The sequence below is a fragment of the Rhinoderma darwinii genome (genome assembly GCF_050947455.1).
Source record: "Rhinoderma darwinii isolate aRhiDar2 chromosome 3 unlocalized genomic scaffold, aRhiDar2.hap1 SUPER_3_unloc_8, whole genome shotgun sequence".
Lineage (NCBI taxonomy): Eukaryota > Metazoa > Chordata > Amphibia > Anura > Rhinodermatidae > Rhinoderma > Rhinoderma darwinii.
In genome coordinates, this window is record NW_027461751.1 from 550814 (window position 1) to 622902 (window position 72089).

At 42.5% G+C, this 72089-nt stretch overlaps 1 protein-coding gene across 1 annotated transcript; it reads right to left on the reverse strand.

The window, feature by feature from the left end:
* Nucleotides 1–9440: 9440 nt before the first annotated feature.
* LOC142683573 (beta-1,3-galactosyltransferase 5-like) lies at nucleotides 9441–47487 on the reverse strand. The gene is made up of 3 exons (XM_075847417.1): nucleotides 47413–47487; nucleotides 42759–43353; nucleotides 9441–10002 (listed from the first exon to the last, which is right to left on the reverse strand). Exons 1-3 carry the CDS (start codon nucleotides 47485–47487, stop codon nucleotides 9533–9535), a joined length of 1140 nt encoding a protein of 379 aa, XP_075703532.1. The 3' UTR covers nucleotides 9441–9532.
* Nucleotides 47488–72089: the final 24602 nt, after the last annotated feature.

Sequence of the window (72089 nt, forward strand, 5' to 3'; positions counted from 1 at the left end):
TCTGGTGGCCCACGCTGCCCAAAGACACTATGGACTTTGTCTCCTTCTGCACTGTGTGCGCTTCCAACAAAGTTGCTCGCTCCAAGCCTGCCGGCCTGCTCCAACCTCTGCCTGCGCCCAACGCTCCCTGGCAGAATATAGCAATGGAATTTATCACAGATCTTCCTCCCTCAGCAGGATTCAATACGGTCTGGGTGGTGGTAGACCGGTTCTCGAAGATGTCACATTTTATTCCGCTGACCAGCCTACCTTCTGCTACTCAAATGCCTAATCTCTTCATCCAGCACATCTTCCTCTTTAATGGCTTGCCCCTTCATATTGTGTCTCATCGGGGGGTTTAGTTCACCTCGAAATTCTGGAGAGCCCTCTGTAAACTCCTGGACGTGAAGTTGGACTTTTCTTCAGCCTATCATTCCCAGTCCAATGGCCAAATCGAGAGGATTAACCAAATCATGGAGAATTATCTTTGCCACTTCATCTCCATGCAGCACGATGACTGGGTACAGCTTCTTCCATGGGTCGAGTTCTCTAACAACAACCACACAATTGAGTCCACTGCTTCCACACTGTTCTTCATTGTCTACGGCCAACATTCACGAATCCCTCTTCCTGTTTTTCGGCTACGTCCATGGTACCCGCAGCTGAATCTGCACTTGTTGACTTTCTACAGCTCTGGCAGCAAACCCGGTCCTCTATTCTGCTGGCAGTCGATCGCATGAAGCGGATATTAAGAGAAGAGGTACCAAAGTCTGGCTGTCCTCAAGGAATATCCGTCTGAAGGTGCCTTCGTACAAATTTGCTCCCAGGTTCCTTGGACCTTTTGAGATCCTACAACAAATTAACCCTGTCTCTTACAAGCTGCGGCTGCCTCCTACCCTCTGGATCCCCAACTCCTTTCATGTGTCACTCCTGAAGCCTGTGGTCCTGAACCGCTGCACGAAAACTCCTAGCCCTGCCGTTGCTCCCAGCGGTTCTTCCAATGTGTTCGAGGTTAAGGAGATCCTAGACTTCAAGAAAGTAGGAGGAAGGACTTTTTATTTTGTGGATTGGAAGGGGTTTGGTCCAGAGGAGAGGTCCTGTGAGCCAGAAAAGAACCTCAATGCCCCTACCCTCATAATGAAATTCCTCCCTCGCTCTGGTACCAAGAAGAGGGGGCGTAAGAGATGGAATACAGTAACGGCCGCGGACCGTCGTTCCGACCTACCCCTCGACGGCCGTGGCCATGGACTTGCGAGTTCTGGCCGACATCTTTCCTAGGAGACGCCAGCACTCACTTCTGCTCCACTGTGTCCCTTAGGGTGCACATGTAAAATATCCCCAATTAGCCCATGATCACCCTGGACTATAAAAAGGGCCCTGCCCTTTCACTCCTTACCTGAGCGTTGTTTGTATTCCTATGTTAGTCTTGCAAATGGTCCCTTAGTGGTATCCTGTTCCCAGTTTTGCCGTGCCCTGCTACCTGTATCCCGTGCTGTATTTGTTCCTGTGCCCTCTCTAGTGTTGGAGTCGTGTTATTCCATCTGCTACGCCTGCTGTCTTACACCTCATCTGGTGTGATCTACCACGCCTGGTACCTCCTGCCTTGTTTTGCATCACCTCCAATTTAATACCATCTGTGCCTAAACCGCTGCTACTGTCTGGACCAGGGGTGGGCAAACTTTTTGACTCGCGGGCCACAATGGGTTCTAAAATTTGACAGAGGGGCCGGGCCAGGAGCATTTGGAGGGAGTGTTTGGGCCGGATATACTAAAGCATTAAATGTAGTGTGTGCAAACCTCATAGCACAGTAAGAACACTACAACCCAATTTATTAACTGTCTTTCAAATGTGAAAAATAGCCCTTATCAGTTAATAAATTTGTCTCAAGGAATATGCAAGATATGGCATTTACATACTATTTCGCAGATACTGGGAGAAGGAAATGTAAATAGATTAAAATAACATACGCACTGTGATTTATCAAGAAAAAAGTTCTGTTGACTCTGTAAATTAGCTGCCAACCTCTGAGCAGTAGCCGCCCGTTCTTGTGTTGACTGCTTGCTAGCATAGTTTGCATGCTTCGTGGCAAAGTGACGGCTGATATTGTACTCTTTGAAAACCGAAGGGCTTAATGGTGACGTGAAACGAAGTGAAAATTAAAGTGAAATAAAGAGAAATACGCGCCACATTAACCCCTTAATGACCGGTCCATTTTGCACGTTAATGACCAAGGATTATTTTTTGTTTTTCCACGGTCGCATTCCAAGAGTCGTAACTCTTTTTTTATTCCGTCGACATAGCCGTATAAGGGCTTGTTTTTTCCGGGACGAGTTGTATTTTGTAATTGTACCATTTTTAGATGCTTATAACATATTGATTAACTTTTATTAACTTTATTTTAGGAGAGAATTGAAAATAAGCAGCTATTCCAGCATTAATTTTCACGTTATAAATTTACGCCGTTTACTATGCAGCATAAATAACATGTTAACTTTATTCTATGGGTCGGCACGATTACAGGGATACCAAATGTGTAAAGGTTTTATATGTTTTTTCTACGTTTGCACAATAAAAACCCTTTTAGAAAAAAATTACTTGTTTTTGCATCGCCGCGTTCCAAGAGGCGTAATTTTTTTATTTTTCCGTCGATGTGGCCGTACGTGGGATTGATTTTTGCGGGACAATGTGTAGTTTTCATTAGTACTATTTTGGGGTACATAGGACTTATAGATGAACTTTTATTTTATTTTTTATGGGGGGAATGGGAGAAAAGAGAGAATTTTGCCGTTGTTTTTTGCGTTTTCTTTGGACGCCGTTCATCCGGCGGTTTAATTAATGTGTTCATTTTATTGGTCAAGTTGTTACGATCGCGGGGATACCATATATGTGTATGTGTGATTTGTTTTGACCGTTTTATTAAATAAAACCACTTTTTGGGGCAAAAAAGTAGTTTTATTTGACTTTGACTGTAATTTTTTTTATTTTTTTTTTCACAAACTTTATTTAACGGTTTTACTTTTTTTTTTTTAGTCCCACCAGGGGACTTCACTATGCGATATGCCAATCGCATATATAATGCTTTGGTATACTTCGTATACCAAAGCATTATTGCCTGTCAGTGTAAAACTGACAGGCAACCTGTTAGGTCATGCCTCTGGCATGGCCTAACAGGCAGATGCTGAAGACAGACCTGGGGGTCTTTGTTAGACCCCCGGCTGTCATGGAAACCCGACGGCGACCCGCGATTTGTTTGCGGGGGCGCCGATCGGGAGACAGAGGGAGTTCCCCCCTCTGTCAAACACATTAAATGCCGCTGTCACTGTTGACAGCGGCATTTAATGGGTTAAACTGCCGGAATCGGCGCGTGCTTCGATTCCGGCAGTTGCAGCAGGAGCCAGGCTGTGTATAACAGCCGTGCTCCTGCCGCTGATCGCGTGGGTAAACTGTCAGTACCCGCGCGATCACAGGACGGATATATCCGTCCTCCTGCGCGAACTAGCAGCTGCTGAGGACGGATATATCCGTCCTTCGGCGTTAAGGGGTTAACAACGGTCAATGTGTTTTGAGTGCGCCATCTATTGGGAAAACGTGGGCATTGCAGGGAAAGGGGAAAAAAAAGGAGGTTTTTACTATTATTTGGACAAGTTCGGCGGGCCGGATTAAAAAGCCTAACGGGCCGTATGTGGCCCGCGGGCCGTAGTTTGCCCATGTCTGGTCTGGACTATTACAGGTACCCATGTGCTTAGACTTTGTATAGACTTGGTATACTGTTGTTTGACCAGCTGATACCCCGCTACGCCGGTGCGGCCTAGTAGGTCCACATACCCACAGATCGTGACACATCCTTCTTCCTTGGTATTAGTAGATCCCTCCTTCTTTGGATCTTGCTGCCTCATAGGCCTTGCTCAGGATCCTCTCTGGATAATCTCTCCCTCTGTTTGAGGTCATTAGTCTCTTTCTGAACTGAGCAGTCCCTTCTCTCTCTTATGGACTGACCCTTGGGGGGTGCTATGTTTTGGTGGCAACTATTGGTGTCTGTTTCCTTTCCAATTGAGTTTGGTTTTCAATTCACCATTATCAAGATTGTGAATTGAATTAATGTCCGGAAAGATAATAGTTGTATCATGATTTTCCAATGTGAACCTCAACCCTACACTGTTATCAGCCAGATGGTTCACCAAGGAGCAGAGATCCTCTCTGGTGCCATCCCTCAGCACTGAAATGTCATCAATAAAACGTGACCAGAATATATATATATTATTTTTGTTCCGTATACATTGAATATGACTGTATCTTCTCACCTCCCCCATAGATTTGCATAACTGGGGTTACAGGGGCCCCCATAGCAGTCCCCTGAGCTGGTGGAAAAATTTGCTGCTGAGTTGTGGGTCAGGACTAGGTTTGCATGATGCTTCGATACTGTGAATCCATCTTGTATTTAGGGCCCCCACAGCTTAGTATTGTAAATCATGAAATTAGTCACTGCCAAAATGTGATGGAGCCGGTGCCATGCTAATGAGCAGTGGCGCTGGCCCTGAAGACAGAGAACATGGCGCGCGCACTTCACAGCACTCCCATGTCCTGTGTCTACAGTGCTGGCACCGCTGCTTCAGTGCTGGCCGCATCACTTTATTCTGATTGGTGCGGGCACAACAAGTGTGCGCACGTGGACACACCTCTTGAATGCCACGACCAAAGCCGTCCCTTTGTCGGCAGCTTGGTGGCCATCCCTGGGGGGTTTTGCACACTAACACATCAGTAGTCACTGCTGATACTTAGAACATTTTGCTCTGTTTTCATTCTCTGATTGTCTCGTCAGGGCCCAGAGTTCTGCAAATATTTTTCTTGTGCTGGTTTTTGGCTGTCTGTGGACTGAGCACCCTGGGGCCCGGCCCTGCTTGACCGGTGGGTGTTTGTTCAGGGCTGTGGAGCCGGGGAGTCTTGTTTGCTCTGGAGTCAGAGGTTGCAGCAGTCACAGGTCTAAGTACTTTGAGCTTGTCAGGGTTCCCAGAGACGTGCAGAGTGTGAGAGGTGTGCGCCAAGCCTGACCTCTCACCCCGCCAAGACCTGACCTCTCACCCCGCCAAGGCCTGACCTCTCACCTCACCAAGGTCTGACCTGCTGTCCCTATGAAATGCCAGGGCACCGGCCAAAGCAAACAGATCAGTATTAATATTACTGGCCATATTATATGGGAGAGGGACATAAAAAGCACAGGGTCCTAAACCCAGTAACGTGCGTGTGAAGATCTGGAGTAACGACTGACCCTGCAGCGTTCCAGCTCCCCCACCACACACACACATATATATATATATATATATATATATATATATATATATATATATATACTACGTCTTTATTTATATATGGCTTACATATTCCTCAGTGCTGCTCCCAGATTGTAATCACTCACTGCAGTCCCTATCCCAAATATGTCTCAGTCCCTATACCCAATATCTCTCAGTCCCTATCCCCAGTATCTCACACTTAGAAGTCCTTCACTCACACAGTCAACCTATCTGTGTGTATTACAGTAAAAGAAAGTGATAAAACCATATATGGACACTGCACAGTACCACTTCTCCTGTCCTGTATACTGGGTGTGATTCACAGTATCTGTATTATTCTGTATATATGGACACTGCACAGTACCTCTTCTCCTGTCCTGTATACTGGGTGTAATTCTCAGTATCTGTATTATTCTGTAAATATATACACTGCACAGTACCACTTCTCCTGTCCTGTATACTGGGTGTAATTCTCAGCATCTGTATTATTCTGTATATATATAGACACTGCACAGTACCACTTCTTCTGTCCTGTATACTGGGTGTAATTCTCAGTATCTGTATTATTCTGTATATATGGACACTGCACAGTACCACTTCTTCTGTCCTGTATACTGGGTGTGATTCACAGTATCTGTATTATTCTGTATATATGGACACTGCACAGTACCACTTCTTCTGTCCTGTATACTGGGTGTGATTCACAGTATCTGTATTATTCTGTATATATGGACACTGCACAGTACCTCTTCTCCTGTCCTGTATACTGGGTGTAATTCTCAGTATCTGTATTATTCTGTATATATATATATACACTGCACAGTACTACTTCTCCTGTCCTGTATACTGGGTGTAATTCTCAGTATCTGTATTATTCTGTATATATATACACTGCACAGTACCACTTCTCCTGTCCTGTATACTGGGTGTAATTCTCAGTATCTGTATTATTCTGTATATATGGACACTGCACAGTACCTCTTCTCCTGTCCTGTATACTGGGTGTAATTCTCAGTATCTGTATTATTCTGTATATATAGACACTGCACATTACCACTTCTCCTGTCCTGTATACTGGGTGTAATTCTCAGTATCTGTATTATTCTGTAAATATATACACTACACAGTACCACTTCTCCTGTCCTGTATTCTGGGTGTAATTCTCAGTATCTGTATTATTCTGTATATATGGACACTGCACAGTACCACATCTCCTGTCCTGTATACTGGGTGTAATTCTCAGTATCTGTATTATTCTGTATATACACTACACAGTACTACTTCTCCTGTCCTGTATATCCGTGTATGTATATATATATATATATATATATATATACTTCACAGTACCACTTCTCCTGTCCTGTATACTGGGTGTAATTCTCAGTATCTGTATTAGGCCTCATGCACACGACCGTATTTTTTCACACCCGTAAATACTGGCGTAAATACGGGTCCGGTGTCACACGTATTCCACCCGTTTTGCACCAGTATTTACGAACCCGTGCTCGTAAATATGGGTCCGGTGTCACACGTATTCCACCCGTATTTACGAGCACGTTTTTGGCAGCAAAATAGCACTGCACTAATCGGCAGCCCCTTCTCTCTATCAGTGCAGGATAGAGAGAAGGGACAGCCTTTTCTGTAATAAAAGTTAAAGAAATTCATACTTACCGGCCGTTGTCTTGGTGACGCGTCCCTCTCTTCACATCCAGCCCGACATCCCTGGATGACGCGGCAGTCCATGTGACCGCTGCAGCCTGTGATTGACCTGTGATTGGCTGCAGCGGTCACATGGCCTGAAACGTCATCCAGGACGTCGGCCCGGATGTCGAGAGGGACGCGTCACCAAGGCAACGGGCGGGAGACCGGACTGGAGAGTTGTCGGTAAGTATGAACGTCTTTTATTTTTATTTTTTACAGGATAGGGGATACATGTCTTGTTTATGGCAGAGCGGGGAGATACCTCCCCGCTCTGCCATAGTTTTCATTGTAGTCCCGGCGGTAGTTACGCCACTGGGCTGTGGCCTGCAGACCGGGTAGTCCCCTGACCTCGCCTCACCTCGCAACGCTCCCGTAATCACGGGTGAACACACGCAGCCACCCATGATTACGGGAGCCCCATAGACTTCTATGGGATGCCCGTGCCGTTATTACGGCATGAAATAGGGCATGTTCTATCTTTTTTAACGGCACGGGTACCTTCCCGTGAGCAAACGGGAAGGTACCCGTGGCTAACAGAAGCCTATGAGCCCGTTATTGCGGGTCGTAATAACGACCCGCAATAACGGGTGTTTTTACGGTCGTGTGCATGAGGCCTTATTCTGTATATATAGACACTGCACAGTACTACTTCTCCTGTCCTGTATACTGGGTGTAATTCTCAGTATCTGTATTATTCTGTATATTTATATACACTGCACAGTACCACTTCTCTTCTTTTGTGTAGCATCATATTGATGACCTGCTACTATTTGTGATTGCATGGAATCCGGTCTGGTCAGACAGCTTTTCTAGGTTATGAGCGCCCCCTGATGGCGGTTACTTCTTAGTGCGGCTCTTTTCAAATTAGGGTGCCGCATCCTCATAAGTAATGCTAGAACTGGCAGCCTCAAAAGAAGCCACTATCGCCCCCTACTGGATAAAAGAACTCAAAACGTGAGTAGTGCAAGTACAGTCCATATTATGTCCTCTATAGACGGCGCAGTCTACTCACGTGATTTCAGGGTCCACTTCTAGGAACTTATACGTATTTTTTAAATAAAGTTTCATTAATCAAAGTTTTATGTAAGGCTTCTCCGTCTCATGAGATCAGCACACTCCTCTCCTGACATACTCTGTGCTGCTGGGGATCCTACTCTTTCCACTATTTAACTCTCAGTCTGTGACCTCCCACAAGATCAGCACACCCTGTCCTGAAATACTCTGTGCTGCTGGGGACCGTGCTGCTTTTACTATGGAACTCTCAGTCTGTGACCTCCCACAAGATCAGCACACACCTGTCCTGAAATACTCTGTGCTTCTACGGACTGTTCTTTTTCCACTATGTAACGCTCAGTCTGTCATCTCCTACAAGATCAGCACACTCCTGTCCTGAAATACTCTGTAACGCTGGGGAATCTAATTGGTTAATTTGCCACATCTCCACCAATAAAAGTCCTGGCTCCACCTAAAATCAGTATAATTGACAGATATGTAATAGAGCATTTAATGGCCGCAGAGATGGAGATGTTTGCAGATTCTGTGGTATTTCACGTCTTATTACATGTGTGCTGTTCCGTCCTGCGTCACGTGATGTAATATCATACACAAGATACAATGTGACAGACACTTTTTACAATATCAATAAATAGAAACACTGTGTTCATCAGTAATAATGAGTCCCACGCAGGAAAATAATCATCTTGACATAAATATATATATATACACACGTGAAAATGCATTGTACAAATAAATTACAAATACATATGTAATCAAAGTGCACAGTCCTCATGTTTGAGAAGTCTGACCCTCCCCTTGTAGGGTGATATTGAAGGGAGCTAAATGTCTGCTCCTCCCCTCGTAGGGTGATATTGAAGGGAGCTATATGTCTGCCCCTCCCCTTGTAGGGTGATATTGAAGGGAGCTATATGTCTGCCCCTCCCCTTGTAGGGTGATATTGAAAGAAGCTATATGTCTGCCCCTCCCCTTGTAGGGTGATATTGAAGGGAGCTAAATGTCTGCCCCTCCCCTTGTAGGGTGATATTGAAGGGAGCTATATGTCTGCCCCTCCCCTTGTAGGGTGATATTGAAGGGAGCTAAATGTCTGCCCCTCCCCTTGTAGGGTGATATTAAAGGGAACTATATGTCTGCCCCTCCCCCTTGTAGGGTGATGTCTGCCCCTCCCCTTGTAGGGTGATATTGAAGGGAGCTATTTGTCTGCCCCTCCCCTTGTAGGGTGATGTCTGCCTCTCCCCTTGTAGGGTGACACAGAAGGCAGATATAAGTCTGTTCCTCTCCCTGTAGGGGGACACATGGTGGATATGAGTCTGTTCCTCCCCCTGTAGGGTGACACATGGCGGATATGAGTCTGTTCCTCCCCCTGTAGGGTAACACATGGCGGATATGAGTCTGTTCCTCCTCTTGTAGGGTGACACAGAAGGCAGCTATGAGCCTGCCCCTCCCTCTTTAGGGTGACACAGAAGACATTCAGCTTGGCATGGCTCGGTTGCAGGCGACATCGTTGGAGGTAGTAGGGTAGCTGTAGCCCAAGTCAGTGGCTCATTTCTCTATTCCTCCTCGTTCTCCTCCGGCGGGCAGGGTTTGAGATAGGGCAGGACTTTCCAGACTTTCAGCATCCGTTGTGGTGTTAGACCATGGACCACCAGGACATCCCGATAGTGACAGAACTCATCATTCTTTAGACCGAACGAGAAGAAACGGGAATCATGGTGAAAATTTACCTCGGTCGCCAGTGCCAGGAATCCAAAGAAGACGTCATCCAGAGGAAAGACGGGAATAGTGGACGCAGCCCAATGGAGAGATGGCACCAGCTCACCCGGTAGAAGGAAGCCCCCACCAGATACAAATCGGGGGTAGTACCTATGGGGATAGACGGAGAGTGGCACCCCATACTTCCCCCAGCGGTCAGGGGGTGGATGAACCTGTAGCTGGCCATGGATCTTAAGTCGATGAGCTGGGTGAGAGGAGGAGATGTATGCCGCCAGCGCGTGTGGGTTAACAAACTCGTCATCGTCACCTGCATGGAGGAGAAACACAGATGAGTGATCCTAATAAATGGCATTAGACACAGGATAATAACAAACACGCTGGAGCTGACTGAGAGGGTGAGAAATGGGCATCGCCAGACCCTTCTTCTGAACCCTGCCTAAATCCAATCATCCACCCGTGTCCATATCATACTTGGTAAGTACATTAATAGTAATGTGTAAAACGGACTATCTAAAGCCTCATGCTCACAACCGTGCCCGTAATCACGGGCCGCGATTGCGGGCACGGCCGGCTATGGATAGCCGCCCGGATTTTCGGCCCATGCTCCCATACAATGTATTAAGTAAGAAGCAGGTGGCCCCAAACAGCAAAAAATACTGTTACTGTCAGAAACTATGTGGTGGTATTATTCAGTAACAGTATGGGGGTATTATTCAGTCACTATGTGGTTATGGTGTGGTGGTATTATTTAGTAACAGTATGGAGGTATTATTCAGTAACAGTATGGGGGTATTATTCAGTCACTATGTGGTTATGGTGTGGCAGTATTATTCAGTAATAGTATGGGGGTATTATTTAGTCACTATGTGGTTATGGTGTGGTGGTATTATTCAGTAACAGTATGGAGGTATTATTCAGTCACTATGTGGTTATGGTGTGGCGGTATTGTTCAGTAACAGTATGGGGTTATTATTCAGTCACTATGTGGTTATGGTGTGGTAGTATTATTCAGTAACAGTATGGGGGTATTATTCAGTCACTATGAGGTTATGGTGCAGCAGTATTATTCAGTAACAGTATGGGTGTATTATTCAGTTACTATGTGGTTATGGTGTGGCGGTATTATTCAGTAACAGTATGGAGGTATTATTCAGTCACTATGTGGTTATGGTGTGGCGGTATTATTCAGTAACAGTATGGGGTTATTATTCAGTCACTATGTGGTTATGGTGTGGTAGTATTATTCAGTAACAGTATGGGGGTATTATTCAGTCAATATGTGGTTATGGTGTGGCGGTATTATTCAGTAATAGTATGGGGGTATTATTCAGTAACAGTATGGGGGTATTATTCAGTAACTATGTGGTTATGGTGTGGCAGTATTATTCAGTAGCAGTATGGGGGTATTATTCAGTCACTATGAGGTTATGGTGCAGCAGTATTATTCAGTAACAGTATGGGTGTATTATTCAGTTACTATGTGGTTATGGTGTGGCGGTATTATTCAGTAACAGTATGGGGGTCTTATTCAGTCACTATGTGGTTATGGTGTGGAGGTATTATTCAGTAACAGTATGGTTGTATTATTCAGTCACTATGTGGTTATGGTGTGGCGGTATTATTCAGTAACAATATGGGGGTATTATTCAGTCACTATGTGGTTATGGTGTGTTGGTATTATTCAGTAACAGCATGGGGATAATATTCAGTCACTATGTAGTTATGGTGTGGCGGTATTATTCAGTAACAGTATGGGGGTATTATTCAGTCACAATGTGGTTATGGTGTGGAGGTATTATTCAGTAACAGTATGGGGGTATTATTCAGTCACTATGTGGTTATGGTGTGGCGGTATTATTTAGTAACAGTATGGGGGTATTATTCAGTAACTATGGTTATGGTGTGGCTGTATTATTCAGTAACATTATGGGGGTATTATTCAGTCACTATGTGGTTATGGTGGGGTGGTATTCAGTAACAGTATGGGGGTATTATTCAGTCACTGTGGTTATAGTGTGGTGGTATTTTTCAGTAACAGTATGGATGTATTATTCAGTAACTATGTGGTTATGGTGTGGAGGTATTATTTAGTAACAGTATGGGGATATTATTCAGTCAATATGTGGTTATGGTGTGGTATTATTCAGTAACAGTATGGGGTATTATTCAGTCAATATGTGGTTATGGTGTGGCGGTATTATTCAGTAACAGTATGGGGGTATTAATCAGTCACTGTGTGGTAATGGTGTGGAGGTATTATTCAGTAACAGTATGGGGGTATAATTCAGTCACTATGGGGTTATGGTGGTATTATTCAGTAACAGTTTGGGGCTATTATTCAGTCACTACGTGGTTATAGTGTGGTGGTATTATTCAGTAATCGTATCAGGGTATTATTCAGTCACTATGTGGTTATAGTGGTGGTATTATTCAGTAACAGTATGGGGATATTATTCAGTCACTATGTGGTTATGGTGTGGGGGTATTATTCATTAACAGTATGCAGGTATTATTCAGTCACTATGTGAATATGGTGTGGTGGTATTATTCAGTATCAGTATAGTGGTATTATTTGGTCTTCTGAACACCTGTCCCAGGCGCAAGAATAAAAAGCCGGAAAACTTCCGCGCCTAAGTGATCATCGGGGAGGTCACTTGGGCGCACAGGTATTTCCCGTTAATGTGAAACGCAATAAAATTTTGCTTCCCTTTCAGGTCTCGTTTGCTGGCCGGTCTGCCACGGGCAGTGCTTTCGTGGATTCTGGCTCATCTGCTAATATCATGTCTGTGGAATTTGCTATGTCTCTAAAGATGCCATTTATTGATTTACCTTATCCTATCCCGGTAGTGGGTATCGACTCCACTCCTCTTGCTAATGGTTATTTTACTCAGCATACTCCTGTTTTTGAACTCCTGGTTGGCTCCATGCATTTGGAGCAGTGCTCTGTACTGGTGATGCAGGGATTATCGTCTGATCTGGTATTAGGTCTTGCCTGGTTGCAGTTGCATAATCCCACGTTTGATTGGAATACTGGGGATCTCACCAAATGGGGTAGTGAATGTCTTATGTCATGTCTTTCTGTTAACTCTATTTCTCCCCGGGAGGAGGTAAACACGCTTCCTGAGTTTGTTCAGGACTTCGCCGATGTGTTTTCTAAGGAGGCCTCCGAGGTGTTGCCCCCCCATAGAGATTACGATTGCGCCATCGATTTGGTGCCTGGTGCAAAGCTTCCTAAGGGTAGGATATTTAATCTTTCATGTCCTGAACGCGAAGCTATGAGGGTGTATATCCAAGAATGCTTGGCCAAGGGTTTCATTCGCCCCTCGACTTCTCCTGTAGGTGCTGGCTTCTTCTTCGTGGGGAAGAAGGACGGTGGTCTTAGGCCGTGCATTGATTATCGTAACCTGAATAAGGTCACCGTAAGGAACCAGTACCCACTTCCTTTGATTCCGGATCTTTTTAATCAGGTTCAGGGAGCCCAATGGTTTTCTAAGTTCGATCTACGGGGGGCATATAACCTTATCCGCATCAAAGAGGGGGATGAGTGGAAAACTGCGTTCAACACACCCGAGGGTCATTTCGAATACCTGGTCATGCCCTTTGGGTTGTGTAATGCCCCTGCTGTCTTCCAGAATTTTATTAATGAAATCCTGAGAGATTACCTGGGTAATTTTCTTGTTGTGTACCTTGATGACATACTGGTGTTTTCCAAGGACTGGTCCTCCCACGTGGAGCATGTCAGGAAGGTGCTCCAGGTCCTTCGGGAGAATAATCTGTTTGCTAAGACTGAAAAATGTGTCTTTGGGGTACAGGAGATACCATTTTTAGGGCAAATCCTCCTCATGAATTCCGCATGGACCCTGCCAAGGTTCAGGCTGTGGCGGAATGGGTCCAACCTGCCTCCCTTAAGGCGTTACAGTGTTTTTTAGGGTTCGCCAACTATTACAGTAGATTTATTGCCAACTTCTCGGTCGTCGCTAAGCCTCTTACGGACCTTACTCGCAAGGGTGCTGATGTCCTCCATTGGCCCCCTGAGGCAGTCCAGGCCTTTGAGACCCTCAAGAAGTGCTTTATCTCGGCCCCCGTGCTGATTCAGGCCAACCAAGAGGAGCCATTTATTGTGGAGGTTGACGCATCCGAGGTGGGAGTGGGGGCCGTCTTGTCCCAGGGTACCAGCTCCCTCACCCATCTCCGCCCCTGTGCTTACTTCTCTAGGAAGTTTTCGCCCACGGAGAGTAACTATGATATTGGCAACTGCGAACTTCTAGCCATTAAATGGGCTTTTGAAGAGTGGCGGCACTTCCTGGAGGGGGCCAGACACCAGGTAACGGTCCTTACGGATCACAAGAATCTGGTTTTCCTAGAATCGGCCCGGAGGCTTAATCCTAGACAAGCTCGGTGGGCACTATTCTTTACCAGATTTAATTTCTTGGTTACCTATAGGGCTGGGTCCAAGAATATTAAGGCTGATGCCCTGTCACGTAGTTTCATGGCCAATCCTCTTTCCGAGAAGGATCCTGCTTGTATTTTACCCCCTGGTATAATCGTTTCTGCCACGGATTCTGATTTAGCTTCTGATATCGCGGCTGATCAGGGTGCAGCTCCCGGGAACGTCCCTGGGGACAAACTGTTTGTTCCCCTGCAATACCGGCTAAGGGTACTCAGGGAAAACCATGACTCCGCTCTATCTGGTCATCCTGGCATCTTGGGCACCAAACACCTCATTACCAGAAACTATTGGTGGCCTGGGTTGCCTAAAGACGTTAGGGCTTACGTCGCCGCTTGTGAGGTTTGCGCTAGGTCCAAAACCCCTAGGTCCCGACCTGCGGGCCTACTACGTTCCTTGCCCATTCCCCAGAGACCTTGGACCCATATCTCCATGGATTTTATCACCGATTTGCCTCCATCTCAGGGCAAGTCGGTGGTGTGGGTGGTAGTAGACCGCTTCAGCAAGATGTGCCACTTTGTGCTCCTTAAGAAGCTACCTAACGCCAAGACGTTAGCTTCTTTGTTTGTGAAACACATCCTGCGTCTCCATGGGGCCCCAGTCAATATCGTATCTGACAGGGGGGTACAATTTGTTTCCTTATTTTGGAGAGCTTTTTGTAAAAAGTTGGAGATTGATCTGTCCTTCTCCTCCGCCTTCCATCCCGAAACTAATGGCCAAAAGGAAAAGGACTAACCAATCCCTGGAACAATATTTAAGGTGTTTCATCTCTGACTGTCAATTCGATTGGGTCTCATTCCTTCCCCTTGCTGAATTTTCCCTGAATAACCGGGTCAGTAACTCGTCAGGGGTCTCCCCGTTTTTCTGTAATTTCGGGTTTAACCCAAGGTTCTCCTCCGTTTCCCCTGGTTGTTCCAATAATCCTGAGGTAGAGGATGTTCATCGGGAACTGTGCACTGTCTGGGCCCAGGTTCAGAAGAACCTAGAGGCGTCCCAGAGCGCACAAAAGATTCAGGCGGATAGTAGACGTTCTGCTAACCCCCGGTTTGTCGTCGGGGATTTGGTCTGGTTGTCGTCCAGGAACTTGCGCCTTAAGGTCCCGTCCAGGAAGTTTGCTCCCCGATTTATTGGACCTTATAAGATCATTGAAGGCCTCAACCCTGTATCCTTCCGTCTGGAGCTGCCCCCATCCTTTCGCATACATGACGTCTTCCATGCCTCCCTCCTTAAACGCTGCTCCCCGTCCTGGTCCCCCTCGAGGAAACCTCCTGTTCCCGTTCTCACCCCTGAGGGGGTGGAATTCGAGGTGGCCAAGATTATAGACAGTAGGATGGTCCAGGGCTCCCTCCAGTACCTAGTCCATTGGAGAGGATACGGGCCGGAGGAGAGGACTTGGGTACCTGCCCGTGATGTTCACGCTGGGGTATTGATCAGGAGGTTCCACCTTCTCTTCCCTACTAAACCGGGTCCTCTTAGTAAGGGTCCGGTGGCCCCTCATAAAAGGGGGAGTACTGTTAGGGATCTGACAGGTACTACGTCTAGGTATACTCCTGGGATTAATCAATCCACACCTGAGGCCAGACCTATTCGATTGACACCATCTCCCACCAACCAGGGTGGCAGGCTCAGGAGTGGGAGAGCCTATCGCGGCCTGGTCAGTCTGAGTTAGCTCCGCCCCCTGTCCTTTATTACCTGCCGTGTTCTCCTCAGTGCTTGTAATTCTTCTGGATTCCTGGCCCCACTGCTGCTTGCTCCAGCCTGCTTCTGCCGTGCTTCTGCCTTGCTGCAGTTCCGCTTAACCTGCTTGCTTTGCCTCTGGCTTTCTTCCTCCTCCGTGCTCACTTGGGTATATTCCACTTCATCCTGGTCCGGACTACTCTTTCACCGCTCCGTTTCCTCGCGGCATTCCGTGGGCTACTGCCCCTTCCCTTGCGTGTTCCCTGTTTGTTCTCCCGTGCACTTAGACAGCGTAGGGACCGCCGCCCAGTTGTACCCCGTCGCCTAGGGCGGGTCGTTGCAAGTAGGCAGGGACAGGGCGGTGGGTAGATTAGGGCTCACTTTCCCTTCACCTCCTTCCTGCCATTACAAACTGTATGGGGGTATTATTCAGTCACTATGTGGTCATGGTGTGGAGGTATTATTCAGTATCAGTATGGAGGTATTATTCAGTCACTATGTGGTTATGCTAGGTAGGTTAGAAAAGAGACACGGCGCCGCAAATGAATATCTGGTATTGTCAGAGAGATGGTGGATGCGGTGATTCCGCTTACCTCGGGTGGTGGACACCTTAAGGTGTCAGTAAAGCTCGAAAAGCTGCAGCCAGGTCCACGTCACAGTCCAAGCAAGTTGCTGTCAATGTTAATAGTGCGATGGGGTTTGAGAAAAACGGGACCAACGGCGCTGCTTAGTTTTTGTAAAGTAAATCCACAACCATTCCAGTGGGTAAAGGTAAAAAGGATTTATTGGTAATAGGCTACGCGTTTCGATGCCGCACCGGCATCTTCCTCAGGCCAATGCAGACTGTGCGGTTTCAACCTTATTTATACACTATGGTAAGGAAAAAAGACCGCCAGAATGCAAAAGGGTCAAAGGTCATAAAACAGAAACAAGAAAACAAGAAGATAACAGGAAAGAACATCTGTATAATACATTTAAACAACACATTTGTACAACGATTAAGGGTATATTAAACGAAAGAAATGCATATTTTAAAAGCTTTTCATAAAAGAATTTTTTGGGGTTATATGGTTTTCAACCATAGAATGTATATGTCAGCAGACAGACTGACACGTCATTAGCGGGGTTATACAAGAGAGGGACTTCTCGGGTCAAAATGATAACTTTTATTTGTATATTTAGTTATGGTTAAATAACCTTCATCAGGTTCGGAAAAAATGAAACTTTGACCATTTAATAGTGTAGCGATGTACCACTAACAGGGTTTATTGAATCGGGAGCGTCCTTGGTTACCACGGACCGCAAGAAGTACGGAAGCCGGGACGGGTCAAAAACTTGTAGTGAACCGCACAGTTGGAACGCATGAAGTTACGATCCTCGATACAGAAGAATCAGAAGGGGAGCGAGGTGCCAGGAATGGTGAGTGACAATGACCCGTACTAGTAATGATAGGGAGGGAATTAAATGATTAGATAGATAATTTATTAGGGCTCGCTAAGCGCCCTTGTTTAAAAATAAATATTATAAGAAACGATGCTGGTTCAACTGTAAGTCTAGTTTGTGTCGAAAATAAATAATTAGCTAAAAAATGATGATGATGTAATTGTATGCCGTGATCAGAATAACGTTTGTTTATAAAAGTTGGAGGACACAATGTTGTTAGGTTTAGGTAGGATCCCATAATATTATGCAACAATATAATATATTAAAACCCTGAGTTTATACCAATTGGAATATAATAGAATATATCCAGATAGTGGATTATATTTCTGGATAGAATTGGTTGGTATTAATCTTTGTGAAAGAATCTTGTTTTGTACAAGGACAGGGTGATACAAATATACAGGGAGGACAACAATATTCCGTAAGAACGGATAACTTGGGTTCTGCTTATTCCGCAGTATTTCGGAGTATGTTATATGTTTTGATTTTTGACATGGTATTTTGTCACATGGTTTTTTGTGTGTACGATTTGTAATTGGTTTTAATTTTTTACCTATATATATTTTTATACAAATGTATATGTTAGAACCTATTTTATATTATTCTAATGCGGACTCCGTGAGGTCATTCAAACCTTTCGGATGTAAGGTTTCTAATTTGTAAATCCAAAAGTTCTCTCTTTGCTTTAGTCGGGTGAATCTGTCGGGTATGTCCAATGGTATCTGTTCAATAGGTGTGACCTTGATATTTGAAAAATTACATTTATGCTTATACGTGCAATGGCGGGACACGCTTTGTTTTAAAAAACCTTTAGTGACATTGAACCTATGTTTGTTTATACGGTTTCTCAGAGTTTGTGTGGTACGACCTACATACTGGAGATTACAAGCGCATTCCAGCAAGTAAACGATATAAGTGCTCCCGCAATTTAGAAAGTCTTTTATTATAAATTTTTCCCCGGTCGTTGTTGAGGAGTATTCTTTGCATTTATTTGTAATGTTATTGCAACAAAGGCATCTATTTTGGCCACATCGATAGGAGCCTTTTATATCTCTCATTAAACTTGGGTTAGATGTGTTTATTTTCCGTAGTTTACTAGGGGCTAATATATTTTGAATAGTTTTTGCTCGTCTATATGTGATATTGGGTTTAACTGGTATTAGTGGTTTTAAAAAGGGGTCATTGGTCAATATATGCCAATGTTTTTGGAGAATGGTATTGATGGTATTGCTCCCTTTTGTGAATGTAGTAATGAAATTTGTTTTAACCATTTTTTGACTTGATTCATTCTTAGTGTTTGTGTGTTTTACTTGAATGCATTCTTTTTGCGTAAGACTCCTAGCTTTGGATTCAGCACCTTTAATGAGACTCTTGGGGAAACCTTTCTCCAAAAATCTCTGGTGCAGAATCTTACATTCTTGGTCAAAGGATACATCATCTGAACAATTTTTTCTAATTCGTCGGTATTGGCCAAACGGTATGTTTCTAAGCCACGGGGGGTAGTGTGCACTTTTAAAATCGAGATAGCTATTTACATCGACCATTTTAAAATGGGTCCTAGTCGTAAAATGACCATTGTCTTTTCCTATTGTTAAATCTAAAAAATCTATATTTGTATCCGAGAAGTTGTGGGTAAAAGTGAGGCCAAAGTTGTTATTATTTAAAACCCCTATAAAATCACTGGCAGTCTTGGAGTCACCCTTCCATATAAAAAACAGATCATCGATAAAACGTTTGTAAAGCAGAATTTTATCACTAAAACCATGTTTACTGAGGATGAGGGCTTCTTCAAAAGCCCCCATATAGAGGTTTGCATACGAGGGGGCAAACCGTGTTCCCATTGCGCATCCCTTTATTTGTTTGTAGAATTTACCGTCGGAGTTAAAAACATTGTGTGTTAGAATAAAATCTACACAATCTATAATAAAATTCAGTTGTAAGTTTGAGTAACGTGAGTCTGTTGTGAGGTAGTCTAAAATAGCTTGTATACCCTGCGTATGGGGGATGTTAGTGTAAAGTGAGGATACGTCCGCTGTGATGAAACTAATATTAGATATATCACAGGTTGATTGTAATTGAAAGAGATCGTTTATGAGTTGAGTGGAGTCTTTGAGGAAGGCAGGTAATTTAGTAACTAAGGGTTGAAGATGAATGTCTACAAAGTGAGATAGGTTGCTCGTCAGGGAGCCTATTCCGGAAATTATCGGTCGGCCTGGTGGATTGAGAAGGGTTTTGTGTATTTTGGGGAGGTGATACATAAATGGGATGCTTGGAAATGGGACATTCAAAAAGGTTTTTTCTTTTTTGCATAGAAGATTATTAGTAAAGGCAGTTTCTATCAAGGATTTATATTCTATTATGAATTCAGAGATGGGATTGAATTTGAGCTCTTCATAGTATAAGGTATCTGATAATAGTCTGTGGGCTTCTTTTAGATAATCGGATCTGTCCTGGAGGACTATACCCCCCCCTTTATCTGCGGACCTAATTACGATATTCTGGTTTCTTTGGAGATTGTTTAAAGCTCTCCGTTGGGCGAAGGACAGATTATCCTTGGGGTTACTAAAATGTTGGATAGTTTTAAAATCGGTACTAACTAGATTAGAGAAAGTCTCTATGGCCGGACCCCTATGGTGCAGGGGATAAAATGATGATTTAGGACGGAGGTCAGTCGTAACGGGTGTGATGGTGTCTGATGTAATCGGATTATGTGTAGTCACTATTGGAGTGATGGCAAAGTGACGTAATAGGGTCATTTTACGCATAAATTTGTTTAAGTCCATGAATAAATCAAATCCATCATGGGATGAGGTGGGACAAAAGGATAATCCTTTGGATAATAAGCTAGTTTCGTCTGAATTGGGAGTGTAAGTGGATAGGTTGAAGATTTTGGTCAGGTTGGCTTGTGTTTCTTTTTCAACGATAAGGGTGGAATTCTTACCGCGGTGTCTCCCCCCTCTACAGCCTCGGTATCTAAACCTAGTTTTCTTTTTGAGTGGGCCCTTGGTAATAATGGGAAATAAGAAGTTAGGGTTTGGGAGGGGGTTGCGTGACCCTCCTGGGAAGGATGGAGGGGCGTGATGGGGGGCATCGTAGGAACCAGGGGGAGGTCTAAAAAAGAGGGGAGGGGGCCATGAGTTGGACCTGGATAGGAGGGGAGATTGAGGGGGGTAAGTATGGGGGACGATCCAACAAAGTGGGTCGTAAGATCCAGGAGAGAGGGTGAATGGTCCGGGGTCAAGGTGTTGGATTCATTGGATCTGGAGTGATTGAGGGAGAACCCTAAGGGGGTGCTGGGAAGAAGATTATGAAGGATGAGGTGTGTATCCAGATCACAGGCTTTAAAGGCGAATTGAGGGATGGCTCCCGGAGGGTTTTTATTGGGTACAGGATTCTTGATGGGTACAGGATTCTGCAGGGGGAGGGGAATTAGGGGTGAGGGGATAGTTGATTTTGGAACTAAAGAACTGGAGGGGTTAAGTAATTGATGATTGGAGCAGGACAGGATGGATGTTGGACCTGGACCCTGGGGGGGAAAAAAGGGTTTATGTCGCGGATGAACCCTGGGTGAAGGTTTGGGTCTAAGGGTAGACTGGATGAAATGATTGGGGAGAATTAATTTCTTAGTTGGATTATTGTGGTTGTTAATTGGGGGTTGGGTCGATGTCCAATCGCCAATTTCGCTATTAGTATAGTCAGTTCTATCACGTGTAAGTTTGCATAATTTTTTAGCAATAATTGATTTCTCAAATTGTTTGAGACGGTCAAATGTCGATTTTTCAAGTTTTTTGAAATCAGGGTGAAGGATAAAAGGAGCAAATTGGTCGACAAGTCCCTCAATATCAGTTGAAAAAGATCGTAGCAGTTCAGATCTTTTATATATTAAACGGTCAATAAACCCTAGGTTGCAATGCTCTAGATATTTGTACCAGTTAGAGCTAAAATCAGAGTCTGTGGAAAAAGGGGAATCAATAATAATTCTGAGGCCTCTAGGGGCCATTTTTTCACATATATATATATTTAAAAAATGACAATCGATGCTCTGAAATGCTTCATTTTTAAGGAGGTCTTCCAACTGTAGAAATAAGGTAGTCATCGTTTTAGTTGATTCCTTATTGAAAGGGTTGTCATTAATGATCATGGTGTCTTTTTCCCCATCAAACTTGGTCATTTCAGTTAGTAGTGTTTCACGGGATTTTACTCTCTCCACTAAAGACTCCATCATCTTGTGGATATACGAGTGACAAGCTGGAAAGAATGATTTGTAGGGTACCAAGTGTTCAGGATTTCCTACACAGTGTAATAGTGCTTCAACAGGGTAATGATGAATGAAGGGAGAGTTATGGGCAGCCAGTATCCGAGGCTCCTGAACAGTAGGTGTACTGTGTCCTAAACAGGAGCTCTTCGTATGCCAGGAGCGTACACTTCAAAAGGACTTTGTGTGAGACGTCCAGCCGGTTTGCTAGGTAGGTTAGAAAAGAGACACGGCGCCGCAAATGAATATCTGGTATTGTCAGAGAGATGGTGGATGCGGTGATTCCGCTTACCTCGGGTGGTGGACACCTTAAGGTGTCAGTAAAGCTCGAAAAGCTGCAGCCAGGTCCACGTCACAGTCCAAGCAAGTTGCTGTCAATGTTAATAGTGCGATGGGGTTTGAGAAAAACGGGACCAACGGCGCTGCTTAGTTTTTGTAAAGTAAATCCACAACCATTCCAGTGGGTAAAGGTAAAAAGGATTTATTGGTAATAGGCTACGCGTTTCGATGCCGCACCGGCATCTTCCTCAGGCCAATGCAGACTGTGCGGTTTCAACCTTATTTATACACTATGGTAAGGAAAAAAGACCGCCAGAATGCAAAAGGGTCAAAGACTCCACTCAACTCATAAACGATCTCTTTCAATTACAATCAACCTGTGATATATCTAATATTAGTTTCATCACAGCGGACGTATCCTCACTTTACACTAACATCCCCCATACGCAGGGTATACAAGCTATTTTAGACTACCTCACAACAGACTCACGTTACTCAAACTTACAACTGAATTTTATTATAGATTGTGTAGATTTTATTCTAACACACAATGTTTTTAACTCCGACGGTAAATTCTACAAACAAATAAAGGGATGCGCAATGGGAACACGGTTTGCCCCCTCGTATGCAAACCTCTATATGGGGGCTTTTGAAGAAGCCCTCATCCTCAGTAAACATGGTTTTAGTGATAAAATTCTGCTTTACAAACGTTTTATCGATGATCTGTTTTTTATATGGAAGGGTGACTCCAAGACTGCCAGTGATTTTATAGGGGTTTTAAATAATAACAACTTTGGCCTCACTTTTACCCACAACTTCTCGGATACAAATATAGATTTTTTAGATTTAACAATAGGAAAAGACAATGGTCATTTTACGACTAGGACCCATTTTAAAATGGTCGATGTAAATAGCTATCTCGATTTTAAAAGTGCACACTACCCCCCGTGGCTTAGAAACATACCGTTTGGCCAATACCGACGAATTAGAAAAAATTGTTCAGATGATGTATCCTTTGACCAAGAATGTAAGATTCTGCACCAGAGATTTTTGGAGAAAGGTTTCCCCAAGAGTCTCATTAAAGGTGCTGAATCCAAAGCTAGGAGTCTTACGCAAAAAGAATGCATTCAAGTAAAACACACAAACACTAAGAATGAATCAAGTCAAAAAATGGTTAAAACAAATTTCATTACTACATTCACAAAAGGGAGCAATACCATCAATACCATTCTCCAAAAACATTGGCATATATTGACCAATGACCCCTTTTTAAAACCACTAATACCAGTTAAACCCAATATCACATATAGACGAGCAAAAACTATTCAAAATATATTAGCCCCTAGTAAACTACGGAAAATAAACACATCTAACCCAAGTTTAATGAGAGATATAAAAGGCTCCTATCGATGTGGCCAAAATAGATGCCTTTGTTGCAATAACATTACAAATAAATGCAAAGAATACTCCTCAACAACGACCGGGGAAAAATTTATAATAAAAGACTTTCTAAATTGCGGGAGCACTTATATCGTTTACTTGCTGGAATGCGCTTGTAATCTCCAGTATGTAGGTCGTACCACACAAACTCTGAGAAACCGTATAAACAAACATAGGTTCAATGTCACTAAAGGTTTTTTAAAACAAAGCGTGTCCCGCCATTGCACGTATAAGCATAAATGTAATTTTTCAAATATCAAGGTCACACCTATTGAACAGATACCATTGGACATACCCGACAGATTCACCCGACTAAAGCAAAGAGAGAACTTTTGGATTTACAAATTAGAAACCTTACATCCGAAAGGTTTGAATGACCTCACGGAGTCCGCATTAGAATAATATAAAATAGGTTCTAACATATACATTTGTATAAAAATATATATAGGTAAAAAATTAAAACCAATTACAAATCGTACACACAAAAAACCATGTGACAAAATACCATGTCAAAAATCAAAACATATAACATACTCCGAAATACTGCGGAATAAGCAGAACCCAAGTTATCCGTTCTTACGGAATATTGTTGTCCTCCCTGTATATTTGTATCACCCTGTCCTTGTACAAAACAAGATTCTTTCACAAAGATTAATACCAACCAATTCTATCCAGAAATATAATCCACTATCTGGATATATTCTATTATATTCCAATTGGTATAAACTCAGGGTTTTAATATATTATATTGTTGCATAATATTATGGGATCCTACCTAAACCTAACAACATTGTGTCCTCCAACTTTTATAAACAAACGTTATTCTGATCACGGCATACAATTACATCATCATCATTTTTTAGCTAATTATTTATTTTCGACACAAACTAGACTTACAGTTGAACCAGCATCGTTTCTTATAATATTTATTTTTAAACAAGGGCGCTTAGCGAGCCCTAATAAATTATCTATCTAATCATTTAATTCCCTCCCTATCATTACTAGTACGGGTCATTGTCACTCACCATTCCTGGCACCTCGCTCCCCTTCTGATTCTTCTGTATCGAGGATCGTAACTTCATGCGTTCCAACTGTGCGGTTCACTACAAGTTTTTGACCCGTCCCGGCTTCCGTACTTCTTGCGGTCCGTGGTAACCAAGGACGCTCCCGATTCAATAAACCCTGTTAGTGGTACATCGCTACACTATTAAATGGTCAAAGTTTCATTTTTTCCGAACCTGATGAAGGTTATTTAACCATAACTAAATATACAAATAAAAGTTATCATTTTGACCCGAGAAGTCCCTCTCTTGTATAACCCCGCTAATGACGTGTCAGTCTGTCTGCTGACATATACATTCTATGGTTGAAAACCATATAACCCCAAAAAATTCTTTTATGAAAAGCTTTTAAAATATGCATTTCTTTCGTTTAATATACCCTTAATCGTTGTACAAATGTGTTGTTTAAATGTATTATACAGATGTTCTTTCCTGTTATCTTCTTGTTTTCTTGTTTCTGTTTTATGACCTTTGACCCTTTTGCATTCTGGCGGTCTTTTTTCCTTACCATAGTGTATAAATAAGGTTGAAACCGCACAGTCTGCATTGGCCTGAGGAAGATGCCGGTGCGGCATCGAAACGCGTAGCCTATTACCAATAAATCCTTTTTACCTTTACCCACTGGAATGGTTGTGGATTTACTTTACAAAAACTAAGCAGCGCCGTTGGTCCCGTTTTTCTCAAACCCCATCGCACTATTAACATTGACAGCAACTTGCTTGGACTGTGACGTGGACCTGGCTGCAGCTTTTCGAGCTTTACTGACACCTTAAGGTGTCCACCACCCGAGGTAAGCGGAATCACCGCATCCACCATCTCTCTGACAATACCAGATATTCATTTGCGGCGCCGTGTCTCTTTTCTAACCTACCTAGCAAACCGGCTGGACGTCTCACACAAAGTCCTTTTGAAGTGTACGCTCCTGGCATACGAAGAGCTCCTGTTTAGGACACAGTACACCTACTGTTCAGGAGCCTCGGATACTGGCTGCCCATAACTCTCCCTTCATTCATCATTACCCTGTTGAAGCACTATTACACTGTGTAGGAAATCCTGAACACTTGGTACCCTACAAATCATTCTTTCCAGCTTGTCACTCGTATATCCACAAGATGATGGAGTCTTTAGTGGAGAGAGTAAAATCCCGTGAAACACTACTAACTGAAATGACCAAGTTTGATGGGGAAAAAGACACCATGATCATTAATGACAACCCTTTCAATAAGGAATCAACTAAAACGATGACTACCTTATTTCTACAGTTGGAAGACCTCCTTAAAAATGAAGCATTTCAGAGCATCGATTGTCATTTTTTAAATATATATATATGTGAAAAAATGGCCCCTAGAGGCCTCAGAATTATTATTGATTCCCCTTTTTCCACAGACTCTGATTTTAGCTCTAACTGGTACAAATATCTAGAGCATTGCAACCTAGGGTTTATTGACCGTTTAATATATAAAAGATCTGAACTGCTACGATCTTTTTCAACTGATATTGAGGGACTTGTCGACTAATTTGCTCCTTTTATCCTTCACCCTGATTTCAAAAAACTTGAAAAATCGACATTTGACCGTCTCAAACAATTTGAGAAATCAATTATTGCTAAAAAATTATGCAAACTTACACGTGATAGAACTGACTATACTAATAGCGAAATTGGCGATTGGACATCGACCCAACCCCCAATTAACAACCACAATAATCCAACTAAGAAATTAATTCTCCCCAATCATTTCATCCAGTCTACCCTTAGACCCAAACCTTCACCCAGGGTTCATCCGCGACATAAACCCTTTTTTCCCCCCCAGGGTCCAGGTCCAACATCCATCCTGTCCTGCTCCAATCATCAATTACTTAACCCCTCCAGTTCTTTAGTTCCAAAATCAACTATCCCCTCACCCCTAATTCCCCTCCCCCTGCAGAATCCTGTACCCATCAAGAATCCTGTACCCAATAAAAACCCTCCGGGAGCCATCCCTCAATTCGCCTTTAAAGCCTGTGATCTGGATACACACCTCATCCTTCATAATCTTCTTCCCAGCACCCCCTTAGGGTTCTCCCTCAATCACTCCAGATCCAATGAATCCAACACCTTGACCCCGGACCATTCACCCTCTCTCCTGGATCTTACGACCCACTTTGTTGGATCGTCCCCCATACTTACCCCCCTCAATCTCCCCTCCTATCCAGGTCCAACTCATGGCCCCCTCCCCTCTTTTTTAGACCTCCCCCTGGTTCCTACGATGCCCCCCATCACGCCCCTCCATCCTTCCCAGGAGGGTCACGCAACCCCCTCCCAAACCCTAACTTCTTATTTCCCATTATTACCAAGGGCCCACTCAAAAAGAAAACTAGGTTTAGATACCGAGGCTGTAGAGGGGGGAGACACCGCGGTAAGAATTCCACCCTTATCGTTGAAAAAGAAACACAAGCCAACCTGACCAAAATCTTCAACCTATCCACTTACACTCCCAATTCAGACGAAACTAGCTTATTATCCAAAGGATTATCCTTTTGTCCCACCTCATCCCATGATGGATTTGATTTATTCATGGACTTAAACAAATTTATGCGTAAAATGACCCTATTACGTCACTTTGCCATCACTCCAATAGTGACTACACATAATCCGATTACATCAGACACCATCACACCCGTTACGACTGACCTCCGTCCTAAATCATCATTTTATCCCCTGCACCATAGGGGTCCGGCCATAGAGACTTTCTCTAATCTAGTTAGTACCGATTTTAAAACTATCCAACATTTTAGTAACCCCAAGGATAATCTGTCCTTCGCCCAACGGAGAGCTTTAAACAATCTCCAAAGAAACCAGAATATCGTAATTAGGTCCGCAGATAAAGGGGGGGGTATAGTCCTCCAGGACAGATCCGATTATCTAAAAGAAGCCCACAGACTATTATCAGATACCTTATACTATGAAGAGCTCAAATTCAATCCCATCTCTGAATTCATAATAGAATATAAATCCTTGATAGAAACTGCCTTTACTAATAATCTTCTATGCAAAAAAGAAAAAACCTTTTTGAATGTCCCATTTCCAAGCATCCCATTTATGTATCACCTCCCCAAAATACACAAAACCCTTCTCAATCCACCAGGCCGACCGATAATTTCCGGAATAGGCTCCCTGACGAGCAACCTATCTCACTTTGTAGACATTCATCTTCAACCCTTAGTTACTAAATTACCTGCCTTCCTCAAAGACTCCACTCAACTCATAAACGATCTCTTTCAATTACAATCAACCTGTGATATATCTAATATTAGTTTCATCACAGCGGACGTATCCTCACTTTACACTAACATCCCCCATACGCAGGGTATACAAGCTATTTTAGACTACCTCACAACAGACTCACGTTACTCAAACTTACAACTGAATTTTATTATAGATTGTGTAGATTTTATTCTAACACACAATGTTTTTAACTCCGACGGTAAATTCTACAAACAAATAAAGGGATGCGCAATGGGAACACGGTTTGCCCCCTCGTATGCAAACCTCTATATGGGGGCTTTTGAAGAAGCCCTCATCCTCAGTAAACATGGTTTTAGTGATAAAATTCTGCTTTACAAACGTTTTATCGATGATCTGTTTTTTATATGGAAGGGTGACTCCAAGACTGCCAGTGATTTTATAGGGGTTTTAAATAATAACAACTTTGGCCTCACTTTTACCCACAACTTCTCGGATACAAATATAGATTTTTTAGATTTAACAATAGGAAAAGACAATGGTCATTTTACGACTAGGACCCATTTTAAAATGGTCGATGTAAATAGCTATCTCGATTTTAAAAGTGCACACTACCCCCCGTGGCTTAGAAACATACCGTTTGGCCAATACCGACGAATTAGAAAAAATTGTTCAGATGATGTATCCTTTGACCAAGAATGTAAGATTCTGCACCAGAGATTTTTGGAGAAAGGTTTCCCCAAGAGTCTCATTAAAGGTGCTGAATCCAAAGCTAGGAGTCTTACGCAAAAAGAATGCATTCAAGTAAAACACACAAACACTAAGAATGAATCAAGTCAAAAAATGGTTAAAACAAATTTCATTACTACATTCACAAAAGGGAGCAATACCATCAATACCATTCTCCAAAAACATTGGCATATATTGACCAATGACCCCTTTTTAAAACCACTAATACCAGTTAAACCCAATATCACATATAGACGAGCAAAAACTATTCAAAATATATTAGCCCCTAGTAAACTACGGAAAATAAACACATCTAACCCAAGTTTAATGAGAGATATAAAAGGCTCCTATCGATGTGGCCAAAATAGATGCCTTTGTTGCAATAACATTACAAATAAATGCAAAGAATACTCCTCAACAACGACCGGGGAAAAATTTATAATAAAAGACTTTCTAAATTGCGGGAGCACTTATATCGTTTACTTGCTGGAATGCGCTTGTAATCTCCAGTATGTAGGTCGTACCACACAAACTCTGAGAAACCGTATAAACAAACATAGGTTCAATGTCACTAAAGGTTTTTTAAAACAAAGCGTGTCCCGCCATTGCACGTATAAGCATAAATGTAATTTTTCAAATATCAAGGTCACACCTATTGAACAGATACCATTGGACATACCCGACAGATTCACCCGACTAAAGCAAAGAGAGAACTTTTGGATTTACAAATTAGAAACCTTACATCCGAAAGGTTTGAATGACCTCACGGAGTCCGCATTAGAATAATATAAAATAGGTTCTAACATATAAATTTGTATAAAAATATATATAGGTAAAAAATTAAAACCAATTACAAATCGTACACACAAAAAACCATGTGACAAAATACCATGTCAAAAATCAAAACATATAACATACTCCGAAATACTGCGGAATAAGCAGAACCCAAGTTATCCGTTCTTACGGAATATTGTTGTCCTCCCTGTATATTTGTATCACCCTGTCCTTGTACAAAACAAGATTCTTTCACAAAGATTAATACCAACCAATTCTATCCAGAAATATAATCCACTATCTGGATATATTCTATTATATTCCAATTGGTATAAACTCAGGGTTTTAATATATTATATTGTTGCATAATATTATGGGATCCTACCTAAACCTAACAACATTGTGTCCTCCAACTTTTATAAACAAACGTTATTCTGATCACGGCATACAATTACATCATCATCATTTTTTAGCTAATTATTTATTTTCGACACAAACTAGACTTACAGTTGAACCAGCATCGTTTCTTATAATATTTATTTTTAAACAAGGGCGCTTAGCGAGCCCTAATAAATTATCTATCTAATCATTTAATTCCCTCCCTATCATTACTAGTACGGGTCATTGTCACTCACCATTCCTGGCACCTCGCTCCCCTTCTGATTCTTCTGTATCGAGGATCGTAACTTCATGCGTTCCAACTGTGCGGTTCACTACAAGTTTTTGACCCGTCCCGGCTTCCGTACTTCTTGCGGTCCGTGGTAACCAAGGACGCTCCCGATTCAATAAACCCTGTTAGTGGTACATCGCTACACTATTAAATGGTCAAAGTTTCATTTTTTCCGAACCTGATGAAGGTTATTTAACCATAACTAAATATACAAATAAAAGTTATCATTTTGACCCGAGAAGTCCCTCTCTTGTATAACCCCGCTAATGACGTGTCAGTCTGTCTGCTGACATATACATTCTATGGTTGAAAACCATATAACCCCAAAAAATTCTTTTATGAAAAGCTTTTAAAATATGCATTTCTTTCGTTTAATATACCCTTAATCGTTGTACAAATGTGTTGTTTAAATGTATTATACAGATGTTCTTTCCTGTTATCTTCTTGTTTTCTTGTTTCTGTTTTATGACCTTTGACCCTTTTGCATTCTGGCGGTCTTTTTTCCTTACCATAGTGTATAAATAAGGTTGAAACCGCACAGTCTGCATTGGCCTGAGGAAGATGCCGGTGCGGCATCGAAACGCGTAGCCTATTACCAATAAATCCTTTTTACCTTTACCCACTGGAATGGTTGTGGATTTACTTTACAAAAACTAAGCAGCGCCGTTGGTCCCGTTTTTCTCAAACCCCATCGCACTATGTGGTTATGGTTTGGTGGTATTATTCAGTAACAGTTTGGGGGAATTATTCAGTCACTATGTGGTTATGGTGTGGCGGTATTATTCAGTAACAGTATGGGGATATTATTCAGTCACTGTGGTTATAGTGTGGCAGTATTATTCAGTAACAGTATGGGGGTATTATTCAGTCACTATGTGGTTATGTTGTGGAGGTATTATTCAGTAACAGTATGGGGGTGTTATTCAGTTACTATGTGGTTATGGTTTGGTGGTATTCAGTAACAGTATGGGGGAATTATTCAGTCACTATGTGGTTATAGTGTGGCGGTATTTTTCAGTAACAGAATGGGGGTATTATTCAGTCACTATGTGGTTATGGTGTGGCAGTATTATTCAGTAACAGTATGGGGGTATTATTCAGTAAGTATGTGGTTATGGTGTGGAGGTATTATTCAGTAACAGTATGGTGGTATTATTCAGTCACTATGTGGTTATGGTGGGGTGGTATTATTCAGTAACAGTATGGGGGTATTATTCAGTCACTATGTGGTTATAGTGTGGCGGTATTATTCAGTAACAGTATGGGGGTATTATTCAGTAAGTATGTGGTTATGGTGTGGAGGTATTATTCAGTAACAGTATGGTGGTATTATTCAGTCACTGTGGTTATGGTGGGGTGGTATTATTCAGTAACAGTATGGGGTATTATTTAGTGACTATGTGGTTATGGTGTGGAGGTATTATTCAGTAACAGTATGGAGTTATTATTCAGTCACTATGTGGTCATGGTGTGGAGGTATTATTCAGTAACAGTATGGAGGTATTATTCAGTCACTATGTGGTTATGGTATGGTGGTATTATTCAGTAACAGTATGGGGGTATTATTCAGTCACTATGTGGTTATGGTTTGGTGGTATTATTCAGTAACAGTATGGGGGTATTATTCAGTCACTATGTGGTTATGGTGTGGCAGTATTATTCAGTAACAGTATGGGGGTATTATTCAGTCACTATGTGGTTATGGTGTGGTGGTATTATTCAGTAACAGTATGGAGGTATTATTCAGTCACTATGTGGTCATGGTGTGGTCGTATTATTCAGTAACAGTATGGGGGTATTATTCAGTCACTATGTGGTTATGGTGTGGTCGTATTATTCAGTAACAGTATGGGGGTATTATTCAGTCACTATGTGGTTATGGTGTGGTGGTATTATACAGTAACAGTATGGGGGTATCATTCAGTCACTATGTAGTTATGGTGTGGTGGTATTATTCAGTAACAGTATGGGGGTATTATTCAGTCGCTATGTGGTCATGGTGTGGAGGTATTATTCAGTATCAGTATGGAGGTATTATTCAGTCACTATGTGGTTATGGTGTGGAGGTATTATTCAGTAACAGTATGGAGTTATTATTCAGTCACTATGTGGTCATGGTGTGGAGGTATTATTCAGTAACAGTATGGAGGTATTATTCAGTCACTATGTGGTTATGGTATGGTGGTATTATTCAGTAACAGTATGGGGGTATTATTCAGTCACTATGTGGTTATGGTTTGGTGGTATTATTCAGTAACAGTATGGGGGTATTATTCAGTCACTATGTGGTTATGGTGTGGCGGTATTATTCAGTAACAGTATGGGGCTTTTATTCAGTCACTATGTGGTTATAGTGTGGCGGTATTATTCAATAACAGTATGGGGGTTTTATTCGTCACTATGTGGTTATGGTGTGGTCGTATTATTATTCAGTAACAGTATGGGGGTATTATTCAGTCACTATGTGGTTATGGTGTGGTGGTATTATTCAGTAACAGTATGGTGGTATTAGTCAGTCACTATGTGGTTATGGTGTGGGGGTATTATTCAGTAACAGTATGGGGGTATTATTCAGTCACTATGTGGTTATGGTATGGAGGTATTATTCAGTAACAGTATGGGGGTATTAGTCAGTCACTATGTGGTTATGGTGTGGTGGTATTATACAGTAACAGTATGGGGGTATCATTCAGTCACTATGTAGTTATGGTGTGGTGGTATTATTCAGTAACAGTATGGGGGTATTATTCAGTCACTATGTGGTTATGGTGTGGCGGTATTATTCAGTAACAGTATGGGGCTTTTATTCAGTCACTATGTGGTTATAGTGTGGCGGTATTATTCAATAACAGTATGGGGGTTTTATTCGTCACTATGTGGTTATGGTGTGGTCGTATTATTATTCAGTAACAGTATGGGGGTATTATTCAGTCACTATGTGGTTATGGTGTGGTGGTATTATACAGTAACAGTATGGGGGTATCATTCAGTCACTATGTAGTTATGGTGTGGTGGTATTATTCAGTAACAGTATGGGGGTATTATTCAGTCGCTATGTGGTCATGGTGTGGAGGTATTATTCAGTATCAGTATGGAGGTATTATTCAGTCACTATGTGGTTATGGTGTGGTGGTATTATTCAGTAACAGTATGGGGGTGTTATTCAGTTACTATGTGGTTATGGTTTGGTGGTATTATTCAGTAACAGTATGGAGGTTTAATTCAGTCACTATTTGGTTATGGTGTGGTGGTATTATACAGTAACAGTATGGGGTATTATTCAGTAACAATATGGTGGTATTATTCAGTCCTATGTGGTTATGGTGTGCTGGTATTATTCAGTAACTGTATGGGGGAATTATTCAGTAACAATACGGGGGTATTATTCAGTCACTATGTGGTTATGGTGTGGTGGTATTCAGTAACAGTATGGTGGTGGTATTCTGTCACTATGTGGTTATGGTGTGGTGATATTATTCAGTAACAGTATGGGGGTATTATTCAGTCACTATGTGGTTATAGTGTGGCAATATTATTCAGTAACAGTATGGGGGTGTTATTCAGTCACTATGTGGTTATGGTGTGGCAGTATTATTTAGTAACAGTATGGGGGTATTATTCAGTCACTATGTGGTTATAGTGTGGCGGTATTATTCAGTAACAGTATGGGGGTATTATTCAGTAAGTATGTGGTTATGGTGTGGAGGTATTATTCAGTAACAGTATGGTGGTATTATTCAGTCACTATGTGGTTATGGTGTTTCGGTATTATTCAGTAACAGTATGGGGCTTTTATTTAGTCACTATGTGGTTATAGTGTGGCGGTATTATTCAGTAACAGTATGGGGGTTTTATTCAGTTACTATGTGGTTATGGTGTGGTCGTATTATTCAGTAACAGTATGGGGGTATTATTTAGTCACTATGTGGTTCTGTTGTGGTGGTATTATACAGTAACAGTATGGGGGTATTATTCAGTAACTATGTGGATATGGTGTGGTGGTATTATTCAGTAACTGTATGGGGGTATTATTCAGTCACTATGTGGTTATAGTGTGGTGGTATTATTCAGTAACAGTATGGGGGTATTATTCAGTTACTATGTGGTTATGGTTTGGTGGTATTATTCAGTAACAGTATGGGGGAATTATTCAGTCACTATGTGGTTATGGTGTGGCGGTATTATTCAGTAACAGTATGGGGGTTTTATTCAGTCGCTATGTGGTTATGGTGTGGTGGTATTATTCAGTAAGGGTATGGGGGTATTATTCAGTCACTATGTGGTTATGGTGTGGAGGTATTATTCAGTAACAGTATGGAGGTTTAATTGAGTCACTATGTGGTTATGATGTGGCGGTATTATTCAGTAACAGTATGGGGGTATTATTCAGTCACTATGTGGTTATGGTGTGGAGGTATTATTCAGTAACTGTATGGGGGTATTATTCAGTCACTATGTGGTTATGGTGTGGCGGTATTATGTATTATTCAGTAACAGTATGGGGGTAACTTTCAGTCACTATGAGGTTATGGTGTGGAGGTATTATTCAGTAACAGTATGGGGGTATTATTCACTTACTATGTGGTTATGGTGTGGTGGTATTATTCAGTAACAGTATGGGGGTATTATTCAGTCACTATATGGTTATGGTGTGAAGGTATTATTCAGTCATAATGTGTTTATGGTGTGGCGGTATAATTCAGTAATAGTATGGGGGTATTATTCAGTCACTATGTGGTTATGGTGTGGCAGTATTATTCACAAACAGTATGGTGGTATTATTCAGTCACTATGTGGTAATGGTGTGGTGGTATTATTCAGTAACAGTATGGGGGTATTATCCAGTAACAGTATGGGGGTATTATTCAGTCACTATGTGGTTATGGTGTGGTGGTATTATTCAGTAACAGTATGGGCGTATTATTCAGTCACTATGTGGGTATCGTGTGGCAGTATTATGTATTATTCAGTAACAGCGTGGGGGTATTATTCAGTCACTATGTGGTTATGGTGTGGCAGTATTATTCAGTAACAGTATGGGGGTATTATTCAGTAAGTATGTGGTTATGGTGTGGAGGTATTATTCAGTAACAGTATGGAGGTTTAATTCAGTCACTATGTGGTTATAGTGTGGCGGTATTATTCAGTGACAGTATGGGGGTATTATTCAGTAAGTATGTGGTTATGGTGTGGAGGTATTATTCAGTAACAGTATGGTGGTATTATTCAGTCACTATGTGGTTATGGTGGGGTGGTATTATTCAGTAACAGTATGGGGGTATTATTTAGTGACTATGTGGTTATGGTGTGGAGGTATTATTCAGTAACAGTATGGAGTTATTATTCAGTCACTATGTGGTCATGGTGTGGAGGTATTATTCAGTAACAGTATGGAGGTATTATTCAGTCACTATGTGGTTATGGTATGGTGGTATTATTCAGTAACACAGTAACAGTATGGGGGTATTATTCAGTCACTATGTGGTTATGGTTTGGTGGTATTATTCAGTAACAGTAAGGGGGTATTATTCAGTCACTATGTGGTTATGGTGTGGCGGTATTATTCAGTAACAGTATGGGGCTTTTATTCAGTCACTATGTGGTTATAGTGTGGCGGTATTATTCAATAACAGTATGGGGGTTTTATTCGTCACTATGTGGTTATGGTGTGGTCGTATTATTCAGTAACAGTATGGGGGTATTATTCAGTCACTATGTGGTTATGGTGTGGTGGTATTATACAGTAACAGTATGGGGGTATCATTCAGTCACTATGTAGTTATGGTGTGGTGGTATTATTCAGTAACAGTATGGGGGTATTATTCAGTCGCTATGTGGTCATGGTGTGGAGGTATTATTCAGTATCAGTATGGAGGTATTATTCAGTCACTATGTGGTTATGGTGTGGAGGTATTATTCAGTAACAGTATGGAGTTATTATTCAGTCACTATGTGGTCATGGTGTGGAGGTATTATTCAGTAACAGTATGGAGGTATTATTCAGTCACTATGTGGTTATGGTATGGTGGTATTATTCAGTAACAGTATGGGGGTATTATTCAGTCACTATGTGGTTATGGTTTGGTGGTATTATTCAGTAACAGTATGGGGGTATTATTAAGTCACTATGTGGTTATGGTGTGGCGGTATTATTCAGTAACAGTATGGGGCTTTTATTCAGTCACTATGTGGTTATAGTGTGGCGGTATTATTCAATAACAGTATGGGGGTTTTATTCGTCACTATGTGGTTATGGTGTGGTCGTATTATTCAGTAACAGTATGGGGGTATTATTCAGTCACTATGTGGTTATGGTGTGGTGGTATTATACAGTAACAGTATGGGGGTATCATTCAGTCACTATGTAGTTATGGTGTGGTGGTATTATTCAGTAACAGTATGGGGGTATTATTCAGTCGCTATGTGGTCATGGTGTGGAGGTATTATTCAGTATCAGTATGGAGGTATTATTCAGTCACTATGTGGTTATGGTGTGGTGGTATTATTCAGTAACAGTATGGGGGTGTTATTCAGTTACTATGTGGTTATGGTTTGGTGGTATTATTCAGTAACAGTATGGAGGTTTAATTCAGTCACTATGTGGTTATGGTGTGGTGGTATTATACAGTAACAGTATGGGGTATTATTCAGTAACAATATGGGGGTATTATTCAGTCACTATGTGGTTATGGTGTGGTGGTATTATACAGTAACAGTATGGGGGTATTATTCAGTAACAATATGGTGGTATTATTCAGTCCTATGTGGTTATGGTGTGCTGGTATTATTCAGTAACTGTATGGGGGAATTATTCAGTAACAATACGGGGGTATTATTCAGTCACTATGTGGTTATGGTGTGGTGGTATTCAGTAACAGTATGGTGGTGGTATTCAGTCACTATGTGGTTATGGTGTGGTGATATTATTCAGTAACATTATGGGGGTATTATTCAGTCACTATGTGGTTATAGTGTGGCAATATTATTCAGTAACAGTATGGGGGTATTATTCAGTAAGTATGTGGTTATGGTGTGGAGGTATTATTCAGTAACAGTATTGTGGTATTATTCAGTCACTATGTGGTTATGGTGTTTCGGTATTATTCAGTAACAGTATGGGGCTTTTATTTTGTCACTATGTGGTTATAGTGTGGCGGTATTATTCAGTAACAGTATGGGGCTTTTATTTAGTCACTGTGGTTATGGTGTGGTCGTATTATTCAGTAACAGTATGGGGGTATTATTTAGTCACTATGTGGTTCTGTTGTGGTGGTATTATACAGTAACAGTATGGGGGTATTATTCAGTAACTATGTGGATATGGTGTGGTGGTATTATTCAGTAACTGTATGGGGGTATTATTCAGTCACTATGTGGTTAAAGTGTGGTGGTATTATTCAGTAACAGTATGGGGGTATTATTCAGTTACTATGTGGTTATGGTTTGGTGGTATTATTCAGTAACAGTATGGGGGAATTATTCAGTCACTATGTGGTTATGGTGTGGTGGTATTCAGTAACAGTATGTGGGTATTATTCAGTCACTATGTGGTTATAGTGTGGTGGTAATATTCAGTAACAGTATGGGGGTATTATTTAGTCGTTATGTGGTTATGGTGTGGTGGTATTATTCAGTAATCGTATGGGGGTATTATTCAGTCGTTATGTGGTTATGGTGGGGTGGTATTATTCAGTAACAGTATGGTGGTATTATTCAGTCACTATGTGGTTATAGTGTGGTGGTATTATTTAGTTACTGTATGGGGGTATTATTTAGTGACTATGTGGTTATGGTGTGGAGGTATTATTCAGTAACAGTATTGGGGTATTATTCAGTTACTATGAGGTTATGGTGTGGAGGTATTATTCAGTAACAGTATTGTGGTATTATTCAGTAACAGCATGGTGGTATTATTCAGTCACTATGTGGTTATGATGTGGCGGTATTATTCAGTAACAGTATGGGGGTATTATTCAGTATCAGTATGGGGGTATTATTCAGTCACTATGTGGTTATGGTGTGGAGTTATTATTCAGTATCAGTATGGTTGTATTATTCTGTCACTATGTGGTTATGGTGTGGTGGTATTATTCAGTAACAGTATGGTTGTAATATTCAATTACTATGTGGTTATGGTGTGGCGGTATTATTCAGTAACAGTATGGTTGTAATATTCAGTCACTATGTGGTTATGGTGTGGCGGTATTATTCAGTAACTGTATACTCCCCATAGAAGTTTATGGGCACTTCCGCAATTGCGGACGGTTACAGAGCTGGATCAGTAGCCATCCGTAATTGCGGACGCGTTGCTACGCGATGCCAGGAGATTCCTCTCTGGTTTTTTTTCTGTGGATCTGTAAATACGGATGCACTTCGGACCGTAATTATGGATATGTTACCGTATTTGTGAATGACTATGGATCCGTATTTGCGGACTGTAAAAACGCTTACGGTTGTGTGCATGAGGTTTTACAGATTCTCTGACATAGTAAGACTTCATGCACATGACCGTCATTTTTATCCGCAATTACGGATAAAATAGTGATCTATTATAAGGCCTCATGCATACGACCGTAGCCATGTGCACGGCCGTGATTTTTGGGTCGGCCGGCAGCGGACTGTCAGCCGCGAGCCGCCTGCAAATTGCGGGCCGTGCACATGGCCGCGGCCATTATTTTCAATGATCTCAGACCGCAGAAGACGGCCGTAATAAGACATACCTGTTCTTCCTTCGGTGCGGGCTCCCGGTCCATGCATGGACCGTAAAAACTACGGTGGTGTGCATGGCCCCTTAGAAATGAATGGGGCCGCAATTCTCCCGTGGATTTTCTGGACAATTGCGGCTGCAAAAGCACGTTCGTGTGCATGGGGCCTAAATGTTTTGGGCCACGGACACCTATATTTACGGGTAAGTGTCTGGGCGGTAGAAATGACCCGCAAAAAATAGGACCCTATACTTTATAATGTGAGCACAGCCTGCAAATGCGGGTGACAGTCCGCGACACGTCCGTGCCGTAATCATGGACCAGACACAAGGCTACGGCCCTGTGCAGGGGGCTTAAAAGTTGACTCTCAGGTTGGCCATGCCCTTAAGATAGCTCTTAGCCAACTCCACCATAAACCGAGCCAGAGAGAGGACTATGCCGCTACCGGACCCCTCTGGCAATGGATTATATTCCGGGGCAACAAAGTGCAGTGCTTATAAAATTCATTATGCCCAAACCTTGTAATTTTGGACATCTGCCATCGGGGGGAGACCTAGGGGACCCCAAAACACATCAGATATTCGGCCGATCCCTCCTACATTTATCCTACATTTATCTAATGTGTTCGGCCACTTTTAAAGACATCCATTTCTTGACTTGGGTTCCCCATAGCTCACGAGGATGAAGGGGCCTGTGGTGTTTTCGGAACCCCTTGACCTTTCGGCTTTTAGCTCAGATGTTTCCATGTCCCCGTGCTATGTAGATGGGTCTCCTACTAAAATTTATGGGACTGTTACACCGCAATGTTTCAGTTGCTCCACTTGGGAACGCACAAGGGCCTATTTATCTAGAATGGATCTTTTGATTGGACAGGTTTCGATTATTGGTTGTCGGTTGTTATGATTCGAGAATCTCTGATGTGGACGAAGAATGAAATCCCTGATGGGAATAGTCATGGTGAATATATATCTATGTGTACGGTCCGGCTTTAGTTTAACACTGAAGCTGTTTTATATGTTGTGGCTTTTTATGGGGGTCTGTCCGGGAGGTCTAACTACGCTTTCTGCACACTTCCTGCTGTCCGGATTCCTGCACACCTCTATTTCCCAGGAGTGAGACCTCTGAGGAAGTGGCTCGCCCAGCGGGATCTGCTCCAGCTATTATACACATGTTTTTCACGTTTAACATATTTGCTAGATAAAGAATGAATCCAAAATCTGATGTAAGAAATAAGACGTGAGAGAAAGCAGGTTATACCAGACGTGGCGGGAGCAGAGGAAGTACCATGTCTTTATCTAGGGGAACGTTCACACATGGCGGGATTGCTGTTGAATTCTGCAGCAGACGTTTTTTACGTTTGTTTCTATACATTTTTAAGAAACTTAGTTCAGACGTTGTAGAAAATAAGGGTATGTTGACACGTGGCGTATTTTTGCAGACACCGTTTGCATCAATACCGCACATAATCTGCGTTGCAGATTCCGTTGCGCCTTTGCCTAAAATGTGTAGTAAATTGCTGCGGATCAGCCGTTGCGTATTCAGGTGAAGAGTACTTCCTGCTGTCTTTTAAAACATTTCACCTCAGTCTGGCTAATAGACCTTGAAACACATAGGTCCAGCCAGAATGAAGAAATATCCTGTTCGTAAAACCAATCCGCAACGCAACACACATAACATCTGCGGATTTCGTTGCAGAATTTTGCAACTCCATTGAAGTCAATGAGAAATTACGCCACAAGTCCGCTACAGCCAGTGTATGCTGCGGACACCAAATTCCGCACCACAGCTTATTGTCCGCAGCGGAGTTGGCCGCAACGTCTGCACGAAGATAACTAAAAAGGTGTGGAAACCAATGGACAGACTGTCTTCCGCGGATTTCCAGTGCGGAATTCCACAGCAATTCCACCACATGTGAACGTGCCCTAACCCTCAGAAGAATAGAAAAAAGTGGGAAGTTATTTGCATCGCAGCACAGAGCATTTAAGAAGATGCGTGAGCTAATCTCGGGGAATCGGTAGCTTTTTTTATTCTCTAACGCTGGAACTTTGTGTTCTATGTAAAATGTGACTCCTTCTACCTGCAGGTGGTTATGATCCCGGTGATATTTATAGTAGCCTGGACATAATTGGATACCTAGTATTAGTGTTAGCTACATGTGAAATTAGTCATATTGACAGATTCTTGTAATTAGTCGGATCATCATTGCTGCCGGAGGAATACATTAATATATTAGGAAATTTGGATAATAAAGACTCCCCGTCAGCGCATTAGATGTCTTACCTTGCTCCTGCCGCTCCTTAGACATAATAATGCAGCTGTGTGAACTTAATTCCTAAAACAATATTCCTAGAATTGAAGCATAAAAGCAATTGCTACGTATGATATCTCCCTATATACACATGCAGTACTCTATATGACCACACATATGTGCACCTCCCTCCTAATTTTCCAGTTCCCGTGTTTCAGCCGCATTCATTGCAAACAGGTGCATAACATCATGCACACAGCCATGCGATCCCTATAGAGAAACATTTCTAGTAGTATGGGTCGTACTGAAGAGTTCAGTAACTTAACAGGTGGCACATAGCCCGCTTGTGGATTGGTGTCTTGTATGAAACGAACCCCCTCCGATCTGTTCCATTCTAACAAGTTCGTGAACGACATCACAAATGTCCATTACGCTCCAACAGTATTTATGGGTCAAAAAGCCCAAGCAAAAAGAGCGACGTTTCAATCATTATTTACAGCAAGGTCTTTCTCATGCGCCATTTGGGTTCATTCAATAGATAACGGACAATTCTGACAGTACTTTTCACTCCCAGACTCCTCTTCAGCTCCAAGAGATGTGCCCAGGAGCAAGGAGGAGGGTAAGTATATGTGAGTATGTTCTGGGGTCCGATCTCTGGAGTCTGGTCTCTGGGGTCGGTCTCTGGGGTGTGGTCTCTGAAGTCTAATCTCTGGTCTAGTGTCTGGGGTCTATTTTGTGGTCTGGTCTGGGGTCTGATCTGTGGTCTGGTCTCTGAGGTCTGGTCTACCTGGGTCTCGTCTGGTCTCTGGGTTCTGGTGTCGGTTTTGGTCTGTGGTCTAGTCCGAGATCTGAGGTCTGGTCTACCTGGTTCTGGCCTGTGTTCTACTCTCTGAGCTCAGGTGTACCTGGGTCTGGTGTGGTCTACCTGGGTCTCGTCAGGTGCCTAGTCTCCGTTTTTTGGTCTGGGATCTGGTATATTCTAGTCTCTGAAGTCTGGTCTACCTGGGTCTTGTCTGGGTTCTGGTTTGGTGTCTGGTTTTTGGGTTCTCGTCTGTGGTCTGGCCTGGTGTCTGATCTGGGATCTGGTTTGTGGTCTGGTCTACCTGGATCTTGTGTCTGGTCTGTGTTCTGTTCGCTGAGGTCTAGTCTACCTGGGTCTGGTGTCTGGTCTGTGTTCTAGTCTCTGAGGTCTGGTCTGGTGTCTGGTCTGTGTTCTAGTCTCTGAGGTCTGGTCTACCTGGGTCTGGTTTCTGGTCTGTATTCTAGTCTCTGAGGTCTGGTGTACCTGGGTCATGTCTGTGTTCTAGTCTCTGAGGTCTGGTCTGGGGTCTGGTCTATTCTAGTCTCCGAAGTCTGGTCTAACTGGGTCTTATCTAGGTTCTGGTTTGCTGTCTGGTCTTTGGGTTTTGGCCTGTGGTCTGGTCTGGGATCTGGTCTGTAGTATGATCTCCGTGGTCTTGTCTACCTGGGTCTAGTGTCTGGTCTGTGTTCTATTCTCTGAGGTCTGGTCTGTGTTCTAGTATCTGAGGACTGGTCTGCGTTGGTCTGGTCTGGATGGTGTCTGGGTTCGGGCCTGTAGTCTGGACTAGTGTCTGGTCTCTGGGGTTTTGTTTTGGGTCAGGTGTGCAAAAAAAAAAAAGCTAAATTTGTGTTGTGTGTCGCTGTTTTTCTGCCCCCTCCCCCCTTTGCACCCTAGATTTAGATTCTGGATCTGCCCCTGACCCAACTTCATATTAACGCCTATGGTTTTAAAATGGGATGTCCAATAAGCTCATATAGCTGTGATGGTCAGGGGTTCACATACTTTTGGCCAGATAGTGTACATGTAAAGGAACCTTACGGATGCATCTTTTGTTATTGGGGCTATTATCATTTCTTCATGACTTCCTTAAGAAGTGATCAGGGTGCTACAAAATAACTTGTCATATGTGCCCCTCCCCCGTTAGCCTTCTCAGCCAGTCGGAAGTCCAGAGACGTCACATGACTGTTTGGGAAGAGTGCTGTTTGAGGAGACAGGACGCGCCTCTTCCGACCTATACTTTTTTAGGAATGGGAAATTTTGGTTCCGCTGGTTGAGATGTAACAGGACTTTTTCCAGTCACAGGAACTTACCTTTGAATATATATTTTGCCTCCGGACACCGATTATACAACCACTCCAGGAAACACCTTTCTTTTAGGGATAAGTTATGGTGGCTCTCAAAGAAATCCCAAAGAATTATGTCTTCGAAAATTGAAGCCTCTTCTATTAACCTTCCCATCTGCCTCTTCTTTCCGGAATTTGCCATTAAAAACACAGGCTTGAAAGTGTAGCCGTCAATCCTTCTCTCTTTGGCCCAAGTCCTTCGGAGGGCATCTCTGCGCTTCGTGGCCACTGCGTGGGATTTCACAGCCATCAGAATGAGTGGATCCTGCGTGCGGCAATATCCTAACAACCCTATAACGGCTCGACATCTGTAGTCCTGAAGAGCTGGGTAAGATGTAGAGTATTCCGACAAGTTGAGGTAGAAGCTAAAGTTTGTGTCGTACAAAGTAACGGAACGACGGAGCGATGGAGGAGAGCTGAGGTTAGCTGGAAAGGGATCCTGGAAATCTGGAAGCTCCCATATAGGCTCCTCTTCCACTATAATCCACGTCAGACACACGATGGTGCAACAAAGACAGAGCGAGAGGACAGCGATAATAGGACGTCGTCGTCTCAGCGTGCCCTGCAAATCCAAAATATACAAGCTGTGAGTAATAAAGTAATCCCACAGAAATGTGTGGTGTACCCTATGTCTAGTGTGGGGATATATACCCAAGAGGGGGCCACGTAATTCACAAGTGTCAATGAAAAGCTTTTGATGAGTCACGTGACCCGATGACATCACTTGAGTCAAGTTATTTATGGGTTTTTTTCATTTGTGACATCATAAATTCTGTTTACTTTTTTTATTAAGATTATTTATTCCATTTATATAGGAGTGATGTCACCGGTTACCAAAATTGTCATCACGTATGCTGTGATTGGTATATGGTATTAGGAGACGTAAAACGTTCACAGGAAAATTAATGGGAACCAATTGAACTCTCCGCACCCCTCGCTGGCCGCTGCTGTCAAAAGTTCATTGGCGTTATCCCCTCCCCTAAACTCCTCGTCCGACCGTTAATATCGGTCTGCAAACATTTTGCACCTTTTATGGTAATAATCCAGCAGTCTCGTTCGTTCTCCTTCTTATGCCCGCCCACCGCTGAAAAGTGGCCGGCCCTAAATGGCGAAATCTCGTCTGAGATAGTGCGCATGTGCCCGTCATGTATGGTCCGACACCCTTCCCTGCTTCATTTGGGCCTCAAGTCTAGTTATTGCGCATGGTGTCCCGTTGTGCATGCGCACCATAGCAGGACATCGATGCGTAAGTGCAGGATTTCGTGTGTGTTGGGGAATGGTGAGGAGCGGTCAATCAAAAGTAAGGAGGCGGGGCTAACTCGGAATGGCTTGAGGAATGAAGATATGACTTATGCTCATTAGCACACCACACAAAAAAAACTGAATACTAAAGGTACAGAGCGACTTACAAGATAATCATAGGTTACATATAAATGATTGTCACCCACCTCCACTAGGAATTGCTGGTTTAATAAGTGGAATGCTGGTGACATGTTTCCTTTAAGGCTAGAAGTGTCTATAGCCGGGAGAATGAAAGGCAAATAGAAAGTACAGATTCAAAACCTTCACAGCAGGACAGAAACACAGAATATACAGGCAGAACAGAGACATGGGATATACAGGCAGGACAGAGACAGAATATACAGGCAGAACAGAGACACGGAATATACAGGCAGAGCAGAGACACGGAATATACAGGCAGAGCAGAGACAGAATATACAGGCAGAGCAGAGACACGGGATATACAGGCAGAACAGAGACACAGGATATACAGGCAGAACAGAGACACAGGATATACAGGCAGAACAGAGACACGGGATATACAGGTAGAGCAGAGACACGGGATATAAAGGCAGGACAGGAACATGGGATAAACAGGCAGAAGAGGGACACGGGATAAACAGGCAGAACAGAGACACGGGATATACAGGCAGAACAGAGACACGGTATATACAGGCAGGACAGAGACACGGGATATACAGGCAGAGCAGAGACACGGGATATACAGGCAGAGCAGAGACACGGGATATACAGGCAGGACAGAGACACGGGATATACAGGCAGAACAGAGACACAGGATATACGGGCAGAACAGAGACACGGGATATACAGGCTGAACAGAGACACGGGATATACAGGCAGGACAGAGACACGGGATATACAGGCAGAACAGAGACACTTGATGTACAGGCAGAACAGAGACACGGGATATACAGGCAGAGCAGAGACACGGGATATACAGGCAGAGCAGAGACACGAGATATACAGGTAGGACAGGGACATGGGATATACAGGCAGAGCAGAGACATGGGATATACAGGCAGAGCAGAGACAGGATATAGAGGCAGGACAGAGACACAGAATATACAGGCAGGACAGAGACAAGGAATATACAGGCAGAGCAGAGACACAGAATATTCAGGCAGGACAGAGACAGAATATACAGGCAGGACAGAGACACGGGACATACATGCAGGACAAGGACACGGGATATACAGGCAGGACAGAGACACGGGATATACAGGCAGGACAGAGACACGGGATATACAGGCAGAGCAGAGACAGGATATACAGACAGAGCAGAGACACGGGATATATAGGCAGGACAGAGACAGGATATACAGGCAGAGCAGAGACAGGGGAAATACAGGCAGGACAGAGACTCAAGATATACAGGCAGGACAGAGACATGGGATATACAGGCAGAACAGAGACACGGGAAATACAGGCAGGACAGAGACTCAAGATATACAGGCAGGACAGAGACACGGGATATACAGGCAGAACAGAGACACGGGAAATACAGGCAGGACGGAGACTCAAGATATACAGGCAGGACAGAGAGAGACGGGATATACAGGCAGAACAGAGACACGGGATATACAGGCAGAGTAGAGACACGGGATATACAGGCAGGACAGAGACACGGGATATACAGGCAGAACAGAGACACGGGATATACAGGCAGGACAGAGACACTGGATATACAGGCAGGAAAGAGACACGGGATATACAGGCAGGGAAGAGACACGGGATATACAGGCAGGACAGAGACACAGGATATACAGGCAGGAAAGAGACACGGGATATACAGGCAGGACAGAGACACTGGATATACAGGCAGGAAAGAGACACGGGATATACAGGCAGGACAGAGACACAGGATATACAGGCAGGACAGAGACACAGGATATACAGGCAGAGCAGAGACACGGGATATACAGGCAGAGCGGAGACACGGGATATACAGGCAGAACGGAGACACAGGAAATACAGGCAACACAGAGACACGGGATATACAGGCAGAACAGAGACACGGGCTATACAGGCAGAACAGAGACACTGGATATACAGGCAGGACAGAGACACAAGATATACAGGCAGGACAGAGACACAAGATATACAGGCAGGACAGAGACACAAGATATACAGGCAGGACAGAGACACGATATACAGGCATGACTGAGACATGGGATATACAGGCAGAACAGAGAAACTGGATATACAGGCAGCACAGAGACAGCATATACAAGCAGAGCAGAGACATGGGATATACAGGCAGGACATGGATACAAGGTATATAAAGGCAGGACAGAGAGAGGATATACAGGCAGGACAGAGACACGGGATATACAGAGGATAGACAGGCAGAACAGGGATACAGAGGATAGGTAGACAGGGCAGGAAAACAATATATATACAGGCAGGACAGGGATACAAGGTATATACAGGCAGGACAGGGATACAAGGTATATACAGGCAGGACAGGGAGAGGATATACAAGCAGGACAGAGACACAGGGAGGACAGGGACACGGAATATAGAGGGATACAGAGGATAGACAGGCAGGACAGGGATACAGAGGATAGACAGGCAGAACAGGGATACAGAGGATAGACAGGCAGAACAGGGATACAGAGGATACACAGACAGAACAGGGATACAAAGGATAGACAGGCAAAACAGGGATACAGAGAATAGACAGGCAAAACAGGGATACAGAGGATAGCCAGGCAGAACAGGGATACAGAGGATAGCCAGGCAGAACAGGGATACAGAGGATAGCCAGGCAGAACAGGGATACAGAGTATAGACAGGCAAAACAGCGATACAGAGGATAGACAGGCAAAACAGGGATACAGAGAATAGACAGGCAGAACAGGGATACAGAGGATAGACAGGCAGAACAGGGATACAGAGGATAGACAGACAGAACAGGGATACAGAGGATAGACAGGCAAAAGAGGGATACAAGGTACATACAGACAGGACAGCGATACAAGGTATATACAGACAGGACATGGATACAACTTATGTACAGGTAGGACATGGATACAAGTTATATACAGGCAGGACAGGGGATAGAGAGCAATACAAGGGAGACGGGCACGAGATACACTGGCAGGAGCAGGTACGGACAGGTGAGCTTGTAATGACGGTATACAGGTATACAGGCTGGGTAAGAGCAGGTTTTCACGATATGTACAGAACATGTATACAGAGAGCATGAAGCAGCATAGCAGTCACTGTACATCTTCCTATATACCACACGGTAACACAATGCGCTCTACAGCCGCCATATTCAACCTTGTCTGATTCTGACACCTAGGTGAAGCCTTACCTGAGAGCACAGTCCAGACAGAGATGGAAGCTCCAGGGTCCCAATCCAAAATCTGCACCTGGGCCCCCTTAACATCTCTTGCCGTATCCAGTACTTGTGCTCTCTTATGTGGAAGAGAGACTTTTGGGCCCCTCAGGCACTATGGCCCGGGTGTGACTGCTCCCCCTATAGCTATAAACCTCTCATACTATCCTGCAGATATCCGAGGTATCACTTACGTGTACACACCCTCGTCCTCCCCACATCAGTATCAGCGCCGTGCAGTCGTTCAGGGGCCACGGCTGCATTACTGCTCCTGGAATGAGACGTCAACATATCATTAGTGGCGATGACGGACGTTCCACTTCACAGAACTTCAAACCGCATAAAACAGAGTTATTTTTTTTGTAATGCGGTTTATAACGTGGTAATAGACGATGTAATTACAGTGTAAGACCCGCTCAGGGCGTGTGACGGTGACACAGGGTGAGATCGGCTGCGTCCCTTCTGCCAGAATGACACACGACGATTCCAGACTTGTCCTCTAAAGAGGAAGATAGGTTTTTCCGTTTATTTGTTCCGTCATAGGGAGAGAATAGCGAGAAAAATAGAAGCGCTGGATCTGCCGCATCACGGACACCTGACGTCAGGGGCCCCCTCTAGGAGCGGAATCCCCGGCAAAAACACTCTGACCGGGCATTCCGTTACTGGGCAAGCCCCTGGCATCACTATCCATATATAAACAGTGACATCAAGGGCTACTCCTGGAGCGGAATCCCCGCTGCTGACACTCTGGCTAGGGTTTCCGCATTTAGAGTTAGCCCCTAACGTCACTGTCCATATATGGACAGAAACATCAGGCGCTCCCTTTAGGAATGGAATCCCTGGCCAGAGGGATTCCACTCCTACAAGGGAGCTACTATGGTGTTATCTACAGGAAGGGGGTGCCATTTATGGCGGGTGGGGGTGCTTTCTGCAGGGGGTGGCGATATCTACAGAGGGGGTGGTGCTATCTGCAGGGGGAATGGTGCTATCTACAAGAAGTGAATATCAGAAATGGAAAAGTTTGACCTGGACACACCCTTGGTCATGAAAGTGTTAAATGATGTTTTATCGTTATGTCTTTATTTACTTTACAGTGTATTTTAACCCGGACTCCCACATTTCTTATGATTTAACTTTTATTGCCTTGTTTGCTGTGCGGAGGAAGAACTGGTGCTATTTTTAACATGAAATTACTCAACTTTACGTCCCCCTCCCGGTTTTAACGGACACTAATGTGACATCTTAATTTTTTTAATTTCTTCCTTCGGAGCAGATAATTAAAGGCTGAGTGTCCTGGGAGTTCACACGACCGTTAATCCCGTAATACTCAGCAAGTCATCAGCCAAAGAGGATAATCTGGTAGTGGAGGGGAGAGACGCAGCAATAAGGGAGAATAGATCGGGACTGGCGGGAGAAATTAAATCACGCGGCGAAAGCCGAGAATACAAGAGTCCAGACCCGTAACCCAACTGAAGAATTAGGGCATGACCACACATGGCGGAATTCCTCCGCAACTGTCCGCATCAATGCCGCACCTAATCCGGGTTGCGGATTACGGCTGCGGATCTGCACAAAATGTGCAGAAAATTGATGCGGACTAGCTGCTGCGGACTGCGGGAAAAGTGCTTCCCTTCTCCCTATCAGTGCAGGATAGAGAGAAGGGACAGCACTTTCCCTAGTGAAAGTAAAAGAAATTCATACTTACCGCCCGTTGTCTTGATGACGCGTCCCTCCTTCGGCATCCAGCCCGACCTCCCTGGATGACGCGCCAGTCCATGTGACCGCTGCAGCCTGTGCTTGGCCTGTGATTGGCTGCAGCCGTCACTTACACTGAAACGTCATCCTGGGAGGCCAGACTGGAGACAGAAACAGGGAGTTCTCGGTAAGTATGAACTTATATGTTTTTTTACAGATACATGTATATTGGGATCGGTAGTCACTGTCCCGGGTGCAGAAACAGTTACTGCCGATCGCTTAACTCTTTCAGCACCCTGGACAGTGACTATTTACTGACGTCTCCTAGCAACGCTCCCGTCATTATGGGAGCCCCATTGACTTCCTCAGTCAGGCTGTAGACCTAGAAATACATAGGTCCAGCCAGAATGAAGAAATGTCATGTTAAAAAACCAATACGCTCCGCACCACACATAACATGTGCATGACAGCTGCGGACTTCATTGCGGAACTTAGAATCTCCATTGAAGTCAATGGAGAAATTCCGCCATGAGTCCGCAACCAGTCCGCCACTGCTCCGCAACAGACAGAGCATGCTGCGGACACCACATTCCGCTCCGCAGCCTATGCTCCGCAGCGGAATTGTACGCATCGTGTAAACGAACACTGCTAAATTAAAGTGAAAGTCAATGGAGAAACGGCTCCGCTGCGGATTAACGCTGCGGAGTGTCCGCAGCGGAATTTAAGTGAAAATCCGCCATGTGTGAACCCGCCCTTACAGAAATTGCCAAATTTTGGACATTTGGTTCCATAAATAATCAAACTGGATCTGTAGTGAGTCGTGCAAGCAAAGTGCATGATGGGAGGACTCTAGTTTACATCCGCTCCTGACCTAATACTTCTCACAGCTGAGGGTTTGTTACAAATATATTCAGTCCAGACATTTCACCTGCAAACGTGATTTAAGTTGAGACTGCACCAGACCAAACAATCTATAGAATGCATGAGTTCGACCAGGGGCGAAGCTGAAGGCTCATGGGCCCCAGTGCAGAAGTTCTTCTTGGGCCCCCCCCCCCAAACTTCTCATCGCCGACGGTCCGCAGCTCTCAGCTGCATCACTGGGTCTCCTAAGTGACAACGGTGCAGCACCAGCAGATACAGGGCTCAGTAGACAGTATCACACATCATAGGATTAGATACAGGGCTCAGCAGACAGTATCACACATGGTTGGATTAGATACAGCGGCTCAGCAGACAGTATCACACATGATAGGATTAGATACACAGCTCAGCAGACAGTATCACACATGATAGGATTAGATACACAGCTCAGCAGACAGTATCACACATGATAGGATTAGATACACAGCTCAGCAGACAGTATCACACATGATAGGATTAGATACACGGCTCAGCAGACAGTATCACACATCATAGGATTAGATACAGGGCTCAGCAGACAGTATCACACATGGTAGGATTAGATACAGCGGCTCAGCATACAGTATCACACATGATAGGATTAGATACACAGCTCAGCACACAGTATCACACATGATAGGATTAGATACCATGGCACAGCAGACAGTATCACACATGATAGGATTAGATACACGGCTCAGCAGACAGTATCACACATGATAGCATTAGATACACAGTTCAGCAGACAGTATCACACATGATAGGATTAGATACACGGCTCAGCAGACAGTATCACACATGATAGGATTAGATACACAGCTCAGCAGACAGTATCACACTTGATAGGATTAGATACACAGCTCAGCAGACAGTATCACACGAGAGGATTAGATACACAGCTCAGCAGACAGTATCACACATGATAGGATTAGATACACAGCTCAGCAGACAGTATCACACATGATAGGATTAGATACACATCTCAGCAGACAGTATCACACATAGAATTAGATACAGTGGCTCAGTAGATAGTATCACACATGATAGGAATATATACAGCAGCTCAGCACACAGTATCACACATGATAGGATTAGATACAGCGGCACAGCAGACAGTATCACACATGATAGGATTATATACACAGCTCAGCAGACAGTATCACACATGATAGGATTAGATACACGGCTCAGCAGACAGTATCACACATGATAGGATTATATACACAGCTCAGCAGACAGTATCACACATGATAGGATTAGATACACGGCTCAGCAGACAGTATCACACATGATAGGATTAGATACACAGCTCAGCAGACAGTATCACACATGATAGGATTAGATACAGAAGCTCAGCAGACAGTATCACACAGAATAGGATTAGATACACAGCTCAGCAGACAGTATCACACATGATAGGATTAGATACAGTGCTCAGCGGACAGTATCACACATAATAGGATTAAACATCCAATGATAGGCAGCACTCCAATGTCAAGGCGAAAAAATAGCTTTACTGGCCCTCGTGCGACGTTTCGGCTCTGTACAATGAGCCTTTCTCAAGCATGATAGGATTAGATACACAGCTCAGCAGACAGTATTACACATGATAGGATCAGATACACTGCTCAGCAGACAGTATCACACATGATAGGATTAGATACACAGCTCAGCAGACAGTATCACACATGATAGGATTAGATACACAGCTCAGCAGACAGTATCACACATGGTAGGATTAGATACAGGGCTCAGCAGACAGTATCACACATGATAGGATTACATACACAGCTCAGCAGACAGTATCACACATGATAGGATTAGATACACAGCTCAGCAGACAGTATCACACATGATAGGATTAGATACACTGCTCAGCAGACAGTATCACACATGATAGGATTAGATACACAGCTCAGCAGACAGTATCACACATGATAGGATTAGATACACAGCTCAGCAGACAGTATTACACATGATAGGATCAGATACACTGCTCAGCAGACAGTATCACACATGATAGGATTAGATACACAGCTCAGCAGACAGTATCACACATGGTAGGATTAGATACAGGGCTCAGCAGACAGTATCACACATGATAGGATTACATACACAGCTCAGCAGACAGTATCACACATGATAGGATTAGATACACTGCTCAGCAGACAGTATCACACATGATAGGATTAGATACACAGCTCAGCAGACAGTATCACACATGATAGGATTATATACACAGCTCAGCAGACAGTATCACACATAATCGGATTAGATACACAGCTCAGCAGACAGTATTACACATGATAGGATCAGATACACTGCTCAGCAGACAGTATCACACATGATAGGATTAGATACACAGCTCAGCAGACAGTATCACACATGGTAGGATTAGATACAGGGCTCAGCAGACAGTATCACACATGATAGGATTACATACACAGCTCAGCAGACAGTATCACACATGATAGGATTAGATACACAGCTCAGCAGACAGTATCACACATGATAGGATTAGATACACTGCTCAGCAGACAGTATCATACATGATAGGATTAGATACAGCAGCTACTCGCTGACATTGCGGCTCCAGCGCTGGACCTAGGAAAGGTAAGTATAAGAATTGTTTTTCTTTTTTATGTTACTAATTATTTTTTGTTTTTTTAAATATCATTTTTATTGAAACATTTTTACATTTTAGTAACAAATACAAAGAGTAGATAGAAAAATGCAAACATGGCAGAATGAACAATAAACACAGGGCAAAGAAGTTTTCCAATTGGTAAAAGCTTAGAATCCGCTCCTCCTCTCCTAAAACACGACTCAAATCATTGATATCATCGTTGTGTATGAAGAACCCTAGAAGACGTCCTAATTTAGGACACGACCCACCAAGGTCACCTTCAAACATATTATCCCTCCTAGATCAGCCAAGATTTCAGACGGGGTAAGCCATCTCCTATCTTATTCACACATAAGATCCCCTGCGCATGTGACCAGCTGCCCAAGCTACCTAATGCACTACCTCCTCCCGCCACTAGGGGGAATTCTGGATGGCCCCATAAAGGCATGTGTTTGGAGGGAGACCAAATCATTTTCGAAGTACCTTCCGAACCACGACTGTATCTCTCAGGAGAATTGAGGTTTTAAGGCGTTACGGAAGGGTGGCGACTTTGCAGCGTAAAAAACGCTTTTACGTTCCAGGGCGAAGCATACGCAGCTTCTAGGGCTAAATTGGCATGGTGGTCCGACCCATGCAGCCAGTCTATTACATGGCCGAAAAAGACATATCACATTGTAACCTCTAAATGATCGTTTTTACCAAGTGACGTCTACCTAGAAAGGTCAGCGGTAGATAGCGCCATCTTGTGAGCTCCGACTGAATTTTCTGAAGGAGTGGCAAAAAATGTCAACTATACAGTTGCCCCTATCTTAACATGTGATACGAGTTCGAGTAGGGAAAATGTTGCATCCCATTAATTGCCATTGGGATCTTGGGGCACGGTTGTCCCAGTTCTAAAAGTTCGCTCTTCTCTACGATAACTTTGTAGCCGGAGCATAATCCAAATTGAGACAGGAAGTTATATATATATATATATATATATATATATATATATCAGTGGCGTAACTACCGCTATAGCAGCCGTAGCGGCTGCTACGGGGCCCGCGGCATGAGGGGGCCCATGTCGCCCTCCGGCACGGGCCCCCACCATGACCGGAGGCTCCGCTAGCTGCCGCTATGGCTGCTATAGCGCGACGCCACTGAACACTACGGCAGAGCAGGGAGGTATCTCCCCGCTCTGCCATTAAAGGGGTTGTTCCTACATAAGACATGTATCCCCTATCCACAGGATAGGGGATACATGTGTGATCGCTGGCAGCGATAGGGAGAAACCTCAGACTTCCGGGGTCTGTGTCGGCAGCTCCGTAGAAATGAATGGAGCGCCGGTCCCGCTTGTGCGCATGCGTGACCAGCGCTCCTTTCATTTCTACAGAGCTGCGCAGACTCTGGAAGTCAGAGGTTTGTCATGGAGAACTTCGGGGGACTTTCGGTCCCCCATCCTTCTTATCAGTGCCAGCGATCACACATGTATCCCCTATCCTGTGGATAGGGGATACATGTCTTTTGTAGGACACACTATAGGTCGGATTTTTTTGTGGGTTGGGGCTGCATGGCGTTACCTACAGGGGGGTCTGTATAGCGTTACCTACAGGGGGCTGTATGGCATTACCTACAGGGGGGTCTGTATAGCGTTACCTACAGGGGGCTGTATGGCGTTACCTACAGGGGGGGCTGTATGGCGTTACCTACAGGGGGGGCTGTATAGCGTTACCTGCAGGGGGGGCTGTATGATGTTATCTACAGGGGGGGTTGTATGATGCTATCTACAGGGGGGGCTGTATGGCGTTATCTATAGGGGGCTGTATAGCGTTAGCTACAGGGGGGCTGTATGGCGTTATCTACTGGGGGGGCTGTAAAGAAGGCACTATCTACAAGGGGGAGTTGTGTGACACCCAGGTGAGGGGGGGGCCCAGTCAAAAGTTTGCTATGGGGCCCAGTCTTTCCTAGTTACGCCCCTGATATATATATATATATACATATATATATATATATATATATATATATATACATACAGGTACCAAATGCTCCTGGGGGGTTAGAGAGAAGGAGTATAAGATCGTCAGCAGATCCTCACTTGTCTAGACCCTACTCGTAGACCACTAAATAGAGCAGCGTCTCCTAAGAACCGCGCCATTGGTTCTAATGCTAAATTAACTCCTTAATGACCGCCCACCGTCTGAAGGCAGGCGGTGCATGTCCTTAGTCTACATCAACGTCAGGTGGTGTTGGAAAAGATTCGGACCCCGGCTGTCTAACCCTTTGATCGCTGCGGTCCGTGACCCCCCGCTTTGATCTCGTCATCGGAAAGTTTGTGACGTGATCAAACGCCGGGGGAATCCCTCTTCTGTCAGCCCTGGGGACCTACAAAGGAACCCAGGGCTGTCTGTTCCGTTTGCCTGCTGTTCGGGTACACTATGTGATGTCATTATGTGATGTCATTATGTGATGTTACTATGTGATGTCACTATGTGATGTCATTATGTGATGTCATAGTAACACAGTATGATGTATTATACAGGACTATGCTAATACATTACAAGTAAAAAATAAAGTTAGAAATAAAGTTCTCCCTTAATGGGATTTAAAAAAAAGTAACAAAAAAATAAATAAATTTAAAAAAAAATTCCCCTATAAAAAGTCATTATTTGGCATTAAATATATTTTAATGCCCCTACACTAATAAAAGCAAATAACCTGCACATATTAGGTATCTACACGTCCATAATAACCTGAAGAATTAATCTAACAGGCTATTTAGTGTGAAACAGGAACGGGATAAAAAATAAACATGAAAAACTATGCCGAGAATCGCTTTTTCCTATATTCACGCCGTAAAAATATATTTTTTCTACCTTCAAACTATGAAAAAAAACAAATACAATTTCTCCCGCGTAAAATAAAGCATCATACAGCCACGTCAATGAAAAAATAAAACAGTTATGGCTGCTGAAATGCAGAGAGATAAAAACTGATAAATGTTGCTGGTCATGAGTGAGGATAAGTAAGAATGAGTGGAGATGAGTGAGGATGAGTAAGGATAAGTGAGGATGAGTGAGGATGAGTAAGGATGAGTAAGGATGAGTGGTGATGAGTGAGAACGAGTAAGGACGAGTAAGGATAAGTGGGTAAGTGGGGATGAGTAAGGATGAGTGGGGATGAGTAACAATGAGTAAGGATGAGAAAGGGTGAGTGAGGATGTGTGAGGATGAGTAAGGTTGAGTGAGAATGAGTAAGGATGAGTGAGGATGTGTGAGGATGAGTAAGGATGAGTGAGGATGAGTAAGGATGAGTGAGGACGTGTGAGGATGAGTAAGGATGAGTGAGGATGAGAAAGGATGAGTGAGGATAAGTAAGGACGAGTGAGGTTGAGTGACGATGAGTAAGGATGAGTGGGGATGAGTAAGACTGAGTAAGGATGAGAAAGGGTGAGTGAGGATGTGTGATGATGAGTAAGGATGAGTGAGAATGAGTAAGGATGAGTGAGGATGTGTGAGGATGAGTAAGGATGAGTGAGGCTGAGTAAGGATGAGTGAGGATGAGTAAGGATGAGTGAGGACGTGTGAGGATGAGTAAGGATGAGTGAGGATGAGAAAGGATGAGTGAGGATAAGTAAGGACGAGTGAGGATGAGTAATGACGAGTGAGGTTGAGTGAAGATGAGTAAGGATGAGTTAGGATGAGTCAGGTTGAGTAAGGATGTGTGAGGATGTGTAAGGATGTGTGAGGATGAGTGAGGATGCGTAAGGATGTGTGAGGATGAGTGAGGATGTGTGAGGATGAGTGAGGATGAGTAAGGATGAGTGAGGATGAGTGAGGATGAGTGAGAATGAGTGAGGATGAGTAAGGATGAGTGAGGATGAGTAAGGATGTGTGAGGATGAGTAAGGATAAGTAAGGATGAGTAAGGATGAGTGAGGATAAGTATGAGTGAGGATGAGTAAGGATGAGTGAGGATGAGTAAGGATGTGTGAAGATGAGTGAGGATGTGTGAAGATGAGTGAGGATGAGTAAGAATGAGTGAGGATGAGGATGACTAAGGAAGTGTGAGGATTAGTAAGGATGTGTGAGGATGAGTAAGGATGTGTGAGAATGAGTAAGGATGAGTAAGGATAAGTGAGGATGAGTAAGGATGAGTGAGAATGAGTTAGGATGAGTAAGGATGAGTAAGGATGTGTGAGGATGAGTCAGGATGAGTAAGGATGTGTGAGGATGTGTAAGGATGTGTGAGGATGAGTGAGGATGCGTAAGGATGTGTGAGGATGAGTGAGGATGAGTAAGGATGTGTGAGGATGAGTAAGGATGAGTGAGGATGAGTGAGGATGAGTGAGAATGAGTAAGGATGAGTGAGGATGAGTGAGAATGAGTAAGAATGAGTAAGGATGAGTAAGGATGAGTGAGGATGAGTAAGGATGAGTGAGGATGAGTAAGGATGTGTGAGGATGAGTAAGGATGTGTGAGGATGAATGAGGGTGAGTAAGGATGTGTGAGGATGAGTGAGGATGTGTGAGGATGAGTAAGGATGTGTGAGGATGAGTGAGGATGAGTAAGGATGTGTGAGGATGAGTGGGGATAAGTAAGGATGTGTGAGGATGATTGAGGATGAGTGAGGATGAGTGAGGATGAGTAAGGATAAGTGAGGATGAGTGAGGATGTGTGAGGATGAGTGAGGGTGAGTAAGGATGAGTGAGGATGAGTAAGGATGTGTGAGGATGAGTAAGGATGTGTGAGGAAAGTGAGGATGAGTAAGGATGTGTGATGATGAGTGAGGATGAGTAAGGATGAGTAAGGGCAGATTCAGACGAATGTTGCGTTTTTGCGCGCGCAAACAACGTGGCGTTTTGCACGCGCAAAAACCATTTGACAGCTGCGTGTGTCATCCGTGTATGATGCGCGGCTGCGTGATTTTCGCGCAGCCGCCATCATAGAGATGAGGCTAGTCGACGCCCGTCACTGTCCAAGGTGCTGAAAGAGCTAACTGATCGGCAGTAACTCTTTCAGCACCCTCGACAGTGAATGCCGAACACAATATCGAGAAACCTGTTAAAAAAAAAGAAAAAGGTTCGTACTTACCGAGAACTTCCCTCCGGGCCGTTGCCTTGGTGACGCGTCCTTGGTGACGCGCCTCTCTTGACATCGGGCACAACCTCCCAAGATGACGCGGCAGTCCATGTGACCGCTGCAGCCTGTGCTTGGCCTGTGATTGGCTGGAGCTGTCACTTGGACTGAATTGTCATCCCAGGAGGTCAGACTGGAGGAAGAAGCCGGGAGTTATCGGTAAGTCAGAACTTCGTTTTTTTTTACAGGTTCATGTTTATTGGGATCGGTAGTCACTGTCCATGGTGCTGAAACAGTTTAACTCTTTCAGCACCCTGGACAGTGACTATCTCCTGACGTCGCGTACCGGAATTTTTTTTGCCGGGTTCGGCCAAAACGAGTTCGACCGAACCCGGTGAAGTTCGGTTCGATTGTCCGGGTTCGCTCATCTCAAAGACACTCCATTTGGATGTTTGGAAACAGAATAGCACGTGGTGCTTTTCTGTTTACATTCATCCTTTTGACAGCTGGTGCGCTGTTTCAGTCGGTTCGCACGGAAGTGCTTCCGTGCGACCTGCGTGGTTTTCACGCACCCATTGACTTCAATGGGTGCGTGATGCGCGAAATACGCGGAGATATTGAACCTGTCGCGTTTTGTACGCAGCGAACAAACGCTGCGCACAAATCACGCACTGTTTGAACTGCCCCATTGACTTCTATAGGGCTGTGCGTGGCGTGCGAAAAATACGCGGCCTGCATGCACGAAAATCACGCTCGTGTGAATCCCCCCTGAGGATGAGTGAGGATGAGTAAGGATGTGTGCGGATGAGTGAGAATGAGTAAGAATGAGTGAGGATGAGTAAGGATGTGTGAGGATGAGTAAGGATGTGTGAGGATAAGTAAGGATGTGTGAGGATAAGTAAGGATAAGTAAGGATGAGGATGAGTAAGGATGAGTGAGGATGAGTGAGAATGAGTAAGGATGAGTGAGGATGAGTAGTGATGAGTAAGGACGAGTAAGGATGAGTGAGGATGAGTGAGGATGAGTAAGGATGTGTGAGGATGAGTAAGGATGAGTGAGGATGTGTGAAGATGAGTGAGAATGAGTAAAGATGAGTGAGGATGAGTAAGGATGAGGATGAGTGAGGATTAGTAAGGATGAAAGAGGATGAGTGAGGATTAGTAAGGATGAGTGAGGATGAGTAAGGATGTGTGAGGATGTGTGAGGATGAGTGAGGATGAGTAAGGATGAGTGAGGATAAAATGAGAATGAGTAAGGATGAGTGAGGATGAGTGAGAATGAGTAAGGATGAGTAAGGATGAGTGAGGATGTGTGAGGATAAGTAAGGATGTGTGAGGATGCGTGAGGATGAGTAAGGATGTGTGAGGATGAGTAAGGATGTGTAAGGATGAGTGAGGATGAGTGAGGATGTGTGAGGATGAGTGAGGATAAGTAAGGATGTGTGAGGATGAGTAAGGATGAGTGAGGATGAGTAAGGATGAGTGAGGATGAGTGAGGATGAGTGAGGATGAGAAAGGATGTGTGAGGATGAGTGAGAATGAGTAAGGAAGAGTGAGAATAAGTAAGGATGAGTGAGAATGAGTAAGGATGAGTAGTGATGAGTGAGAATGAGTAAGGATGAGTGGGGATGAGTGAGGATGAGTAAGGATGTGTGAGGATGAGTGAGTGTGAGTAGGGATGTGTGAGGATGAGTGAGGATAAGTAAGGATGAGTAAGGATGAGTGAGAATGAGTAAGGATGAGTGAGGATGGGTAAGGATGTGTGAGGATGAGTGGGGATAAGTAAGGATGTGTGAGGATGATTGAGGATGAGTAAGGATGAGTGAGGATGAGTAAGGATGAGTGAGAATGAGTAAGGATGAGTGAGAATGTGTGAGTATGAGTAAGGATGTGTGAGGATGAGTAAGGATGAGTGAGGATGAGTAAGGATGTGTGAGGATGAGTAAGGATGAGTGAGAATGAGTAAGGATGAGTAGTGATGAGTGAAAATGAGTAAGGATGAGTGAGGATGAGTGGGGATGAGTGAGGATGAGTAAGGATGAGTGAGAATGAGTAAGGATGAATGAGAATGAGTAAGGATGAGTAGTGATGAGTGAGGATGAGTGAGGATAAGTGGGAATGAGTGAGGATGAGTAAGGATGTTGAGGATGAGTGAGGGTGTGTAAGGATGAGTGAGAATGTGTGAGGATGAGTGAGGATGAGTGAGGATGAGTAAGGATGAGTGAGAATGAGTAAGGATGAGTAGTGATGAGTGAGAATGAGTAAGGATGAGTGAGAATGAGTGAGAATGAGTAAGGATGTTGAGGATGAGTGAGGGTGAGTAAGGATGAGTGAGGATGAGTAAGGATGTGTGAGGATGAGTAAGGATGTGTGAGGAAAGTGAGGATGAGTAAGGATGAGTGAGGATGAGTAAGGATGTGTGAGGATGAGTAAGGATGTGTGAGAATGAGTAAGGATGAGTGAGGATGAGAAAGGATGTGTGAGGATGAGTGAGGATGAGTAAGGATGTGTGAGGATGAGTGAGGATGTGTGAGGATAAGTAAGGATGTGTGAGGATGAGTAAGGATGTGTGAGGATGAGTGAGGATGAGTGAGGATGAGTAAGGATGTGTGAGGATGAGTAAAGATGTGTGAGGATGAGTGAGGATGAGTAAGGATGAGTGAGGATGAGTGGGGATGAGTGAGGATGAGTGAGTATGAGTGAGGATGAGTGAGGATGAGTGAGGGTGAGTAAGGATGAGTGAGAATGAGTAGTGATGAGTGAGAATGAGTAAGGATGAGTGAGGATAAGTGGGAATGAGTGAGGATGAGTAAGGATGTTGAGGATGAGTGAGGGTGAGTAAGGATGAGTGAGGATGAGTGAGGATGTGTGAGGATGAGTGAGGAAGAGTAAGGATGAGTAAGGATGTGTGAGGATGAGTGAGGATGAGTAAGGATGTGTGAGGATCAGTGAGGATGAGTAAGGATGTGTGAGGATGAGTAAGGATGAGTGAGAATGAGTTAGGATGAGTAAGGATGAGTGAGGATGAGTAAGGATGAGTAAGGATGAGTGAGGATGAGTGAGAATGAGTAAGGATGAGTGAGGATGAGTGAGAATGAGTAAAAATGAGTAAGAATGAGTAAGGATGTGTGAGGATGAGTGAGGATTAGTAAGGATGAGTGACAATGAGTAAGGATGTGTGAGCATGAGTGAGGATGTGTGAGGATGAGTGAGGATGAGTAAGGATGAGTGAGAATGAGTAAGGATGAGTGAGAATGAGTAAGGATGAGTAGTGATGAGTGAGGATGAGTGAGGATGTGTGAGGATGAGTGAGGAAGAGTAAGGATGAGTAAGGATGTGTGAGGATGAGTGAGGATGAGTAAGGATGTGTGAGGATCAGTGAGGATGAGTAAGGATGTGTGAGGATGAGTAAGGATGAGTGAGAATGAGTTAGGATGAGTAAGGATGAGTGAGGATGAGTAAGGATGAGTAAGGATGAGTGAGGATGAGTGAGAATGAGTAAGGATGAGTGAGGATGAGTGAGAATGAGTAAAAATGAGTAAGGATGAGTAAGGATGTGTGAGGATGAGTGAGGATTAGTAAGGATGAGTGACAATGAGTAAGGATGTGTGAGCATGAGTGAGGATGTGTGAGGATGAGTGAGGATGAGTAAGGATGAGTGAGAATGAGTAAGGATGAGTGAGAATGAGTAAGGATGAGTAGTGATGAGTAAGGATGAGTGAGGATGAGTGGGGATGAGTAAGGATGTGTGAGGATGAGTGAGTGTGAATAAGGATGAGTGAGGATGAGTGAAGATGAGTAAGGATGTGTGAGGATGAGTAAGGCTGTGTGAGGATGAGTGAGTGTAAGGATGAGTGAGGATGAGTGAGGATGAGTAAGGATGAGTGAGGATGAGTGAGGATGAGTAAGGATGAGTAAGGATGAGTGAGAATGGGTAAGGATGAGTAGTGATGAGTGAGAATGATTTTGGATGAGTGAGGACGAGTGGGAATGGGTGAGGATGAGTAAAAATGAGTGAGGAAGAGTGAGAATGAGTAAGGATGTGTGAGGATGAGTGCGGATGAGTAAGGATTAGTGAGGAGGATTAAGAATGAGTGAGGATGAGTGAGAATGTGTGAGGATGAGTGAGGATGAGTAAGGATGAGTGAGATCGAGTAAGGATGAGTGAGAATGAGTAAGGATGAGTAGTGATGAGTGAGAATGAGTAAGGATGAGTGAGAATGAGTAAGGATGTGTGAGGATGAGTAAGGATGAGTGAGGATGAGTAAGGATGTGGAGGATGAGTAAGGATGTGTGAGGATGAGTAAGGATGAGTGGGGATGAGTGAGGATGAGTAAGGATGTGTGAGGATGAGTGAGTGTGAGTAGGGATGTGTGAGGATGAGTAAGGATGTGTGAGGATGAGTGAGGATGAGTAAGTATGTGTGAGGATGAGTGAGGATGAGTAGGGATGTGTGAGGATGTGAGGATAAGTAAGGATGTGTGAGGATGAGTGAGGATGAGTAAGGATGAGTAAGGATGAGTGAGAATGAGTAAGGATGAGTGAGAATGAGTAAGGATGAGTAGTGATGAGTGAGAATGAGTAAGGATGAGTGAGGATGAGTGAGGATGAGTAAGGATGTGTGAGGATCAGTGAGGATGAGTAAGGATGTGTGAGGATGAGTGAGGATGAGTAAGGATGAGTGAGGATGAGTAAGGATGAGTGAGGATGAGTGAGGATGCTGTGCTATTATTTGCTTTTGGATTTTACGTGAATTGATACATTGTAACATATCAGAACCGGAGAGATTTCTGCTCTCAGGATTGTCTAGACAGCTACATTGTAACACACCCACACCTATGTGAGCAGGACTAGTTCAGGATGAGTCCAATGAGAACTAGTCATGTGACTGCATTATCCAATGGCTCGTGTGCATCGCTAGAACTATCAGAGAAGTCAAATATCCCTTTAAGCCACAATCAGACAGGGTTCACACGCGGCCTAAATACTGCGGATTTTCCAAGACGGATTTTGTAGAGAAAAGTCGGCAGCGTAAATACAGGAACAGCAAAGTGAATAATATTTGAACAAATCTCCTCCACAAGCTGCGTAAATGATGAGTGGAAAAAATGCTTAGAAATTGACCTGGGGTGCGGTTTTTTAATCCGCATGTCGATTGTATTTGCGTAATCGCTGCATTTTTAGTTGCGGGTTTTCCCCATTGAATTCAATGGAAAGGTAAAAGTCGGTACTATTACAGTATAGCGATAACGCGCACGGTGAATGTCGTAAAAACGTAAACCGACAAAATTGCTGTTTTTTGGTCAACTTTGCTACCAAAAAATGTAATGAAAAGTCATCAAAAAGTTGTACGGACCATAAAATGGTACAGATAAAAACGACAGCTCGTCACGCAAAAAATAATCTCTCACGCTGCTCAATCGATGAGAAAATAAAAAAGTTATGGCTCTCAGAATGCGGCGACACAAAACATTTTTTATTTTTTTTAACAAAAAGTTTTTTTTAATCAATAAAAGTAGTAACATATAAAAAAGACACCTATATAATCCCAAAAAAACAATGTTTTTTCCAACTTCAGCCCACAAATATTTTTTCTTCAGGTTCCCAGTACATTATACAGATCTTTAAATGCTGCCAATAGTAACGACAACTCCTCCCGCAAATAATAAGCCCTCACACCGCTCTATGGATGGGGAAAAAAAGAAAGTTTTGGCCCCTGGAATGTGGGGAGTGAAAAACGAAAATTAAAAATCAAAAAATGGCTCCGTCCTGAAAGAGTTAACTAATAAGGGAAGGGGTATGACAGTGGCTTTTTATAAACTGCGCAATAAGGGTTCCCTGTTTTGACCTGGACGGCTCTATGAGAGGAGATTATCGCCTAATGCCAACAATTAAGTCGAAACGAGTAAGAAACCTAAAGACAATAATGGCGTGTGATGAAATGCGGAGGAGATCCCGTCACGTAATATAATAATTACATCACTTACTTCTGTTTTTATGATTCATAGGATGATCCTGTTTGACGACATTGTTGTAGAGTCGGCTCTAAATCTATCACAGAAGTGACAACCCCTCATGATCATGGCACTAACTAACACCTGCACCCTGGCACCGCTCCTCACGCTCCACATGCTGCAACGTCAGTTTATCCACTATGGGCACGTACGGGGTTCGGAGTAGTTGTCACCCGTAGTTGTCGTTTTTGACGATATGATGTCGATTTTCTCATTGGGCAACTCAAGGATCGGACAGGTTGGAGTTGTACCGATTAGACTTTTGGCTTTCCCTGGCACCAACTTATCGTGTTCCCTCGGTACACATCACATGAACCCTCGGCCAAGATCACCAGACTTGTTAATGGGGAGTCGGAGGAAATACCGTATTTTTCGGACTATAAGACGGTGCTTTTAGATAACAGAAAATAGGAAAAAAATTCATATTTTACTTCTATTACAAAGAAAAAACTATTGGTTAAAAAAAACAATTTGTTCAGTTTCACCACATTCTGAGAGCCATAACGTATATTTCTTAATCGTTTGAGGGCTTATGTTTTGCGTGACGAGCTGTCGTTTTTATTAGCACCATTTTTTGGGTACATACGATTTTTTTATCACTTTTTATTTCATTCTTTTTAGCGCTAATGTGACCAAAAAAACGGTTTCCATTTTTTTTTTTACAACCTTCAACGTCAAATAATGCTATATTGTAATAGTTTCGGACTTTTACGGACACAGCGATACCATTTTTTTTATTATTTGTTTATTTTTACATTGTGCTTGGTGAAAAATGGGAAAAGTTTTTTTTTTTTTAACTTTTAATATTTCTTTTACACTCCGGAAAATGTATCTAACTTTTTTTTGACACATTTTATTAGTTCCCCTAAGGGACCTGAACCAGCGATCATTAGATCGCTGGTACAATACACTGCAATACATGGATGAGTTACGGAAACAGTGTAACTAGCTGAGCTACGCTGTTTCAGTAACTCGACAATGTAACCAGGAGGTGGCCGGAAGACAGCGGAGCCGGGTAAGATAGAACGGAGTTTAGGGGGTCCCGTTCTAGAGAGAGGTGCGGTTCCCAGAGGTGGGTCCCGCATCTATCTGACATTTATGGCATATCCTGTGGATATGCCATAAATGTCCTTCATGGAAAAACCACTATAAATGCCGCGTCAACTATTGACCGCGGCATTTAAATAGTTAATAGGCCTGGAACATCGCCAACGCTGTTCCTGGCCGTTAGAGCAGCGTGTCAGAAGCGGATATCTGCAGTGTATGGAGCGGGCGAAGCGCGTGAGCCCGCTTCACTCCATTCATCATACCCTCCTGCTTCTGAATACTTATTTACGGGATTAGTGTTTAGTATACTGAGGTTGGCAGTCCATGTTTTATCATATTTTACAATCGATGCCATTATGTATTTCGGATCTTACTGAGCGCACCTTGCGCAGAAGCGATAAAATCAACATGAATCGGCAGCAAAAAACGCACCAAAGTCCGCACGTAACACTGAAAAATCTGCAACGATTCCTCCTGAATGTTGGAATAACAGAGTACAGGCCACCCTATCATTTGAAATCTACAGATAAACAGCAGTGCCTATGGCAAATCCGTAACAGCGCCCCCCCTGCGTAATTTATAGTTCTAGTCTCCTTTTAGGGCGACTCCTCAGGCTCTGAGTAGGCAACCACAACAACTGCACCCCCTATAGTTATAAACCTGCATGTAAGTTTGAGTAACTTTCCAGTTTTTGAACAGGTTTGAGTTTTTTGTGGTTGTTTTCTCTATTCACACCCAGAGCTGCATTCAAAATTCTGCTGTTGGTTTAGCTACACCCTGTGGTAAGACAAGTGACCTAACAGCTCCAACTGTATAACTCCCACAATGCAGTGCTCTCTGTTAACCAGAAACCGGCAGAATTGCTAAGTTGAGCTTTAGAAGTGAATGGAGCAGAAAACCTGAATTAATTCAAAATCATTTAAACTTACTCAACATTTAATTATTCATTGTAATAAATTGTTGTTCGGAAGTGGACTTTTCCTTTAAGACGGAGATGAAGTTGAGACTCATTGGGGTCGGTAGATCTGTCGATGCAGCTTCAGCTGTGACTCAGTGACTGGTTTCTACCCAGCATTCAGCCGCACTGGGAGAAGACACATATTCATATATGTTATCAGTGTCAATATTTCCCTTCCTTTTATCGACCAGCCCCACGCAGATCTTATCACTACAAATACGAAGGTCAAAGAAAAGTCCTTCAGTTGTACAGCGAAAAAATATAATCATAAAAACATCTGAATATAGAAACAGAAAGAGAGGCAGAGATTCCCGCAAATGAGGCTGAGGTCCATAGTGTGATTGCTCTTACCATAAAGAACCCTTCCTGTGCTGATATCACCCGGTGGTTTGTATAAACCAAAGTATAGAAAAGTTACCGGTCAGATTATATTAATACAAAGTATTGGGGTCACCGGTAAGGAGGAATCGACCGCAGCATTATAAGATTTTGTAAAGTCACATGATACCCCCCCGCGCTGTGATACCGGTGATGATGCATTTACATAGATGTTAATATTTCTCCATTACGTAAAATGTCATTGTCTAGGATTTTTATCTCCAGTCATTTTCTGTTTATAGAGAAGGAGGAGAAACAGGAAAAGCTGGTAAAATATAAAGAGCGATGTCAGTCAGAGTTCATATTAAAAAGATAAGCGCAGCAATCAGTCCTACAGGAAAACCTATATAAAAGATATTCAATACCCTATAAACAAGAATATAGCTACTATATACTGCTCCTATACACAAGAATATAACTACTATATACTGCTCCTATACACAAGAATATAACTACTATAATACTGCTCCTATACACAAGAATATAACTACTATATACTGCTCCTATACACAAGAATATAACTACTATAATACTGCTCCTATACACAAGAATATAACTACTATAATACTGCCCCCTATATACAAGAATATAACTACTATAATACTGCCCCCTATATACAAGATTATAACTACTATAATACTGCTGCTATATACAAGAATATAACTACTATAATACTGCCCCCTATATACAAGAATATAACTACTATAATACTGCCCCCTATATACAAGAATATAACTACTATAATACTGCCCCTATATACAAGAATATAACGACTATAATACTGCCCCTATATACAAGAATATAATTACTATAATACTGCCACTATATACAAGAATATAACTACTATAATACTGCCCCTATATACAAGAATATAACTACTATAATACTGCCCCCTATATACAAGAATATAACTACTATAATACTGCCCCCTATATACAAGAATATAACTACTATAATACTGCCTCCTATATACAAGAATATAACTACTATAATACTGCCCCTATATACAAGAATATAACTACTATAATACTGCCCCTATATACAAGAATATAACTGCTATAATATTTCTCCTATATACAAGAATATAACTACTATAATACTGCTCCTATATCTAAGAACATAACTACTATAATACTGCTCCTATATACAAGACTATAACTACTATAATACTGCCCCCTATATACAAGAATATAACTACTATAATACTGCCCCCTATATACAAGAATATAACTACTATAATACTGCCCCGTATATACAAGAATATAACTACTATAATACTGCCCCTATATACAAGAATATAACTACTATAATACTGCACCTATATACAAGAATATAACTACTATAATACTGCTCCTATATACAAGAATATAACTACTATAATACTGCTCCTATATACAAGAATATAACTACTATAATACTGCCCCTATATACAAGAATATAACTACTACAATACTGCTCCTATATACAAGAATATAACTACTATAATACTGCCCCAATATACAAGAATATAACTGCTATAATACTGCTCCCTATATACAAGAATATAACTACTATAATACTGCTCCCTATATACAAGAATATAACTACTATAATACTGACCCTATATACAAGAATATAACTACTATAATAATGCCCCCTATATACAAGAATATAACTACTATAATACTGCTCCTATATACAAGAATATAAGTACTATAATACTGCTCCTATATACAAGAATATAACTACTATAATACTGCTCCTATATACAAAAATATAACTACTAGAATATTGCCTCCTATATACAAGAATATAACTACTATAATACTGCTCCTATATACAAGAATATAACTACTATAATACTGCCCCCTATATACAAGAATATAACTACTATAATACTGCTCCTATATACAAGAATATAAGTACTATAATACTGCTCCTATATACAAGAATATAACTACTATAATACTGCTCCTATATACAAAAATATAACTACTATAATATTGCCTCCTATATACAAGAATATAACTACTATAATACTGCTCCTATATACAAGAATATAACTACTATAATACTGCCCCTATATACAAGAATATAACTACTATATTACTGCCTCCTATATACAAGAATATAACTACTATAATACTGCTCCTATATACAAGAATATAACTACTATAATACTGCTCCTATATACAAGAATATAACTACTATAATACTGCTCCCTATATACAAGAATATAACTACTATAATACTGCTCCTATATACAAGAATATAACTACTATAATACTGCTCCTATATACAAGAATATAACTACTATAATACTGCTCCTATACACAAGAATATAACTACTATAATACTGCTCCTATACACAAGAATATAACTTCTATAATACTGCCCCCTATACACAAGAATATAACTACTATAATACTGCCTCCTATATACAAGAATAGAACTACTATAATACTGCTCCTACATACAAGAATATAACTGCTATAATACTGCCCCTATATACAAGAATATAACTACTATAATACTGCTCCTATATACAAGAATATAACTACTATAATACTACCTCCTATATACAAGAATATAACTACTATAATACTGCCCCTATATACAAGAATATAACTACTATAATACTGCTCCTATACACAAGAATATAACTACTATAATACTGCTCCTATATACAAGAATATAACTACTATAATATTGCCCCCTATATACAGGAATATAACTACTATAATACTGCCCCCTATATACAAGAATATAACTACTATAATACTGCCCCTATATACAAGAATAAAACTACTATAATACTGCCCCCTATATACAAGAATATAACTACTATAATACTGCCCCTTATATACAAGAATATAACTACTATAATACTGCCCCTATATACAAGAATATAACTACTATAATATTGCCCCCTATATACAGGAATATAACTACTATAATACTGCCCCCTATATACAAGAATATAACTACTATAATACTGCCCCGTATATACAAGGATATAACTACTATAATACTGCCCCTATATACAAGAATATAACTACTATAATATTGCCCCCTATATACAGGAATATAACTACTATAATACTGCCCCCTATATACAAGAATATAACTACTATAATACTGCCCCGTATATACAAGAATATAACTACTATAATACTGCCCCCTATATACAAGTATATAACTACTATAATACTGCCCCCTATATACAAGAATATAACTACTATAATACTGCCCCCTATATACAAGAATATAACTACTATAATACTGCCCCCTATATACAAGAATATAACTACTATAATACTGCCCCTATATACAAGAATATAACTATTATAATACTGCTCCTATATACAAGAATATAACTATTATAATACTGCTCCCTATATACAAGAATATAACTACTATAATACTGCCCTTATATACAAGAATATAACTACTATAATACTGCCCCTATATACAAGAATATAACTACTATAATACTGCCCCCTATATACAAGAATATAACTACTATAATACTGCCCCTATATACAAGAATATAACTACTATAATACTGCTCCTATATACAAGAATATAACTACTATAATACTGTCCCCTATATACAAAAATATAACTACTATAAGGGCATGACCACACGTGGCGGATTTCCTCCGCAACTGTCCGCATCAATGCCGCACAGAATCTGCGTTGCAGATTCTGCTGCGGATCTGCACAAAATGTGCAGTACATTGATGCGGACTAGCTGCTGTGGACTGCGGGAAAAGTGCTTCCCTTCTCCCTATCAGTGCAGGATAGAGAGAAGGGACAGCACTTTCCCTAGTGAAAGTAAACGATTTTCATACTTACCGGCCGTTGTCTTGGTGACGCGTCCCTCTTTCGGCATCCAGCCCGACCTCCCTGGATGACGCGCCAGTCCATGTGACCGCTGCAGCCTGTGCTTGGCCTGTGATTGGCTGCAGCCGTCACTTAGACTCAAACGTCATCCTGGGAGGCCGGACTGGAGACAGACGCAGGGAGTTCTCGGTAAGTATGAACTTATATATTTTTTTACAGATACATGTATATTGAGATCGGTAGTCACTGTCCCGGGTGCAGAAACAGTTACTGCCGATCGCTTAACTCTTTCAGCACCCTGGACAGTGACTATTTACAGACGTCTCCTAGCAACGCTCCCGTCATTACGGGAGCCCCATTGACTTCCTCAGTCTGGCTGTAGACCTAGAAATACATAGGTCCAGCCAGAATGAAGAAATGTCAAGTTACGCTCCGCACCACACATAACATCTGCGGACTTCATTGCGGAATTTCGATTCTCCATTGAAGTGAATGGAGAACTTCCGCAATGAGTCCGCAACCAGTCCGCCACTGCTCCGCAACAGACAGAGCATGCTGCGGACACCACATTCCGCTCCGCAGCCTATGCTCCGCAGCGGAATTGTACGCATCGTGTAAACGAACACTGCTAAATTAAAGTGAAAGTCAATGGAGAAACGGCTCCGCTGCGGATTAACGCTGCGGAGTGTCCGCAGCGGAATTTAAGTGAAATTCCGCCACGTGTGAACGTGCCCTAATATTGCTCCTATATACAAGAATATAACTACTATAATACTACCTCCTATATACAAGAATATAACTACTATAATACTGCTCCTATATACAAGAATATAACTACTATAATACTGCCCCCTATATACAAGAATATAATTACTATAATACTGCCCCCTATATACAAGAATATAACTACTATAATACTGCCCCTATATACAAGAATATAACTACTATAATACTGCTCCTATACACAAGAATATAACTACTATAATACTGCCCCCTATATACAAGAATATAACTACTATAATACTGCCCCCTATATACAAGAATATAACTACTATAATACTGCCCCTATATACAAGAATATAACTACTATAATACTGCTCATATATACAAGAATATAACTACTATAATACTGCTCATATATACAAGAATATAACTACTATAACACTGCCCCTATATACAAGAATATAACTATTATAATACTCCCCTATATACAAGAATATAACTACTATAATACTGCCCCCTATATACAAGATTATAACTACCATAATACTGCCCCTATATACAAGAATATAACTACCATAATACTGCCCCTATATACAAGAATATAACTACTATAATACTGCCCCTATATACAAGAATATAACTACTATAATACTGCCCCTATATACAAGAATATAACTACTATAATACTGCTCCTATACACAAGAATATAACTACTATAATACTGCCCCCTATATACAAGAATATAACTACCATAATACTGCCCCTATATACAAGAATATAACTACTATAATACTGCCTTTATATACAAGAATATAACTACTATAATACTGCCCCTATATACAAGAATATAACTACTATAATACTGCTCCTATACACAAGAATATAATTACTATAATACTGCCCCTATATACAAGAATATAACTACTATAATACTGCCCCTATATACAAGAATATAACTACTATAATACTGCTCCTATATACAAGAATATAACTACTATAGTACTGCCCCTATATACAAGAATATAACTACTATAATACTGCCCCTATATACAAGAATATAACTACTATAATACTGCCCCTATATACAAGAATATAACTATTATAATACTGCCCCCTATATACAAAAATATAACTACTATAATACTGCCCTTATATACAAGAATATAACTACTATAATACTGCCCCTATATACAAGAATATAACTACTATAATACTGCCCCTATATACAAGAATATAACTATTATAATACTGCTCCTATATACAAGAATATAACTTATAATACTGCCCTTATATACAAGAATATAACTACTATAATACTGCCCCTATATACAAGAATATAACTACTATAATACTGCCCCCTATATACAAGAATATAACTACTATAATACTGCCACTATATACTAGAATATAACTACTATAATACTGCTCCTATATA

Coding starts and splice junctions, on each gene's coding strand:
- LOC142683573 (XM_075847417.1), bottom strand. CDS start 47,487: ATGTTAAGGGGGCCCAGGTGCAGATTTTGGATTGGGACCCTGGAGCTT. Junction 43,354..47,412: donor TGTCTGGACTGTGCTCTCAG/GTAAGGCTTCAC, acceptor TTGGATTTGCAG/GGCACGCTGAGACGACGACG. Junction 10,003..42,758: donor GGCAAAATATATATTCAAAG/GTAAGTTCCTGT, acceptor TCCTCCATGCAG/GTGACGATGACGAGTTTGTT.